Source organism: Ruditapes philippinarum, unplaced genomic scaffold, assembly GCF_026571515.1.
Source record: "Ruditapes philippinarum isolate M1 unplaced genomic scaffold, ASM2657151v2 ctg507_1_1_1_1, whole genome shotgun sequence".
Classification (NCBI taxonomy): Eukaryota; Metazoa; Mollusca; class Bivalvia; order Venerida; family Veneridae; genus Ruditapes; species Ruditapes philippinarum.
Window position 1 is genome coordinate 4,488 of NW_026853082.1, and position 72,089 is coordinate 76,576.

At 33.0% G+C, this 72,089-nt stretch overlaps 2 long non-coding RNA genes across 2 annotated transcripts; one reads left to right on the forward strand and one right to left on the reverse strand.

The window, feature by feature from the left end:
• Positions 1–14,522: 14,522 nt before the first annotated feature.
• On the reverse strand, positions 14,523–49,727 carry LOC132733434 (uncharacterized). The gene is made up of 4 exons (XR_009626167.1): positions 49,442–49,727; positions 15,840–16,459; positions 15,345–15,502; positions 14,523–14,903 (listed from the first exon to the last, which is right to left on the reverse strand). It is a non-coding gene; the product is annotated as an uncharacterized LOC132733434 (long non-coding RNA).
• A 10,309-nt stretch (positions 49,728–60,036) lies between these two features.
• Positions 60,037–66,492, forward strand: LOC132733451 (uncharacterized). The gene is made up of 4 exons (XR_009626168.1): positions 60,037–60,174; positions 60,613–61,133; positions 62,072–62,154; positions 62,534–66,492. It is a non-coding gene; the product is annotated as an uncharacterized LOC132733451 (long non-coding RNA).
• The last annotated feature ends 5,597 nt before the right edge of the window (positions 66,493–72,089 follow it).

The window sequence follows — 72,089 nt, forward strand, 5'->3', positions numbered from 1 at the left end:
GTCAGTTTTTTGCTTGACTTCGTCGGAGTATATATAGTCACAGGGCGTGACTAGTAATCTATCGAGTATCTCACAGTTTGTTTGTTTGTTTGTTTCATTTTACGCCTTTTTCGAACAGTATTTCAGTCATATAGGCGGGTAGTTTCCTAACCATCGTTCCTGGAGAGTTACACCAGTACTAGACTACCTTCCTCCGCGCTAAACTACCAAAGCATCTCCCGGGGATCGAACCCACGCCAGAGAGGTAACTGGATTAGAAGTCATCGACTCTAACCCCTCGACCACGGTGGCGGTGAGTATCTCACAGAGAACAGCCATTATCTTTTACAAATGTTTACCATGTCGAGGGAAATGGAGAGTGGAGGAGAAAGTCACAGATTTGTTGGCTTAGCATAAGCAGCAAATGCTTAAGGAGATGGAAGGCATGTTTCTTAAAATAACAGCGACTTCTCAGAGCAAGCTTTCCAGTCATATTGCCTCTTCTTCGCTGACAACAGTCAAGGTTCGACGTAAAAGCAACGAAGAGCAATTCAAGGTCAATGCGGACGTTTTGAGCAAGCTTGAGGACGCTGAAGGCTCGCTGTCAGTTGAAAACATGGAAGAAACTAGGCAGAGTATTATTAGCGGTACGTTATGCTATTGTACAATTTATCAGCTGTTTTTTTTTTCTATTTTTATCGCAAACTTGTAAACGTCTAGCCTATAGTTTATTTCATGTAACGCACGTGGAATGTGTGTTATTTTATAACGGTCAACTGTCTGTGTACTGCCCGGCTTGTTATGACTTTGCTGGTTTTGTTAACCGCACGTTGAAAGTAATAATGTAAATATCCAGTTTTATGGGGTTTTTTTTGTTTTTTTTTAAAACGTACAAATGAGTGATATCATATCAAAATACATGTATATTGATATAATATAGTATACGGGAGATAAGTATTGAGTTAATAAGTAAAATGATTTATATTGTTTTGTCACGCTTGTTTGGCATATTTTCAGCAAAATCACTGCTTCAGCATCGCCAGAAGATGATTAAGTTGGCCGATGCATCGGATTTAGGATGGAAGGTCGAATCAGAATACGAAACCAACCCGCTTGCTAGTGATAGTGACGATGAAAAGAGGATGTACAAGGCAGAACCCGTGCTAACAGGAAGGCGAGAGCAGACAGGGCCAAGAAAGTCAAGGGATCTAGGTTCAATCCTTATCGTAAGAGGGCATCGTCACCATAGGACCGAAGAATTGGCGGTTTTGATCCTGTTCAATCTACAGGCACAAGATGTATTCCTCCAGGACTTTGTTTTGCCTGTGGAAAAGCAGGACACTGGAAGGGTGCACCGGAATGCGCGGCAAATATATCAAATAATAAGATAAGTACCTATTATGTTAATAGCGAGCTCGACGAGCTGGATTGAAGGACCTGCTCGCAAAGCGAGCTTAACGGTATCGCGAGTACCTGCTAAGTGATGGTTTTGAAAACTTTCGTCCGAAATACCGAATTGGACACATCGCAACTTTTCGAAATAAAAGATAACGATAAAAACTGAGGAATTCTGACTGAAAACGGATGTGTTGACTGGTCACCCGCGCACGTCTATAGGAACCATAATTGGACAGGGAACTAGAATAACGGAAGCTGTGTATAAAATATCGAATGACAAAGGCGCCATTTTGTTTGAAAAATCTGATAAATAAAAACAATTTTTTTTGTCGAATTTTAATGTGAAAACTATCTAGAATGAAAGAAAATGGTCTAACTAAGAAAATGAATCCGAACACCAATATCTTTTATTCAGTCGTTAACGCTGTACAGACGTTAAAAGTATTGTTTGCGTGACGTCACAATGTAGCGCCAAACAGCACGTGCAAAACAATCAAATCAAGTTTGCTATTTTAATGTCGCAAACGTTTTAAGTTTTACATTTATTTCACTTTTAATAATCTTTATTTCGCTTGAAAAATTATAGAGTGAAATAAAATAAACAAACAAAGTTTTATCATCAACGTTTTCAAAACTCGTTATTCATTTAACGACAGGGGCGGGGCCATATTTAACACAGTACGTGTGACGTCACACGCACTCGTCACTGCATTTGAAATAAAAATGAGCGATTGTTTCATACTATTTCACGTTAAAAGTACATCGAGCTCGCTTTGAGGCTTTGCCTTTTTCATATTAGTAATATAAGTAATGTTAGTTCTGCAGACACGGAGTCTGATACAGGCGAGTCAATCCTGAATATGAATATAAAATTTGAGAGTACTTTGAAAGCTAAAGGACTTGTTAAGTCTGACATGGATAAGGTCTATAAAATTAGTGAAAAGGCACCGGAAGTGCATGTCGAGCTGTACTCTGATGACGTCATTCCTTATCTGGAAGTAAGTAATATGCAGGAAATGTTTGTTCAGGCTCCGGAGGAAATAGTTTCATCTGTCGGTAGGTTGAAAAGTTGTTATAACAAGTGGGAATCGGTGTCTTCCAGTGAGTATATCAAAAATGTTATAAAAGAAGGTTACAAGTTGCCTTTTAAAGATATTCCCGAGAAAGTAGTGTTACGAAATAATAGGTCTGCGAGAGAAAATCCTGTTTTTGTAAAGAGCGAAATTTATTCTTTACTTAGAAAAGAAATTATTTCTGAGGTAGACGAAGTCCCTTATGTTGTAAATCCCTTAACGGTTGCATATGGAAAGTCCGGCAAGCCTAGGCTAGTTTTAGACTGTCGACATATAAATGAATGTTTACATTTGTTTAAGGTCAAGTTTGAAGACGTTAATGTCGCAAACCAAATATTCGCCGAAAATACATTTCTATTTACTTTTGATTTAAAGGGGGCATACCATCATGTGAATATATTTCAACCACATAGAACGTATCTAGGGTTTTCTTATCAACATGAAAACACGATGAAGTACTTTAATTCTCTCCCCTACGAACCGCTGGGCATATATTTACAAAGCTTTTAAGGGAAGTCGTAGCTTATATCAGAGGTTATAGTCATAGAATAGTGATGTTCTATAATCAATTCTCGAAATGCACAACTGTTGTTGTTATATGATAAGGTAGAGATGAGACCAGATGATTATATTCTGATAAACCACTAGTGAAATTCGCTGAAGCCGGACTTTATCCGAATGCGGATGTAATAAGATCATAACTAAATTGAAATACAGACAAAAGTGAATGCTGTTATCCGTACATTTTGCTTCTTTAGGAAAAGGAAGTCGATGTCATCATGCATCATGTAAAAATATAACAAGCTTGAACGGGATTATAGTTCAAAATTGTTGATGTGACGTCATGATGTGATAACGTCATATAGGAGAATGCGCGACGTTACGCGGCAAAATCAGTAAAAAATACTTAAAATAACTTAAAAAGCATTAAATAAAAAGAAAATTTATTTGTTTAACACATAAGATTGAAATATATTTCATTCGTGAACACCAGCTTTTCTATTCTCACTCATGGCTACGCTATTGCATCTGGTGTTCTATAGAGGATAATCAAAAAATATGCACGACCGTGCAATACCATATTTACGGAGTCGCAAAATCAGCACGGGTGTGTGATAAATTTCATTATCACACAGCCGTGTCGAATTTGCAACTCCGTAAATATGGTATTGCACGGCCGTGCATATATTTTGACGTGACGTCATTATCGTTATACAAACATAGTGCAAAGAGCGCTTAAAGTTAGCGTTATACTATAGGCGCGTCAATGAAAAATGACTCTTATTTCACTTTAAACGGTCTTTATTTCACTTTAAACGGTCTTTATTTTTGGGTATGTGATATAAAGAATATTAAATTCGTGTAAGTTCATTACTGAATTTATTGCAGCCGTTGAATAAAACGCAATAAATTCAGTATGGAACATACACTCATTCAATGTCCTCTAAAATAATAACAGTTAACTGAAATTATTGCTCGAGAGATGATACAACGAGGTTATGTTATGTTTTGTATGGTGGCTGATTTGGAACGCTTTTGTGCGTCGTGTTGGCGCGAGCGACAACAGGACAAAGCGCAAACCGGCGCGTTGTCGGACTTTCGTCTTGTCGTCCTGTCGCCAACGATGTACGCCAAAAGGCGCGTTGTCGTGCGGCGTTTTGACGCGATGTCACATTGTCGCTCGGTTCAAATCGAAGGATTGGCTTATAAGCCAAGCGACAGGGCAATAACGCACCGCACGACAACTTGTCGTTTGGTGTGCTTCGCTTGAGACATGACGACAAGACGACAGCGCGACAACGCGCCGACAACGCAACGCGCAATGTACCAAATCAGCCACCATAGTTTTGTGACAAAACCGGAATGCTACTTTGCTACCCTATACCCAATGGATCCACTGTCAATGCTGACTAGATATTATTCAAAAGTATTCTTTAATTACTTAATTTAAATTATTTCATGATCACATGTTGTCTAATCAGCCGTATATGACTTCATTGATATGTAGTAAATAAGCAGCGTGTTACATTACCCATGATGATAATATTTATACCAAGAACTGAACTATCAATTAATTGAAAAGAATAATCCAAAAATTTAAAGAATATATATATATATATATATATATATTTATATAATTTCTCTATCGCCATCACCCCAGTAATACATTAAATGGTTGCTGTATGTACAGTGACGTAAAAATATCGTCTGCCACGATGCTGAATATCGAAGCTGATGACCTTTACTATACGAATCATTGCAAGCAAGAAATCACATGTTTAGGTGGGTTAGTATTAAGGTGACATACAATTCTATCAGGCTACAGAACAATATATGAAGAGAACAAACAACCAACAACACGACGCGCGACGAAATAAGCGACACTGGCGTGAAAATAGGCAAATTGTTGGCCGTACTAAGTTTGAACAAATAGTAAAAAAGGAATCCTATAGCAATGTGGATACGTCATTAACTAAGCCGGAGTAACGTATGCATTACTATATGACATATGATGTCCATCAGGCTGCAGTAAAGCCCTTTCCCGAGATGAAACTAATGCACTTATAAATACGTAGATATAAAACATATATACAAATGATCTATAAGCAACACTATAAAAGCTAGGGTGCACAAGTTGTTCACTACAGCCTAGTAGGGCTGGCACTACAATAGGGCATTAATTGTTGTATGTATCTATGTCGTAAAAAGTCATCTGCTTAGCAACAGCATACGACATATACCCATGGGTCTTCAATATTAACAACGCGAATCATTAACAACAAGGATCAAATAAACTATAAAGCAAACCGCACTACAAATCGGGCGCGGCAAATAAAATCGGTGTTTTTTCTATAATTTCCAATCACTAAGTATGACTTATTGATATTTTATTATGAAAAAAGCACCACAGAATAAAAGTATATTGTATTCTTTTTGAGTTACGTGCGACACAAAAGAGAACGGACGGAAGGACGGACAGACGGACAAGGGTAAATCTAAATGCCCGCCACTAAAGTGGGGGCACAAAAAGCACAACGGAATAAAAGTATATTTATTCTTAAATAAATAAATGCATTAATAATAAATACTACACTTATCAGAGCGAGTATGAATCATGTAGACATATTATGTTCATCAGGTTGCAATACAGCTCATACTCAAGGTAATACAAGAACTCTTACCCCTATCACAATCATAGTCAAATAACGCTCGTGTATGTTTGATAATATTGTTAATACATGCTTTATAATAGATAGAACTGTCACTAATTAGCAGTGAATCTAAAATTATATTGTAGTAAACTTTTATTATTAAACACATGATATATTTTCATCCTTGTAAGTAAGAATTGTTATTATTGTTGTTGTTATAGTGGGGGTGGGAACTTTTTATGATTCATTATTACCCGTTTAAGATTACAAATTCATAGGAACATTCCGCCCGTGGAATAAGAGTGGAATGCTACTTTGCTACCCTATACCCAATGGATCTACTGTAAATGCTGACTAGATATTATTCAAAGGTATTCTTTAATTACTTATTATAAATGATTTCATTTCATGATTTTATGATCACATGTTGTCTAATCAGACGTATATGATATGTAGTAAATAAGGAGCGTGTTACATTACGCATTTTGATAATGTTTATACCAAGAACTGAACTATCAATTAACCACAAATTAAAAGAATATAATATTTATATTTTATTACCTAATGCCATCTATAAATACCAATTTCTTAATAACAACTGATTAATTGAAACACTGAAAGCACGTACTAGCGCACGAAGTAGATAAAATATTTCTGATGGACACTTTATACCACGGTAACAATATATATCAAATAGAAATTATATATATATATATTTATATAATTTCTCTATCGCCATCACCGCAGCCAACACATTAATTATAAAAAAGGCCTCTACCTATGAACAAAAATGTGTAAAAAATTATCAGGAACCCTTATTTTTTTGTTTATAAAAATACGAGCGTATATGCAACAAATTTCTTTTAAAATCAAGGAACAAGTCGGCAGCTTTGTACTGGACAACTTGTTGTTTGAATGGACAGTCATGTTAGAAAAGAAAATGTATTGAGAGAAAAATACCATTAGAAATGATAATGATTGTTCTGTAATAATTATTGCATCTTTATGTTGATCTAAATATAAAGTTCAAAAGGGGAGAAAAATCAGCCTAAATGCAAGATAGAATTATGAATCTTGGTCAGTGACCTACAATTATAACCCTAAATGCATATGTGGAGCTTTATATAAATATCTTTAATAGTTATTGAGATCTGTAAAACTTGCACTTGAACATTAACCAAATGACTAAGTAGAAGAAGGAGATAAATCAGCCTAAATGCAAGACAGAGTTATGGAACTTGGTCAGTGAAATACATTTTTTGTACAATTATGACCCTTCATGCATATGTAAAGTTTCAAATCAAAATCCCTAATAGTCATTGAAATATGTAAATTTACACGTAAACATTAACCAAGAGACTAAGTAAAAAAGGGGGAGATAAATCAGCCTTAATACATGACACAGATATGAGTGCTGTTTAATAGTTTCAGAGATATGCAGCATGTTAAACTTAACCAAGAAAGGAGATTTTTTAAGTACAAAAGGGAGCATAATTCAGTCAAAATACACGGCAGAGTAATAGATCTTAAGATGTGGCCTTCAATTATGACCCTTAGTACATGAGTAAAGTTTTAAGTAAATATCTTTGATAATTCTTGAGACCTGTAACCTTTAACCAAAATTTCTAAGTTTCAAAGGAGCATAATTCTACAAATATTGCAGGCAGAGTTATGCAACTTTGAAAACTGATGTACATTGTTACTACAAAAAAGAATTGTAAATTTCAATTGAATATGTCAAACAATGATTGAGACATTTAACTTTCCAAATAATTTTAACCAAAATTTCCAAGTTAAAATTGGCATAATACTGTAAATATTGTAAGCTGAGTTATCCAACTTGTCAATCTGATGAACATGTACATTGTAACTATAAATACGTATTGTAAAATTTGATTGAGTTTAAATTGAATATCTCAAGCAATAATTCAGATATTTGACTTTACAAAAAACTTTAACCAACGCCGACGCTGACGCCGACGCCGGGGCGACTGCAAAAGCTCTCCGTATTCTTCGAATAGTCGAGCTAAAAAACAACAATAAATACCCAAAAACAATTAGTAATACAAACATTCTCTTTGTTACCAGTAAACGTTTTAAAATGAAATATTATATCTTTAAAAGTTTTGCTTTCGACATATTAGGGACGAAATTAAACAGCAAAAACTAAGATATCTCATATGTATGACCTAGATAGAAAAAAAAACAATAACATAATTAACATTTTTACGAATTGTTGTCTCCACTTGATTAAAATTTTGGCTAATCGCATTCATTGGTGTAGAACTTAATTGCCATTTAAGTCAGCATTTTAATCAAAGTCAAGAAAATGATACCTATCAAAATAAAACATCATCAGATATGCCCATGCAATATTTTGTCTTCAACGTTAAATATAATCTATCTAAATTAGTCAAAATAAGTATGTGAGTATCTGACCAAATTAGGGCAGAAACTAGAATTTCATATGCTTGATCAGGAAAAATGAAAAGTACAATACAAAAGCAAATAGTACTCATAGAATCACTAACACACTATATGATATTAAATATCCAAACATAAATATTAAAATCGCAAAAGATACGGAATGCCAGTTGACCGGATAGTAATGCTCTAGTTAGATGGAAACGTATCATCTTTAAAATTATTGATTCACGTATTAATATTTATCGTGGAAATGAAAATTTTCTGCCACCTAAACCAAAAAATATGATAAACAAGATCAACAAGGAAAGGCGGCGCCCAGCGAACGCAACCCCCATACGACCCAGCAACAAGTACCAGCAGCATGGAGCCCAGGCGGACCCCAAACAAAAAACAGGACAGGGCACAAGACAGAGCACGGACAGGTTAATCACTAAATGATAAATAATAAGTAACTGATTAGGAAATCAAAGAAAATAAATAAATGATTGACTAAAAGGCACAGGGTAAGGGGACAGGAAACCGGGGGAAGGGGGGTTAATCAAAGAAACAAAAACCAGAGGTAAAGGGGGAAGATTCTTACCGTAGACGAAGAAACAACAAGAGAAACAAGCAAAAGTGTCACCAAAACAGTATGAAACAACATAGACATACACATGAGGAACACAGAGGCCGCCTTGGACCGGTCAGCAGCATAATAATGACCGCTGGGGAGTCTTAACCGGCCAACGCTGCACCAAACCTTAGAAAAGACTTACTTTAAGACATCTAAACAAGGATATTCTAGCTTTTCATTCAACATTTGTTTTGGTGCCAGCGGACAAGGCAGCTAATAATATTATAATTGTATGAAGAATCCATTACATTAACGTTTTGCATAAGGAACTAAACAGTACTAATGCGTATTCTAAATATGCCCGGGAAAAAGTTACCTTTCTAGCATTTAATTCTAACAAAGCTTTTTTACTAACGGTATTGTTAAACATTATACTGTGTGGACCTGTGACGAAGTTTGTAGAGCACTCTCTTTTCTTTTAGACAACATTTAGGTCAGGTTTGGTAATATCCTATTTAAACAGATCATAGAAATTCCTATGGGTACTAACTGTAAACCCCTGGTCGCCGGTTTGTTTTTGTACTGCTATAAAAGAGACTTTATGTTGAGTCTCTCTGAAGATAAACAACAGGATGTTATAGTCGCATTTAATAATACTTGCAGATACCGTGATGATATTTCTAATTTAGATAATTCTTATTTTGATCAAATGGTGTCTGACATTTATCGCAATGAAATACAACTAAATAAAACGAACTCTTGAAATTTTAGTACATCATTTTTGGATGTTCATATAACTATCAACAACAATTCTATTCACACGAAAATCTATGATAAAAGAGATTACTTTGACTTTTGTATAGTTAATTATCCACATTTTGATGGAGACGTACCCCATGCAACATCTGTTTCTCAACAAGATTCGCTAGAGCTTGTAGCAACGAAAAGGATTTCAAAAGGATTTCAACGAGCGGCATATTTTCATTACCAAAAAGCTTCTTAAACAGGGCTACCGCTATCATTAATTACGGAAATATTTTACAAAATTTTACAATCGTAATTTTGATTTAATTTCAAAATTCAATAGTGATTTAAAAGCTCTCTGTGACAAGGGATTAGCCAGCCTGGTTTTTATGGCGATGTGTTTTACAACCTTCGTAAGATTTTGGGTCATGGTAATTTTTCTGCTGTTTTTACTAAAATCATTAAACTTTTTATTCAAAGAGGTTATGACTCTCCTTTTTTAAGACATACTGCATACTTAGTGCTCAACCCTTTTGGACTCTACAGTTTCCTCACTTGATTATATCTGACAGACCAAGTGGGAGACTCGTTGATGTATAGTTTTTAAAGATGCCTTAATGTTCGTCTTCTGCCTTGCTTCGTTGGGCCCTTGTAGGTGATTTTCTTGTTGCTCTGTCTTTCTTTAGGATATTGAGTACTTTTGTTATGGTCATTGGGTTTACATTTATATGTTTCTACATGATCATTCTGGTGTTTTATTTATTTAACCTTTTGTAAACCATAACAACTGTTAAAATTTCACTTGGCGGGGATTCATTTTATATACCCTGTCTCGTTGATAGGAACATGGTGGGGCTAAGAGTGAGGTTGGTGCACCATTAACCGGTTTAAACTCCCCAGTAGTACTTGTTCTGCCGACCGTTCCAAGGAGGCGCCCCTCTTTTTTCCTCAGATGTATGTCTATGTAGTTTCTTACTGTTTTGGTGCCACTTTTGCTTGTGTCCCTTGTTGTTTTCTCGTCTACGGTAAGTATCTTCCCATTTGCCCCTAGTTTTATTTTTTTAATATACCCCCTTCCCCGGGTTTCCTGTCCCCTTCCAATGTGCCCTTTAGCTTTGTGGGCCTATTTTTCAATCACTTATTTGTTTCTTTGAATTCATTGTCATTTACAAATCATTCAATCATTTACTAGTAATTGTTTTCTTTGAATTCCTTACAAGTTACAAGTTGTTTATCATTTTAGTGACTGGCCTATCCGTGTTCTGCCTTGTGTCCTGTCCCGCTTTTGATTGGGGTCCGTCTGGGCTCCTTGCCACTGGTTCTTGTTGCTGGGTCGTTTGGGGGTTGCGTTCATTGAACGCCGCATTTCCCTGTTCATCTTGTGTATCATATTTTATCATGCCTTACCCCCCCCCCCTTTAAAGAACGTCTGAATTATTACGTCTAGACTATCAATAATAACTTTTGTGAACGTATAAATGCCATAATGATTATTTATCCGAAATGTATTTGTTTCTCATATGCTTCTTCTTGACGCCCTGATGTAGTTTTCATAACGCTTCTAATTAGCCAATTGCCTGAGTCATATTTTGATTCTGTTACTTATGGCAATTGATGGGGTTACAATTAATTATTGTTTTTTAGGAAGTCAAGGTAATATATTGTTTACATTTTGTTACTTTCATGAAAAACAATTTTATATTCAGCGCTTCATCTTCCGGTGATAGGAACATAATAAGCTCTAAAGCTATTAAATCGTTACATCCAACAAGCCAAAACAAGATATTTATACTTCAAAACTTGCCGACATATTAGTGTTATATCAAACTAACTGACAGAAGCTATACTAGTGTTTTATCCCACTTGTCGACAGAAGCTAAACATACTGTTACATCCAATTTCTTGACGTGAGTATTTCATAGTACCCTTTTTATTCATCTTGCCGACACAAGCTATATATACCGCTACATCCAATTTGCAAACACAAGCTTTACATACTGATAAATCTGACTTGCTGACAGAAAAGCTGTAGATATATCCGAATGGTTACTCTATTGCATTAATCATTTTTGTTATTGAAGTGAGTGACTTTAGATTTCAAATCTCTTTTTCCAATTAGAAGAAAGGAATTTTTGTTTATATTTTATTGATATGGTCACGTGCATATTATTTGGTGCAGAAATGTGGAGCATTTGAGTTCTTTTTTTATACTAATTCAGAAATATATATGCGTCCAGTATATAATGTCCATAAATGGTGTTCATAAATGATGTCAAATATATATTCTACAGATTTCAGTTGACCGGAACACGCATGCCATAATCATCAAGTAGAATTAAATCAACACTGATAGCTCTAGCAAACCAATTTTCTATGTATTTAATATTTTCGTGTTTATACGCGACAGAAATTGAATTACTTGTTCAAACGCATAAACATTGGTACATTCTCGTCAGCAAATTCCTTATCTAAACTTAAGGATCAAATAATAATGTTACTGTAGGTGCATTCTTTATTGAATCGATTACGTATACAACATGATTACAAGTAAAATATAAACCTTGATTGGAGTAAAATGCAAATTCTCGCATTTTTAAGTACAGATGGGAATTTGTAAACAAGTGCCTCCTTATAACATGCACATCCATCAAATTCGGACGTTGACCGAAAGTATAACATTCCAAATGTTGGTGCTGAGTCTATTTCGTAGATATTTATTGCCAAGTTTCCAGACGAAATTCTCTCTAGAACCATAGTACACTGGTTCCAGACTTTTTTACGCTAACAACATTATATAGCTGTTTCGGATGTGCAAAGTAAAGTGTAAGGTGTCTGGAATTTGCCCTTCTATTTTTATATAGAACGATTACGCCTCTCTGACATGTGTCTAAGCTCTAGTTGCATCAACGCCAAACTTTTTATTCATCACCTGGCCCTTGTGTATTTTTATATTTCAATGTGCATTAACGATACTCATGTGAAAATAAGTAAATTGTATAAAAAATGTCAAACTGTACACATTTGAACTTTCTGTGATTGATGTACGTTGGTAAGTCATTATAATGACTAGTGATGAAGTTGAAACAAAACGGTTTTGTTTAAACACAAATGCCCCGGTCAGATTTCTTGTCAGTAAAACAATATTAAAAAATAAAGGCTGTATGGGAAAAGTGTAAAAAATCAATTTTTAGCACTGGTGACTTGACCCAACTGCCCCTAAACTCCATCCCAAAGGAAGAATTATTGCAACTTATTTTCCTACCAAATATGAAATAAATCTGTCAATATATAAGGCTGTATGGGCAAAAAGTGTAAAAATCTATTTTTAGCGCATGTCGACCTTGACCCCTAATTCCATCCAAAGGAAGAATACCATGTAAGTTATCTTCCTACCAATTATAATACAAATCTGACAATAAATAAAGGCTGTATGAGCAAAAGTGTAAAAATCTATTTTTAGCAATGGTGACATTGACCCAACTAACCTTACCTCCATCCAAATGAGAATACCTCAATTTTATGTTCATTCAAAATATACAAGACATCTGTCGATAGAATAAGGTTAATACACCTGTAAAAGTGTAAAAATCTATTTTTGACATTAGTGACATTGACCCAAATGGCCCCTTACTAAAGGAAAAGAAAGAGGACCTCCCTTGGTATGACTATTATAAACATGAAATACATTAACTTAAAAATAAATGCTGTATGAGCAGAAATGTTTCGATTTATTTTTTTACACAACTGACCTTGACCTTGACCTAGAGACGCCTAACGCTACAAAAAATTAAAGGACCGTTAAAGGTATCCACCTAACAAATATGAAAGATATCATTAAATGAATTAAGGAATTAGGTGAAATTTTTTGATAAATCCAACTTGGCGGAATAGGTTAACCATACAAGGCCCTATTTTCAAAGTGATAAAAAGGGAAATTACTGGGAAAATGGATGGCACATTTATATAACTTGGCAATATCATGTACATTATATTGATAAGTAAGTGTGAAAATTATTAAGCCATTAGTTCAGATAGAACATAAGATATTTCCAACTTGCCGGTTTAGGTTAACCATTATTCATTTTCTAGGTGCTCAAAAGGGCCATAACTTTGTGCAAATGGAAGCCATAGTTATGTTACTTGCCCAAATCATATACTTTGTATGGATTAGTAAGTGTGTAAATTATGAAACCATTTGTACAGGTAGAACTTTACCTTGAACCCAGTGCCCCAATACTCCACCAAAACGTGAAGAAAAACCTAAGGTATGTTTCTTGTAAAGACATTGAAAAAATATACAAAGGCTGTATAAAAATTGTAAGAAATCTACTGTTAGAATCAATTTCATTAATCTTGTAATTCCCAACACGGACCATCCAAGATATGTTCCTTCCAAATATAGTAAACTTCATTCAATAAATAAAGGCTGTAAAAGCCTTTATGTGTCAGAAACCATTTTTGGCACATTTGACCTTCATCCAATGACTTCTTACTTAATCCAAAGGAAGAAGACCGTGCAAGATATTTTCCTACCAAATATGAAAGGCATCTGTCCATAAATGAAGGCTATATGAGCAAATGTGTAAAATTCAATTTTTAGCACTCGTACCCTTGACCCAACTGACTTAAAACTCATTCCAAATGAAGAAGACCACGCAAAGTATCATTCTACCAAATAAATATATATACAATAATTAATTATATATTAAATATATATTAGAACTATCGTTATTTTATATTTCCATGTGCATAAAATATATACAAAACCTTATACTCGTTATGAAAAAATGAAGCGTGTTCTTCAAAAATGTTTTCAGCTTTATGATGTTTCTAAGAACGATAAGCATGATATTAGCATGTATGTTTATGTTGAGCTTGTTATATTATTCATAATGGTGATAAAATTATGGTTGTTTTTTACCTTTTTTCTTCTTTTGATATGTTTCCTCGGAGATCTCAGCATCGGCATCGTTACCTCTGGCTGAAAACATATTATGATAAACATAATGCATGACGATAAAAGTGTGAAAATAAACATATGATTAATTATCATTAATGTCATAAAAATAATAAGAAGAATTATTTGAATAAGGAAAGTGTAGGTTGTAAAACGTACATTTTGTTGCTTTTAATTAGCTTAGGTTTGTAAGAACATATGTAGGCTTAGATAACTGAAGTATTGCCTTACATTTTCTGCAGCTTTTTGTATTCTCCTTTATTGCATTTTCCTTTTCTTTGTTGACGTTTTGAACTCCATCATTGGCAACACTTTCAAGGGTTTCTTTTCCTTTTCTTGCCAAGTTTTCTATCTCCTGAATCGATTGTTTTACCTTAGCATCAAAAGCATCAATGGACGAGTTTATCGTATCATTCAGCTTGGCAAGTGAAACATTTCCTTTATCTTCAATATCTTTTACTTTTAAGTTAATTATGTCAATAAGCTCTAATTTTCTTTTTTTCAGTCTCCTGTTTGTACTCATCCATCTCATTTCTTATTTGTTCCTGAATCGTTTTTCCCACATCTTCCAAAACTTTACGTACAACGTCTTTTCCAATGATCAAATCGTCACTTTGAAGCTGAAATTATGGAGAAAGGATTGAGTGCATCGAACTATTTATTATCAATTTTTTACAGAAATACCGTGTCATTTAATATATAGTGCCTCATTTCATACATTTTCATGCAATTAAGTTAATCTTTTTTATTTTATAGATTTTTTTCCAAAATTTTTTAAAATACGGATTTCCCTAGCCTTTCTTAATGTGGAACAATTTGAAACATTTATTATGAAATAATTTAGGAATGTAAGCATTGGCACATAGCATTTCAAAACGATATTAATACGAGTATTTATTAATAAATTTCTTTGTCACATTTTCATTTTGAGAGGATTACTCTTAAAAACAGTCAACAAACTATTTCAAATGTGTTTTAGAGAATCAGTTTCTTGGGAATAGGAAATAATGCCAGAATAACAAAGTTACATTTGACATACTGATAGAAACAAAAATGATTACCTTTGCCAATTTTTGAATTGCATTGTTTGGTGATTTATTCAATTTTATGAATCCAGGATCCGTCAAAATATTGTTTAAAATGGTAAATACTGTGTTAGATCTGTATCCTCGACCTCCAGATTAGGAGAATGTCTGACAGCTTTACCAACATCTCTACCCTAAATTGGAAATATGTCAGTACAGTTTGATCAAGTGAATAGTTCAGATATGATATTTCTTTGACCAATATATAGTTTGCGATAAAAATTTCAAAAATTTCGTTATGAAGTTGTAGAGCACGTCTTTTATACAAAGATGGACAGACTGTGACATGAAAAACAAAACAACAAACCAAACGTGTCATGTAGTCAATTGCTCGTTCATAACTTGTTTCAATGATGACTCATATGATCTTTTATTGTTTCCTAATATGAAGCAAACATTTGTGAAATTAAAGAAAATTTAGAAACCAAATTAAATATACAATAAATATAAATATCATTATTTAACTGTTACCTTGTCAAATATATTATTCTTCTTGGACAAGTCGTCGTTTATTTTCGCCTCAAATCCTTTGTGATTAATAATGACACTAATGATGCCATTAAAATCAGTATCTCCAGCGTTCGAGACATCCTTGTATCCGTCTGGCGGGAGATAACATTTAGCAATTTCCCAAGCATTGCTGCACCATTTGGTTGCGTCCGTATTTTTATATGACGGACCATGATATCGATGTGCACTTTGAATCTTAGATTTTAAATGATGACAAATTTTATTCGGGCAGCCAGATGGGCGATACTGTGTTGCAGCGTTTTTATGGTAACTGCATTTTCCTCGTTTTGCGTTGCAAATTCTGTTTGTTGGACAAACAATCAGATTTTCCGTACAGCAGTTTGAACAGGTGCTTCCGGCTGGTAGGCTGTTTGATGAGGAAATAGTATTTAGAGAGTTCTGCTGGAAATCTTTGACTTCATTAACAATAACTGGCTCTATTTCGTCTTTAGTGTAAAAAATGGCTATTGCAGCCTTAATCCAATTAAGAAATTTTGATTTCGAAAATTGTGCCTGCACTGTTGGCACTGCTGTAGCCATCATATCATGTTTCTGATGAGCTAGGTCATCGTCTACCGTTCCTTAAATCAAAAATAAGAATTATAAATGCAATTAATCTATATTATTTAGAAGGATTACAACAAAGTTTAGATGATTTGCTCACATACTGTAGGAGATGGGTATTAACTGTTAATATTGACAAAACCAAAGTTATGTTTTTTTTTTAGAAAACGTGGACCTTTTGCGTGAAAATGAAAATAACACTTACAACGACACAAATATTTAGCTGTTGTAAAAAACTTAAACTATTTGGGTGTGGTGTTTGACTCAAATGGAAATTTTAACTCTAATACACAGTTGCTCGTCGGCAAGGTGCTTAAAGCTATGAATTGTTTAATAATTAATACTAAGGACTTTGATTTTACCCCAAAGACAATGTTTAGTTTACTGATTCATTTGTTTCCTCAAATTTAAGTTACCCTTCTGCAGTTTCGGGGATTTACTGAAAAAGAAATTGAAATGATAAATTTTGCAAAAGAATTCTAAATGTAAAATAACGTCCAGTAGTGTATCTATAAATGAAGAATTAGGACGATATCCATTGTATGTAAACAGATGTGTTAAAATTGTCAAATATTTTCTGAAGATCAAAAATACTAAAGTACAAGAAATCAAATATATGAACTGTTATTAGAGGATTTGTGTAAGAATAAGATTAACTTTCGTCCAAATTGCCCCTCTAGTAATATTCTAATATTCTTTTACATCACTGATTGTTTTATGAGCAAAATTTATAAAAGGCTATCTAAGAATGCTACAGACAAAGTTTATCAATTGTTTCAGTATAAAATGATCTTTAAAGGTTTTTCTGTTTTTAGTTTTATAGACACCTTAAACGAGCCAATTAAATTAATATGAGCAAACTGGATAAAAGACTACCTTAGAATGCTACAGACAAAATTTGGTGACTATCCATCAATTAGTTCTGTAGAAGGAGACATTAAAAGGTATTTCTAAGTTTAGCTTTATCGGCCAATCAAATTAATATGAGGAAACTTGATAAAAGACTACATAAGAATGTTACAGACAAAGTTTGGTGATCATCCATCAATTAGTTCTGTAGAAGGAGACAATTGAAGGGATTTCTTTCTTAGCTTTAGCGGCCGCTTAAAGGGGCAAATCAATTTAATATGAGCAAACTTGATAAACATGTTGACTAACTTAGTTTGTTTCCTAAATTGTGTTTTAAAAATAAGCAAAATTATCATATCAAAAATAGATCAAAGTTTTTTTGAAACCAAATCATCAACTATATGATAATCTTGACAAGACAAATTAACTCAATACAACTCAACTTATAAAGACCAACTATATGTAACCAAACAAATACAACTAAAGTCAACCAACGATTCTAGACCAATTTAGATCATCGCAATTAAGTTTAAAAAATCAACAAATCCGCAAAACTTCCTTCAAATTAATAATATTTTCCACAGTCTCTATGTACATGTTAATGTTTATTAAGTGAAATTTTAACAATTACAAGCCAGACTCAAAGGAAGAAACCGTAGACAGCGGCCTTGGTTATTTATTGTTGAAATGTTCACTTAATAAATAAATACTAATTTACTTTGTGTTTAACTTCATTTGACCCCGATGGAACGCCTTCAGTCTATAGAAAGTTGTTTACAATACGATCGTGGAGTTTTGAGAGGATATTTAATCAGGTACGCCAGTCAATATATATATATAGATAGCAATTAAAGGTAGAGACAGAGTGCATATTATTTACATCGTGTAGCGCTGAATTTCTTCTGGAAAACATTGGACAACATTGGACGTGAATGAGAGCCTTAGCCATTCTCTGTATAATTTGCCGCTGAAGATTGAGATAACCCCTAATCAATGTGTAAATCCGAATGAAACTATACCCTTCATGTGCCTAACTGTGTGCATTAATTAATAAATGTTTAAATGACAATAATCCTGTATTTCTGGATCAAAATGTCCAAAATATTTAGGTTTGTCTATATTTACTCAATGGAATTATAAGAAAAATAACCGCTACCGTAATCGCTTGATTATATAAAGAAATGTTGACCTGGATCATGCTATGTTACGTTGTCCGACTGAGGCGGGGCTACTTCTTTCAGTTAATACATGCGCACTTCGTTCCAATTCTCATATAAAATAAAAGAATATTTGCACTTACGAAGTTTGAAGATAGTCCATTCAAAACTATCAATGTAAAAGCAAAACAAGCACAATTAAGACATTTGACCTCTAAGTTCAAGGTCATTTATGATTGTAGGTCAAGTTTAATCTAGTCCACTTAAAGGTCTTGTCCCAAACATTTTTTTGGTCAAGTATGAAGACAATACACTAATAACTTAAAAGGTAATGATCAACGTTAAAGTTTGGGGGCGGCAACGGCAACGGGACCGCCGCAATGACTTAAACAATAAAAAAATCTGGAATCAAAGTGATCCCTCGGAAGCATTAATCACAACAAAATTACAAGATAATTGCAGACTCGGTTTGATTGACTCTGTAATTCAGGGAAAATGAAAACGTTCAACATCCCTCACGCCCCCTAGCACCGGCCTGAGTGGTACTTAATTCTCAATACTCAATAGTGCTGGCATCAATGATCCTGAAGGACCAGAAAAATATAACAACACTGAAGTGCGAGGCAACTTTTTACAGCTGCCACACAGCACCTGGCACCTGCTGTTGTGAAGTATAAAAATCTAGAAACAAAGTGATCCCTCGGAAGCATTAATCACAACACAATGACAAGAGAACTGCAGACTCGATTTGATTGAGTCTGTACACGAGGGATAAAGAATACGTGCAGCATCCCTCACGCCCCCTTAACAAGCAAAAATTTGCAAGCAATACATAAGTTCCTCACCGGTAAGAACCCCAGCAACAGTCTGAAGAGCATTTGCCATTCAATTATGCCACTGAATGAATGAATGACATGAAAGAACTGAAATCGTTTGTGTTCTTAGCTAGTTTGTCTGTATCATAGTTATGTGTTAAAGATTTCCTGTCTTATAAGGAAATTATGTTTAATACGACACATAATCAAAAGACTCATTTTTATGCATTAGAAATGTTTCAATTTTTCAGGAGATTTGTTGAAATTATTTTTAGGAACCGACTGACAGACAGAGGGCAAATATTTAAACATCACTTGTTGTAACCAGAAAATAACACTTTTAAAATCAAAATTCTTAAACTAAAGAGGAAATAACTGTTGAAATAAAGATGCTTATATTATGAACGTTGTCATACATGATGGAAGTGATGGGAAAGAACAATTATCTTAAGTCTAATGAGCAATGTAGATACCATTTACAGTAACTCAGAAGAAGTTTAGAAATAACAATTTTTAAAACATTTCCAAGGTCAAATGAAAAAAAATCATGGAAAGCCATGTGCTTGACTTATAACGTTAATCGCATATAATGTTGATACTGAACATATAGTTGAAAGTAAATTTTGAAGAAAAAAAACAACAGTAAATTATCATTATACGTATAGATGCTAGAATTATGAACCTTGCCACATATGATGTGAGTGATGATAAAAAAACATATATTTGAAGTTTAAAAATGATACGTTTAGAAATAAAAAAGTACACAATAAAAACAACAATTTTTCACGAAAATTCAAGTTCAATTCTTATTGTAATTGTGATTATTTTAGTGCTAGAGTTGTGAACCTTGACGTGCATATCTAAATACGATCATATATCCACATTTTATGTTTCATAAAAATATGTTCAGAACTTTTTTTTAAGTTATCACAAATATTGTTATATTTGCCTGAGGCAAAATGTGTCCCCTTTTAAATTATCAAGAGTTATTTATGTCAAAACCTTATCGTGTGCACTGGTTATAAGCGGTCACAACATATGTATGACTTCTAAATACACAAAAACAATGACCAAGCAAAACACTGTGTACGAGTAAACGATTGTCATGGAGGCTGAACAGTTCAGCCCTTATTATTGATTTAAGATAACAAGGTTAGATGAAACGTGTTATCTATTTTAACCAGCTCCTATAGTTGTGCCTCGTGCACTGTAAGTAAATATACTGCAGTAACGTGTGGAACTTGGATGATCATTTACATCGATCAGACGATTAAGACGCTACACGCGCATGAAGTTTAACAACAAGCAGAATACCTAAAGTGCTCACGAAGTGCTACTAGTTCAAATTGAAACTCCCTTAAGTTTACGATCAAAAATGACGCTAGCAGCGCTTATTAACTGAAAACTGATATGTCTTTTTATACGGTCAATGCTCATTTCAAACTAATTTTAGTGACCGTGCTAAAGGACTGGTTCTTTACCTATTTAACGTACAAATTATTATTTGTCGTTACCGATCGAATGAGCAGGTGTTGAATATACGGTACATTAATTGAAGAAAGAGTGCAAGATTATATATTACGTTATATAACCAACAGTATAGAATGTAACTGTGTATCAAGAAGACTGTTGAGAATGCCAAATGGCTCATACACTTAAAGTGTATAAAGCTATATACCTGATGCAAAATTATTGTAATGTAAACTACCGATACAGAATTATGGTTGCACATACACCAATATAATTCAAATCAGTGAACAGTAGAAAAACGAGATGATAAAGGATTGAGCATTTTATTCTAAATCTCTCAACTGTGTACTTTTTGATTTTATGTGTTTTAAATCGATAAATGTCATAAAATGTTATGTGGGCGTGCATGATTGCTCTTGTGCGTGTGTTATTGGTGTGTGTGTGGTGTTTGTGTTTTTTTGTTTTATTTTTCGTATTATCACTATTTTGTTATTGAAAAAAAAAAATACTAAAAGTAATAGAGTTGTAAAATAAAAAAATATTTCTGATAGATAAAAAGCCAGCAAGCTTTAAACATTACCGTACTTTACTTCTAAGGGCGGTAAACGATATAACTTTTTAGAAGTGTATTATTTTCCAGTGACAAGAGCATTTTCAAATGTCAGCTATACGAAAAGTAATATTTATAGAACGGGAACATATGTTAAAACAACAGCAGTCTTCATATTCTCGAACTTCTGGTACCATTCAGACGGGGCGCGCTATATGCACCACGTGCATATTTATGTAAACAAACGTTAAATGACCATATGATGTAGTCATAACTCGTTAACAGTACTGCAGAAAAGTTATTACGAGTATATTACAATCACCCATTACGATAAAGCACTGCAAGGTACATTTGTAAGACGATACACGTGTATTGAATAGGCTCTTCATCTTTCCTTTAGCACAGGGACATACAGAGAAAACACGTTGGTTTGATAACATTGATAATGAAAAGCGGACCAGTGCTTTCACGAATTAAGAGAGAGATAATGAGAAAATTGTAATGTACTTTCAAAAGAAGCAAAAGTAGTCGAGAGCTGGTAGATTAAATGATTATGATGAATTGCTAAATATGGATTTCATGCTATAAATACGAATTTCAAGTAGTTTGTGAAAAACAGTAACACGTACACCCACGCCATCGCTTGCTTGTCCGATCAGTGTACAGTGTACAGCATATAAGCAGCATTTTCAAGATTGCCCGAGAGAACATGTGGTCGAAACACTTGCTATTAGTCCTTTTCTGCACGAACTGTACACAGCAAAGTAATTTTCTCCCTGAAAAGACGCTTACATTTTGGTTGAGTCATTATTGAAATTTAGAGTTTGGGGCATTGAATTTATATAAAAGTTCGCGGGTCCGAAACTAATAATTAGACGCTTCTTGTTCTTATTGATTTGTTATTGTGATGTTCTTGTCTTGTTAGAATTTTTATTTGACGTCATTTTTTGATTATAGTTTGGTTATTTTCAAAGTGGTTATTCTCATCATCCAAAGTCCGTGAAAACAAGCTTCCATGTCGTCCATTAAATGAAAGAAAATAAAGTAATATAGTGTAAATTTACCACGTGACGGTTTAAACAAATGAGAAAATAATTGTCCTATATCAATTTTAGATTTATAGATCCCTTCATGGCAATAATCTTTTATTATAGTAGATTGCAATAAGAAATTTACCACTAAATATTTCATAAAAATTGAACACGTGTCAATGTTTTGAGATCAAATGTATTGTAATTCAAATAAAAGGCCGCAGTAGGGATCTATCAAATTGATAAGCTGCCACCAACTTTTACAATTTTGATAATTCCATATCGTGAAATATCTCTATTTACATGTTTGTTTCTTTTATATATCACCTCTGCTACATAACCACAAAATAGTTTTACCACAAAATAGACTTCATTTATTACAAAAACTTGTATGCAATCTCAGCATCATTGCAGCCGAACGTTTTTGATATTTTTCTTGTTATATGTAAAATATTTAACACAGCAATGTGTTATCTCTTAAACATTATTTTTGCAACATGAGCCTGAGTAGAAAATAAAGCTCGTGACGTAGTTCTTTCGAGAAGCCTTGAAACCATATACCGTTTTCACTGAATAGCATTTCGGACATAAAGACACAATTAACAACTTTCATGTCTATGTTATCCCTTTTTTTTTTCGACCATTCTATTTCTGTCACTTAAAAGTGTGGCCTACCGCTTTTTGTGAGAAATCGCATTAGTGTACCGCTCTGAGAGGTCATATACTTTTGGATACACTGATACATAGAGACGTATCTATTAACGCTAACGGCACTGGAAGAAGCCTTTACCTGACGGAGAGACTTAAATTATTCATTTTTTATATTAAATAATATTTCTCTTTTTAGATTTCTTAAAGCCTTTGATTAACTTAAAGTACATTTCGCTTTGTTTTTTGTTATTTTTTCAAATTCGTATTTGATTTACTGAAATTAGGCACACATAACAGATAGGGATTACTGATGTCCTATGTTGTTCCAAAGCTTTGTGTGTGTATTTTTGTGTGCGGGAGGGGTGACGTGAAGATTTTGTTAAGAGCAGCGCTTCATAAAAGTCTCCAGATTAACATATTAGGGCCATGTTAAATGTTCAACTGTAAGGGTTTGAAGTGTAAAGTGTAATTGTTTTCTTCTAAATCCTCACCACAGGACTTTGTAGTTGCTCAGGTACCCGGTGAATGGTTTTCTTTCGAGACATAAGCTAAGAGAATATCTATTGGAAAAAAATAAAATTGTTAAACATTTTTAGTTAAATTCGATAAACGTTTGAAGCAGAAATACAAACAAACAAAACTTGATGGGCAAAATAAGAACGTTGCTACTTTAAATGCCTGCGTTTCGTATACAATAATGCTAAGTAACTTCGATGTCTTAAAACCAGCCATTTCAGTTAATATTCGGTAACACGAAATAATTGTTCTGTGACATATTTACAGTAATAACCTAGCAAGTATAATTGTTGGAAAGCATTGTATAATATAAAGAGGAAGCACGTGGAATTATGACGAACTTTTTTGTTGTTGTTTGATTTTCATTGATCACTTAACATCATGAAGTTCGTGAAGTCATTTTACGTAGGTCAATTCTACTTCAATCATTAATCCTTTGTCTACATCTTTCGGTGCAGACTAGACATAAAGCGAAACCCATATGTTAGGACATGGAAGTCAATTATGCTTTCTTCTCACTCGTCAATTCTTATGCCCTCACGCTATCATTACTCCTTAGTTAAATGAAAACTACATTATAGTTTCAACAGTAACGGGCGAAGAACTATTGATCTTTTATGAAAAAATTCATAAAGATTGGTATAGTTTGTCACATATTTATCACAGTATAATTGCAAATTTTCGCTGTTAACTACTCGGTCGTGCTTGTTAAATCATTATTACCCACGAAAAAATGAACATTTTAGCTTATAAAAATGTTTTACTGTATAAATATAAGAAGTTAAAAATAAGTAGTCAACTGCAAAGTCTTACATTCTTTTTAATATACCAACGTTTTCGCTGAACAACCTTCTTTGGGGTACATAAATAAGTAATAAACTAGAAACAGGAAATTATATGTCAGCATCAAATGACGTCAATAGCGACGACGTCAAAAATTAACAGAGAGTTTTGCGTAATTGTCATAAACAAGATCATTTTGTTTAAATATAACATCATCCAATCTTGCATGAATATCATGAGTCAAACTTTCACACAAGGAGTTCCTCAACTGCCTTTTTTGTTTAGGTCGAAGCATAGAACAATAATGTCAGAATCAACCTAAATTAAATTCATCGTAGGTATAACCTATACATAGGAATGCATATAATAGATCTTTCGTATCGTTCACAAAAACATTGTTTCATGTTTGACAGAAAAAAGTCTAATTGTTTGTGAGAGAAACTAACTGTTTGAATAAATATGCATATATGACACTAATGTTTTACATTATAAACATTAAACAGTGGAAGCGTGTTTCCACAGTATGCATTTTAAAGTAAACGTAATTCAATTTTGAATGCATTCCGTATGATAAAGAAATCTTGGAATATATTCGAACATGCTAATTTGTACATAACAATATGACCAAAGTTAACACTTTAAAACATTCTTTGAATTTGATATCGCTACCAAGGAAATTTTGCGAGAACTGCTTTTATTGATAAATACCAGGCAAATTTAAACTCATACGATATATTACAACATTTTTTTTTGTTTATGACCTTAAAAATTGGGATTTTTTTAAATATTAAAAAAAGACAAATTTTGATTTAAGTTATTTTAAAATTTATAATCAAATATGAAATCACTATACGATGTAAAAATAAAATAACTATACGATGCAAAGATTTCCTAACTTTACGATATAGAGATGAAAAAAATACAAAAAATACAAAAAAACGTTAAATTACATTATGTATAGTGAAGAACAAGATCAACTAGAAAGGGTGGCATATAATTAAAGTACCCCACAACAAAACCTTGCATCATAGGGCCACGTGTAAGGAGTCTAGCAGAATTCCAGACAGGACAGAATACACGACATACCAACTAGTGAGATGGCAGTATAAATAATTATATAAAGATGAAATGACTGAAGGAATACAAGACAATTAAAGTTGTAGTAAACAAAATGGTAACCAACCAAAGGACTGAAAATCATATAAATGTTTGCATGACAATTTTACAGCTACTTCTGAAACAGATGAATTCTTAATAATTCAGCTGATTATTGCAGATAGAAATAACGGTCTCAAATTAGATTATAGACCGTTCTTGATTGGTATTTTTAATTGCTCTATGTGCATCTCATATTTCACGATGATATTTACAAATATTTAATGTTTAATTTGGTGTATTTTCAAAATGACGTCGTTTGTCGATAAATATTCTGAACAAGCAATCTATCTATTTCAACAGATCATGTTTTAAAAAAAACATTATTTTCTGAAATATTTATCCTTCATCAACAAGTGAAAAGATCTTTAAAGAACATCATGTTGTTAGAATTTTCATATTTGTTCTTCTATTTAATTTTCGCTCTTTTGTTTAACAGTTACATAATTTGCGGATAGTAAATTATACCAAGTTTACCGAGACATGTTTAATTGTAGCGAGAATATTTTACATAGCGCGTGTCCAGACCGTTCTATTCGAAAGACCATGTTCTAATCGTCCTAAGTATCTTTCTAAAGAAAACAACTACAAAAACACAATAAAAAAATTAGAGAGAAAAGAAAACAAACAAATAAACAACGACACTGACCGAAAAGTGTATAGAGAGAAATTACATACCTTCCTTGTTTTATATTAAAAGCTTGTTCCGAACAAATTTATGAAAACAAACTCCATTATTTTAACAAAATCGATCTTAAATTCGTTCTAGGAATGAGAGCTACTGACGAACATCCTAACCTACACAGCATGGAACATGTTTCCATAACATGCGTGTTGAAATAAACTCAAATGAAACTTTAAATTCATCCCTCAGGATTAAATATTCAAGGAGTATATCCGAACATGCTTAAATGTACATCACAATATGACCAAAGTTGATACACATCTTATGAATGGTATTTCATAGTACAAAACGAGAAACAATATCACATAATTATAGTCATGAGTGAAACAACAACATATAGAAAAACAAAATTTAAAAAATAATCATGACTATAAATAAACCTTAAGACTAGTGATAAAAAGACAGTAAGATAAACACAGTAAAATGATAATCATTTTTTAAAACTTTATTTAAAAGATTTCAAATACCTCAAAGTTATTAATAAGATGAAAAGATGTACCAAGACATGTATCCATGTCCCCAGCCTGACACAAAATAGTGTGTTTCCATTGTGGTCTGGATGTATAATGACATGTCCTAGCAAGGCACAAGAACTTCGTATTACATTTTGATTCACGAAGGAGACAAGATTTAAGTTTATATATGAAACCTAAAACATAAACAAGATATCACAGCATGATATAAAATCTACACTCTAGTTAACAGACTATTTTTAAAGAAACCTTGAACTGTTTGTTCAAATTCTTTGTATCGTGTTGTAGTTTATTCGACAAGGAGCAACCATGTTAGAATAAACTTTTTACCTAACCCTTCAACTGAATCAAGACTTTACTTATCTTTGTATTATGATAATGTTTAATGAAGTTTATTCATGGAAAAAAGGGGCTGAATATGTATGTATTTAAAAACTGCTAGACACTGTCTTAAAAACAAAGTTTGCGAGAACTGATTTTAATAATAAATATCCGACAAAATAAACTTGTACGAACCATTACAATTTGGTTTTTAACTTTTTAACAAAATGAATTTAGAACATTAATTTTCAAATAAAGAATGAAAAGATGACTCGCAAATGACATAACTACACGATATTGAGAAGACTAAATACGATGTAAAGATGGCTAACCACACGATGTAAAGATGACTTAACTATACGATGAAAAGATGACTTGATTTTGCATAGTGCACATCATTATGCGATGTGAAGAACTTAATGTAGCGATGTAAAGATGACTTAATTTCACATCACTATGCGATGAAAAGAAACTGTACGATATAAAATGAGTTCTGAAAATTTCTTTTAGCAATTTTCAAAGAAGTACGAAGAACTTGTAAAATAATTATTCTTTGATATACACCATGTACATGTCAGATTTTATTAAGCTGTTTCGTAGGAGTACATGTGTAACTCACAGACTGCAATATTCAAATGGTTTATTTGAATGATCAAATACGGCTTTTCACAACTAAGCTAAGTCTACTATAATATCTAAGACTATGTATAAATAAATTGGTCTTTGTCAATGTGTCTTTGCCTGAATTTATCTTACGTCTTGGTATATGTTTATTAGAATAAGCAATCACAGAACTGAAATTTTATGACTTTTTTTTAGATATGATCTATTGGAATGCAGTCAATTTTGAAAATTTCAACAGTGCCAAAGCATTAAACTTCTTCGGAAAACATTTTAACACCTCGCTTCTGAAATGACAAGAAGTTACTCTATTCCCAAAACAAATGTACTTTACTGGTTTGTTTATTTTTTGGTACATTAATGGTATGCTCACAGATGGCATCATATCAATACTTAATGATAAAAGACTATTTTTACAAGTATAACAAGCAAAATGGTTACTCAAAATAATGTAGATAAATTATATTGAAAAATATAATCTCATTTACTTAAAAATTTGAAATTGATAATACTAGTATATTCAGTGTTTTACCTTATGAAGTCAAGATTATTTAAAGACCGCTTAATATTACCACATCAACAGGTCTATGTGACAGTGCCTCGAATTCTTGAAGCAGCACGCCTCCAGATTCAAGTTAATTTACATGAAAATTTTGGAAATAAATTTGAAAGTAAAATATTTTGAGGTGAAAAAAGGTAATTTACATAATGCAAGCGGCACCTACAAAATCCACGAAAATTAAAAAAAGTGGTCAAGATGTTCAAAACTGAGCTTACTGCGTTAGTGACGCAGTAGAAATATCACAGTATAATATTGCAAAATCAGTCTTCAACCGCACAAAACATGAACAATATAACTTGGATATTGGATGTTTTTATCTTTCTAAAATGTTAAGTGTATGTTTCTCAATATTGATTTTCTTTAAATAAATTGGTTCAACTTGGGCGTGCAGCTTTAAAGCCTGTGGAGATGTGATAGTTATTCAAATAATGTTATGGTATACGTTATACTATACTAATATTGTTTTACTACTACTTTATCCGAGGTAATTGAGAAAAAAATATTTTGTCCAGCAAATAGATACAATAAACCAAAGTCAGATGTACGTAAACAATACTCTTGTCGAACAGTGATTGTCCGTTTAATTAATTGATTACTGGTGTTCAGGACCTCAATCTTGAAGATTAGTCTGCATTAGATATGGTCGATCATCAAATACTAATTTGTAACCTAAAACAGTATCATTTTTCGGACATAATGACATTACTTGTAAATGATTTGAAGCATGTCTTTCTAAAAGACAACATATAATAATAGTTGAACATAAAGCCATTATTTTGGGTGTCTCTCAAGGGTATACACACTTTTTTGATTTTTGCTTCATATAAATCACTTACAGCTTGAAATTAACAATTGTAACACCGATTTGTATGCAGACAAAAGTATATGGAAACTACTTATATGTGAGGTACTTCCGTCAGCAATTAACAGCAAAAGCTTCTGCCTGCTTTAGGAAGGAGTGAGTAGAAGTGTCAACTTAATGATGGGACATTTAGTTTTTAAGACATCAAATTGCATGCTAACTGGCTCTCGCTATGTAAGCACAAGTAAGCAAACAATGCGTAACAATAATTTGAGTATAATGATAAACCAACGCCAAATTAATCGTGTCAAATATCATTTACACATAGGCATCTTTATTGACCAATATCCTTAATTGGCATAGTGAATGAGTAGTAAGCTAAATACGTTCGGATTGCACTTGTAATTTATTTCGGCAGTATGTCCCTTTTAGTGCTTTATTTATTTTTTAATATGAAATGAGTTTGCGTTATTGATTTGATGTTATGATTAACATGTTTTCACAGTTAAAAATTATATATGCAATCTAAAAATTGATTAAGGTAAAGTATGTCATAAATCATATCATTTTTTATCTTGGGTTATTAGTTTGATATTAAATCCATTTCTTTCTAATTGGGTGAATAGCTATAATTTTAAATATATACATATGAAAGGTTCAAAACAACAAGTATTGATCAAAACCACTGTATTAATTAAGCTAGTGTGCTATATGTTTATTTTCTTGCGCATTGTCTTTAAGGCAATTTTTCATTTGATTTCATCTGTTACTATATGTTAAATAAAGTACATTTTATGGGCATAAATGTACTAGTTGTTTTTTAAAAGCGAGATGTTTAAATATATTTTATATTATGTTTTTAAATTGATTTTTTAAATAATCATGAGTAAATCCATCCAAAGTTTAACTCATGTAACCGTTTTTACTCAGACAATTATCGCGCGTTTGAAATACATCCCGGTTTTATTCAGTTATTAACAATATGTTAAATGAGCTTCTGTTTAATACATTCATTAGATGTATGTAGTGTTAAAGCATTGTAAAACAAACTCATGGCACTATTGGCTTTTTGTAATTGACTGCGTTTCAATTACGGTTCCTAATAGACGAATCGTAGGCTTATGCTCACCAAATTTCGCTTCATGTAGATGGATTTGTGATAGCTAATTCTTATATAACAACTTTTGAGATACATTCTAGAACAAAAAGACAAATACATAAAAATGAATTAACATACACATAGGATTGGATATTCTAGTTGACTTAGCCTGCATTCTCTGAGAGTATAAATGTCATCATAATCATCATTTTATTTATATGTGTCCCTACATAATGTTTGTCATAGTTATCCATCCATGAATGAGGAGATTTCAATGGACTGTATACGAATTGGCTTCACAAGATGTGTAGGTCGATATCTCTGGTGAAGCCTTCATAACCATCTCCGCATATTGATCACATGGCATTTGTGTTCAAATTACGATCTAAACCGTTTTTTAATTCCTATTTTGCAAATAGTGATCTTCCAACAAAATCTTCTGGAAGCTATTATTGCTGTTGATGAGTTAACATGAACTTCATGCAAACTGGCTTTGTGTAGGATGTATATCAGAACATTATTATTTAACAGAAGAAAAATGACCAATTACTAGTGAGATGCAAATAGAGCAATTAAAAATACCAAGCAAGAACGGTCTATTTATCTAAATTGAGACGTTATTGCTAATTGCAATAATCAGCTGAATACTTTAAAATTTATCTGTTTCAGAAGTAGCTGTAAAATTGTCATGCAAGCATTTATATGATTTTCAGTCCTTTGATTGGTTACCATTTTGTTTACTTTCACTTTAAATGTCTTGTATTTCTTCAGTCATTTCATCTTAATATAATAATTTATATTGCCATCTCACTAGTTGGTATGTCGTGTATCCTGTCCTGTCTGGAATTCTGCTAGACTCCTTACCCGTGGCCCTGTGATGCAAGGTTTTGTTGTGTGGTACATTAATTATATGCCACCCTTTCTTGTTGACCTTGTTCTTCACTATATAGACAGGCCTAATTTTGAGAATTTGGCCCTCTATAAGATGCTAGAGGCATTTTGTAGTACAAGTAGTATCTTGGTGTATCTTACCTATTTAAGGTATGCTGAATCCGATAAAGGTGGATACCAAACTAAAAAACTTGATCTTGACCATTGAAATGGCCATTTAAAGTGACCACTAAAATGGCTGCCAAATTTTTTTATCACAAATGTATGATATCCAATAAAACTTTTAAAGATAGAACAAGCCTGAAATTTTTCACAAAGCATGTTTAGGTAAAAACAAATTAGACACCAAAACAGAATTTAAAAAAGCCAATCCAATATGGCCGAAAAAATCCAAGATGGCGGACATTTTCTTAAGGCCAATATAGGAACCGCCGAATTTCTTTATCACAAATGGATGATATATCAAATAAAACTTTTAAAGAAAGGAAAAGCCTGAAATTTGTCACAAAGCATGTTTAGGTAAAAACAAATTAGACACCAAAACAGAATTTAAAAAAAGCCAATCCAGTATGGCCGAAATAACCAAGATGGCGAACATTTTCTTAAGGCCAATATAGGAACTGCCGAATTTCTTTATCATAAATGGATGATACATCAAATAAAACTTTTAAAGATAGGAAAAGCCTAAAATTTGTCACAAAGCATGTTTAGGTAAAAACAAATTAGACACCAAAACAGAATTAAGATAAAGCAATCCAATATGGCCGAAAAAATCCAAGATGGCTGGCATTTTTCTATAGGCCAATATAGTAGTAATATAGAAGTAATATTAAAGATTATGAGTGCTGAATACTTTAAGGCATTTAAGCATAAGAGACTAGAATGTAAGAGATAAAAATTCTAGTAAGTCCCTAATCCCTTGAACCATCACTATATTTAGGGTTTACGCAGGGAACACTACACTCTTCCCTGCCCTATCTGCTAAATATAGAGCTTTCAAGTATTTTATCTGGCACACTATATAAGCATATAGAGTGGCTACTCAGATTCCTACTTATATTTGCACAGCACTATATGCCAGTATTTCTTTCAACAAGGTTTTTAAACTTGACTAACCACCTGAGAAATTTCTTAATAGTTTACTCTTACTCCTCAGAGCTGCCCAATGCAATTCATTCATTGCGATATTGAAATTCAGGCACTATTAAGTGAGATGATTAATGTTTTCATTAGACATTTCAAACCAATATCACTTATAACAGTTCAGATTTAATTTTGCTTCACTAAAGAGTTTCTTATTACTGTCAAACAACCGTATCCTCCCATGCATGCACTGGTTTCCTTGTCAGATGTCAGTGAATGAGGCTTCGTCTTGAGACTAATGCATCATCTAAATACACATCTACATATCTACCAGCTGAACTGCATGAGCATCTAGAGGATTATATTTTGATCCCAGTTAAAATGCCTTATCCAGCGACTTACAAATTTAATTTATTGACCCATAAGCAACAGCATTAGGGAAAAGCTGTGTTACTATGATATCAATGATTGGAGTTTGTTTGAATAATGACATTGTTATAAAGCCAAAGGATTCAAGCTTAATTATCAAGCTCAACCAATAACAAGTACAATTATGAAAACCTTTAATTATTATAAATAACGAAATGGCATTGGATTTTTTAAATGTTTAGCGTGAGCTTCATAATGGCTATGTCAAACAGTCAGTCAGAACGTCTGAATCTTATAACGGCCGACTTTTCTCGTAATGGATGTGTTTTTTCATAATGGCTGAGTTTTCTATCCATAATGTCAGGGTGAAAATGTATCAGCTCTGAATTTGAAGTGCTAATGCACCCAATATTGCACAGTTAATTAATAATGCATATTATAAAACTCATATTGACTCAAAAACCTCCGAACCCTTGGCCAGACTAAGAAAAAAAGTTTTATCGTTGGCAGCAACATTGATCGCCCTGTGACATCGAATGAGATGTCAAACTTATGACTTCAAATTCTGCTAAATGCTCGTTTTATTTTCTTCACAAGAAACCCTATACCACGCAATTTATGAATAATTAACTTTAAAAAAGCCATTATATTATGCAAACGTTTTTGCTTTCTTTCTTTTTTTTAATAACAGTTACTTGTACTTCAAGCCGGCACAAGGTAGGTTACGACAAAGTGTTCTACTGTGGTGTCAGCCAAACAGATAAACTACAACATGCACATCCAGGCTAAAATTGCCCAAGAGTTTTCTAATTGTAACTCATCAACACATTACTACTGCTACATGAAATTGTATGTACATACGAACCGAATTCAAATGAAAAAAAGTTTGCTTTGTATTATCACACTTATGTGATACCTTCATTTTATTACAAACAAAAGTATTTGATTACTCATCTAAATATTTCATATTTGCATAGGTTTTGTTATCCAAATAGTTTCCAAATTTGTTAATAAAACACAAAATAGCTAGGTCTTTGCAATTTTAAAATGAAAAAATAGAAAGTAATCATAATTGCGCATGTAAAAATAATGTTATCCGGTCAATCTCTGGAGAAAAAGTTAACCATTCTTATTGTTGTGAAAGAATAAGAAATAATTGTGACTTAATCACTTACCTTTTAAAGTAATTTATGGCTACTACAACCTTTAAGGCGTGTAAAATTTGAGTTATTTGTTTCTAAAGGTAATGATTTTCTTGCAGTTATCCTGACTGAGAACATTACTAAATGGTCAGAGGCTGAGCCATTCTTAAACTACTCTTCCCCCACCATTACTCACTGGGACATTCCTATAGCTACAATTACCACCACTATCACAAAACGTAAGTCCCCAAGACACTCAGCATCAACGGCAACATTGTTTAATCTGAGAGCGAGCTTCCCATATAAAAGTTGTAGGAGGCTTATCAGAAGACAAGTATCACCGTATGAATACTTATCAGTTCTTACCACCAATACTCCACCACTAGTCCCTAACCACCATACATTTGCTACATATACCCTTAAAATATGGACAAATAGTCTTGTTGGTATTTACAGACCGATGAGTTGGCTTCATGGATAGTGTTGGGAGCACTAATGTTAATTTAAGCCACCCGTAATAGTTCACTTGTCCTAATAGACTTGTTTTAAAACAAGCCACACTTATAAATGCTAACAATTTGCTCAGCCTAAGCATATAACCTATTTGCCAAAAACTTTAAACATTCACCAGGTTCTCAATTGCATTTCAGCTGATGATTGTGGGATTTGAAAATGAAAGCGTTACAGTTGCGTTTGCCAAATTACCGGATAGGATAGCCTTGGTCAACCTAGGTTCAAAGTCAAATGATATCATGGCATGATACGCTCATAACCTTATTGTTTTGCAGTGGAATCCATTAAAACCCTAAAATCAAACAGAATGTCTCCTAAGGAATCTCTAACCCAGTCAACTGATTTACATTACCTTACCTAGATGTTTTGTTATTGTTGCTGTTCCTGGATAGCGACATATAATATTAACAAGATTTAACCATTTCTCCCTGAACAACACCTGCCATAAGCCATTCAAAATGCATAATCAAATGCCACATGATAACAAATCGAAAGACAAAAAAACTCAAAAAGGGACCCCTACTGTGCACGCCATCCGCCATGCTTTTGTCGTGTTAGCTTTATATAGAATTAAACTACTTTCTTTATGTGCAAACCTTGAATCAAGTGTGGGGGGCTTCTAATGGGTAAACAATATATGAAATATTTTTCTTAAGAGAACAAACATTAGTTCTTTTGTTCAGGAATGAGGTTTTTTCAAGATTTGTTTTTTCGAAAACCTGGCTGAACGGCGATTTCTAGCATTTTTGGAAATGCTAATAATTAAATTGAATCTGCCCGCTAATCGTTTTTATATTTAAGACCGACATAGCCTTTGTCACATTCTTGAGCAGTAAACAAAAATCAGAAAACAACATATTGAAAGACTAAATGACTTATCAAAGCCAATGCTTCAGACTGTGATGTGTACATATAAACAAATGGGCATTCAATTCATGAGTCTGATTTGAAATATACATATGAAACCATATTGAGAGTTTTATTACATTACACAGTAAAGTTCTTTCAAAGCTTCAGTATCAAATTCATTCAGTAGATTCTTAAATATGATATTAGTTTAATAATAAAATATAGTTTTACCTCACATGATAATAATAATCATGCTTTGCGAAATAAAAATATATATGACCTTCATGACCTTGTTTTACGCGTTTACCTTATATATTACTAGAAATTTGTAATTAATTAACATAATAATTGTATAAACTTAGAGAATATTGAATAATCATTTGATTTTGAAAAGAATAATTAATTACATCAAATTTTATCTTAGTTTTAATGACCTATTTTAGTATTTTTAAGCGGCCATTTTGAATTGACCTTTTGAAGGTCAAGGTCAATTTTATTTTCTTGGTATCCACCCTCATCGTCTTCAGCATACCCGTTTAAGGTTAAAACACTCTAGATATTACTTGTACTATAAAATGCCTCTAGCATTCATATTTTCTTAAAATCAGTCCTGTCTAATACATAATGTAATTTATTGTTTGTTTTTTTTTGTAATTTTTGTATTTTTTTCATCTCTATATCGTTAAATTAAGACATCTTTGCATCGTATAGTTATTTCATTTTAACATCGTATAGTGATTTCATATTTACATTATAGACTTCTATATAATATCTAAATCGTATAGTTATGTCATTTTGAATAGTTAAGAAATCCAATTTTTAAGGTCATAAAACAAAACAAATGTGTAATATTTCGTATGAGTTTAAGTTTGTCTTGTATTTATCAATAAAATCAGTTCTCGAAAAAGTTTCCTCAGTAGCGATATTAAATTCAGAGTGTTTTAAAGTGTAACTTTGGTCATATTGTTATGTACATGTTCGAATATATTCCAAGATGTCTTTATCCTACGGAATGCATTCAAAATTGAATTACGTTTACTTTCTTTGGAAATATGTTTAAATTGTTGAATGTATCAAATGTAAAACATTTGTGTCATATATGCACGTGCATATGTATTCAAACATTACGTTTCTCTCATAAACAATTAAAGATTTTAATCATAAAACAATGATTTTGTTGTTGTTTTGAAAGAACAATACTAAGGACTATTCGGACGATCTATTTATGTATTCTATGTATATGTTATATCTACGATGAATTTGATTTAGATTGATTCTGACATAATTTTATGAGTCTATGCTTCGACCTAAACCAAAGGCTTTTGAGGAACTCCTTGTGAAAGTTTGGCTTATGATATTCATATATTTAAACAAAATGATCCTGTTTATGACAATTACGCAAAACTCGCTGTTATGTTTTGACTATTGAAGCCTATTGACATTTAACTTCCTGTTTTTAGTTTATTACTCATTTATGTACCCCAAAGAAGATTGTTCAGCCAAAACGTTGGTATATTAGAGGGAATTTCAGAGTTTGCAGTTGACTACGTATTTTTTACTTATTATAATTAAACAGTAAAACATTTTTATTGTGGAACTTTATAAGCTAAAATGTTCTTTTTTCCGTGTGTAATAATGACTTTACAAGCACGACCGAATAGTTAACAGCGAAAATTTGCAATTACACTGTGATAAACATGTGACAAACTATACCAATCTTTATGAAACTTTCCATAAGAGATCAATAGTTCTTCGCCCGTTACTGTTGAAATAATGATTTCAAACTATAATGTAGTTTTTGTTTAACTAAGAAGTAATGATAACGTGAGAGCATGAGAACTGACGAATGAGAAGAAAACAAAATTGACGTCCATGTCCTAACATATGGGTTTCTTGTCTGCATCGAAATACGTAGACAAAGGATTAATGATTGAAGAACATTTGACCTACGTCCAAGGTCTTTACGAACTTCATGATGTTAAGTGATCAATGAAAATCAAACAACAACAAAAAAGTTCGTCAAAATTCCACGTGCTTCCTCTTAACTGAAATGTCAAAATGTTGCCATATTATACAATGCTTTCCAACGATTACGCTTGCTAAGTTATTACTGTAAATATGTCACAGAACAATTATTTCGTGTTACCGGATATTAACTGAAATGGCTTGTGTTAAGACATCGACGTTACTTAGCAATATTGAATATGATACGCAGGCATGTAAAGTAGCAACGTTTTTATTTTGCCCATCCAGTTTTGTTTGTTTGTATTTTTGCTTAAAAAGTTTATCGTATTTAACTAAAAATGTTTATCAATTTTTAATTTTTCCAATAGATATTCTACTAGCACTGAAATACGTTTATGTCTCGAAAGAAGACCATTCACCGGATACCTGAGCAATTACAAAGTCTTGTGTTGAGGATTTAAAAGAAAAAAGTACACTTAACACTACAAACCCTTACAGTTGTACATTTAACATGGCCTTAACCTATTTCATGAAGCGCTGTTCTTAACAAAATCTTCACGTCATCCCTCCCACACACCAAAACCCACACACAAAGCTTTGGAATAACATAGGACATAAGCAATCCCTATCTGGTATGTGTGCCTAATTTCAGTAAAACAAATACGAAATTGAAAAATTAATATAAAAAAAAACAAAGCGAAATGTACTTAAATTTATTCAAAGGCTTTAAGAAATGTATAAGAGAAACATTATTCAATTCTAAAAATAAACAAGAGGGCCATGATGGCCCTGAGGTCGCTCACCTGTATATAGGCCCCCCCACCCCCGGGCCAATTTTTACCCAAGGGCTTTTATTTGTTTATTTGAACAGACTTGGTAGACACCCATAAGAAGATGTTTCATGCTAAACGTCTAAGTTCTAGCTCATTGGCCTTTTTAAAAGAAGATTTTTAAAGTTTTTACTATACACATATAGTTAAAAACAATGACACCCCTGGGGCAGGGCCAGTTTTGACCCCCGGGCGTTTATTTTAACAAACTTTGTAGATATTTACTTAAAGATGTTTCATGCTTAATATCTAAACTCTAGCTATTTGGGTTTTTCCAAAGAAGATTTTTAAGTTTTTGCTATACACATATAAGGAAAATCAATGACCCCCCCCGGGCGGGGCCAGTTTTGACCCCAGGGCTTTTTTTTTGAACATACTTGGTAGACACCCATAAGAACATGTTTCATGCTAAATATCTTAGCTCTAGCTCTTTTGAGTTCTTTAAAAGAAGATTTTTTAAGTTTTTACTATATGCATATAGGGAAAATCAATGACCCCCTGGGGCGGGGCCAATTTTGACCCCAAGGCTTTTATTTGAACAAACTTGGTAGATACTCATTAGAAGATGTTTCATGCTAAATATCTTAGCTCTAGCTCTTTGGGTTCTTTAAAAGAAGATTTTTTAAGTTTTTACTATATGCATATAGGGAAAATCAATGACCCCCTGGGGCGGGGCCAATTTTGACCCCAAGGCTTTTATTTGAACAAACTTGGTAGACATTCACTAGAAGATGTTTCATGCCAAATATCTAAGCTCTAGCTCTTATGGTTCTTTAAAAGAAGATTTTTAAGTTTTTACAATACGCATTTAGGGAAAATCAATGACCCCCGGGGCGGGGCCAATTTTGACCCCAGGGCTTTTATTTGAACAAACTTGGTAGACACTCACTAGAAGATGTTTCATGCTAAATATCTTAGCTCTAGCTCTTTGTGTTCTTTAAAAGAAGATTTTTAAGTTTTTACTATATGCATATAGGGAAAATCAATGACCCCCTGGGGCGGGGCCAATTTTGACCCCAGGGCTTTTATTTGAACAAACTTGGTAGACATTCACTAGAAGATGTTTCATGCCAAATATCTAAGCTCTAGCTCTTACAGTTCTTTAAAAGAAGATTTTTTTAAATTTTTACTATATGCATATAGGGAAAATCAATGACCCCCAGGGGCGGGGCCAGTTTTGACCCCAGGGCTTTTATTTGAACATACTTGGTAGACACCCATAAGAACATGTTTCATGCTAAATATCTTAGCTCTAGCTCTTTGAGTTCTTTAAAAGAAGATTTTTTAAGTTTTTACTATATGCATATAGGGAAAATCAATGACCCCCTGGGGCGGGGCCAATTTTGACCCCAAGGCTTTTATTTGAACAAACTTGGTAGATACTCATTAGAAGATGTTTCATGCTAAATATCTTAGCTCTAGCTCTTTGGGTTCTTTAAAAGAAGATTTTTTAAGTTTTTACTATATACATATAGGGAAAATCTATGACCCCCTGGGGCGGGGTCAATTTTGACCCCAAGGCTTTTATTTGAACAAACTTGGTAGACATTCACTAGAAGATGTTTCATGCCAAATATCTAAGCTCTAGCTCTTATGGTTCTTTAAAAGAAGATTTTTTAAGTTTTTACAATACGCATATAGGGAAAATCAATGACCCCCGGGGCGGGGCCAATTTTGACCCCAGGGCTTTAATTTGAACAAACTTGGTAGACACTCACTAGAAGATGTTTCATGCTTAATATCTTAGCTCTAGCTCTTTGTGTTCTTTAAAAGAAGATTTTTAAGTTTTTACTATATGCATATAGGGAAAATCAATGACCCCCTGGGGCGGGGCCAATTTTGACCCCAGGGCTTTTATTTGAACAAACTTGGTAGACATTCACTAGAAGATGTTTCATGCCAAATATCTAAGCTCTAGCTCTTACGGTTCTTTAAAAGAAGATTTTTTAAGTTTTTACTATATGCATATAGGGAAAATCAATGACCCCCAGGGGCGGGGCCAATTTTGACCCCAGGGCTTTTATTTGAACAAACTTGGTAGACACCCATTAGAACATGTTTCATGCTAAATATCTTAGCTCTAGCTCTTTGGGTTCTTTAAAAGAAGATTTTTTAAGTTTTTACTATATGCATATAGGGAAAATCAATGACCCCCTGGGGCGGGGCCAATTTTGACCCCAAGGCTTTTATTTGAACAAACTTGGTAGACATTCACTAGAAGATGTTTCATGCCAAATATCTAAGCTCTAGCTCTTATGGTTCTTTAAAAGAAGATTTTTAAGTTTTTACAATACGCATTTAGGGAAAATCAATGACCCCCGGGGCGGGGCCAATTTTGACCCCAGGGCTTTTATTTGAACAAACTTGGTAGACACTCACTAGAAGATGTTTCATGCTAAATATCTTAGCTCTAGCTCTTTGTGTTCTTTAAAAGAAGATTTTTAAGTTTTTACTATATGCATATAGGGAAAATCAATGACCCCCTGGGGCGGGGCCAATTTTGACCCCAGGGCTTTTATTTGAACAAACTTGGTAGACATTCACTAGAAGATGTTTCATGCCAAATATCTAAGCTCTAGCTCTTACAGTTCTTTAAAAGAAGATTTTTTAAGTTTTTACTATATGCATATAGGGAAAATCAATGACCCCCAGGGGCGGGGCCAGTTTTGACCCCAGGGCTTTTATTTGAACATACTTGGTAGACACCCATAAGAACATGTTTCATGCTAAATATCTTAGCTCTAGCTCTTTGAGTTCTTTAAAAGAAGATTTTTTAAGTTTTTACTATATGCATATAGGGAAAATCAATGACCCCCTGGGGCGGGGCCAATTTCGACCCCAAGGCTTTTATTTGAACAAACTTGGTAGATACTCATTAGAAGATGTTTCATGCTAAATATCTTAGCTCTAGCTCTTTGGGTTCTTTAAAAGAAGATTTTTTAAGTTTTTACTATATACATATAGGGAAAATCTATGACCCCCTGGGGCGGGGTCAATTTTGACCCCAAGGCTTTTTGTTTGAACAAACTTGGTAGACATTCACTAGAAGATGTTTCATGCCAAATATCTAAGCTCTAGCTCTTATGGTTCTTTAAAAGAAAATTTTTTAAGTTTTTACAATACGCATTTAGGGAAAATCAATGACCCCCGGGGCGGGGCCAATTTTGACCCCAGGGCTTTAATTTGAACAAACTTGGTAGACACTCACTAGAAGATGTTTCATGCTTAATATCTTAGCTCTAGCTCTTTGTGTTCTTTAAAAGAAGATTTTTAAGTTTTTACTATATGCATATAGGGAAAATCAATGACCCCCTGGGGCGGGGCCAATTTTGACCCCAGGGCTTTTATTTGAACAAACTTGGTAGACATTCACTAGAAGATGTTTCATGCCAAATATCTAAGCTCTAGCTCTTACAGTTCTTTAAAAGAAGATTTTTTAAGTTTTTACTACATGCATATAGGGAAAATCAATGACCCCAGGGGCGGGGCCAATTTTGACCCCAGGGCTTTTATTTGAACAAACTTGGTAGACAACCATTAAAACATGTTTCATGCTAAATATCTTAGCTCTAGCTCTTTGGGTTGTTTAAAAGAAGATTTTTTAAGTTTTTACTATATGCATATAGGGAAAATCAATGACCCCCCCGGGCGGGGCCAATTTTGACCCCAGGGCTTTTATTTGAACAAACTTCGTAGACACTCACTAGAAGATGTTTCATGCCAAATATCTAAGCTCTAGCTCTTATGGTTTTTTAAAAGAAGATGTTTAAAGTTTTTTCTTTTGGTTGCCATGGCAACCAGAGTTCTGCATGGAATTTAATTCTTTGAACAATTTTTAAAGGTGACCACCAAAGGAACATTCCTGTGAAGTTTGGATGAAATTGGCTCAGTGGTTTATGAGGAGATGTCATTTAAAGCAAAAGTTTACGGACGGACGGACGGACGACGGACGGACGACGGACGGACGGACGCCGGACGAAAAGCGATCACAAAAGCTCACCCTGTCACTTTGTGACAGGTGAGCTAATAATTTAAGTCTTAACGTCAGGAAAAGGCTTCTGTCAGTGCCGTTAGCGTTAAGAGATACGTCTCTATGTATCAGTGTCTACAATAAGTATCTGACCTCGGTACAGGTAAATGGCCTTGTGTTCGATAACCTTAGAACTGTTAAAACAGAAAGTATATTAATCAAGCAAAAGAATCAAGATTCTGAGACAGTCTTTTTCTTAGAATTGTTAAAACTTAAAGTATATTCATTTAAGCGAAATAGTCTTTCAGGGCGGTACACTAATGCGATTTCTCACAAATAGCGGAAGGTCAATCTTTTAGGTGACAGAAATAGAATGGTCCAAAGAAAAGGGATAAAATAGACATAAAAGTTGTTAATTTGTGTCTTTATGTCCGAAATGCTATTCAGTGAAAACGGCCTAGGATTTCAAAGATTCTCGAAAGTACTACGTCACGAGCTTTATTTTCTACTCAGGCTCATGTTGCAAAAATCTTGTTTAAGAGATGACACATTGCTGTGTTAAATATTTTACATATAACAAGAATAATATTAAAAACATTCGACTGCAATGATGCTTTGATTGCATACAAGTTTTTGTAATAAATGAAGTATATTTGTAGTAAAATTATTTTGTGGTTATGAAGCAGAGGTGATATATAAAAGAAACGAACATGTAAATAGAGATATTTCACTATATGGAATTATCAAAATTGTAAAAGTTGTTGGCAGCATATCAATTTGATAGATCCCTACTGTGGCCTTTTATTTGAATTACAATACATTTGATCTCAAAACATTGACATGTGTTCAATTGTTATGAAATATTTAGTGGTATATTTCTAATTCCAATCTACTTTAAAAGTTTATTGCCATGTAGGGATCTATGAATTTTAAATTGAAATAGGACAATTATTTTCTCATTAGTTTAAACCGTCACGTGGTATATATACATATTAAACATGCACATTATTTTACTTTATTTTCTTACATTTAATGGACGACATGTAAGCTTGTTTTCACGGACTTTGGATGATGAGAATAACCACTTTGAAAATAACCACTATAATAAAAAATGACGTCAAATAAAACATTCTACAAGACAAGTACCATCCAACAAACAAATCAATAGACTCAACTAAAATGTAAGCGTCTAATTATTAGTTTCCAGCGATGCGCGAACTTTATGTAGATTCAATGCCCATTCTTAAACTCTATTCTATAGTTGCAAAAATGACTTGCAAATCAAATTCAAGTAAAAACATTACCGTAACAGCAAATTTCAGACAGAAAATACTACTTTCTGTGTACAGCAGATTTCGTACAGAAAAGTATAATCGCAAGTTTAGTTTCGACCATTGTTCTCTCGCGCAATCTTGAAAATGCTGCTTATATGCTGTACACTGTACACTGATCGGACAAGCAAGCGATGGCGTAGGTGTACGTGTTAAACTACTTGAAATTGGTATTTATAGCATGAAATCCATATTTAGCAATTCATCATAATCATTTAATCTACCAGCTCTCGACTACTTTTGCTTTTTTGAAAGTACATTACAATTTTCTCATTATCTCTCTCAATTCGTGAAAGCACTGGTCCGCTTTTCATTATCAATGTTATCAAACCAACGTGTTTTCTCTGCATGTCCCTGGGCTAAAGGAAAGATGAAGAGCCTATTCAATACACGTGTATCGTCTTACAAATGTACCTTGCAGTGCTTTATCGTACTGGGTGATTGTAATATAATAACTTTTCTGCAGCATTGTTAACGAGTTATGACTGCATAATATGGACGTCATTTAACGTTTGTTTACATAAATATGCACGTGGTGCATATAGCGCGCCCCGTCTGAATGGTACAAGAAGTTCGAGAATATGAAGACTGCTGTTGTCTACATATTTTGTTTATTTTTCTCTGTATCTGTTTTCGTAGTAACATATGTTCCCGTTTATAAATATTACTTTTCGTATATCTGACATTAAAAAATGCTCTTGTCACTAGAAAATAATACACTTCTAAAAATATATCATTTACCGCCCTTAGAAGTAAAGTACGGTAATGTTTAAAGCTTGCTGGCTTTTTATCTATCAGAAAGATTTTTTATTTTACCACTCTATTATTTTTAGTATCTTGTTTTACAATAACAAAAAAGTGATAATACGAAAAATAAAACAAACAAGAGGGCCATGATGGCCCTGGGGTCGCTCACCTGAACATAGGCCCCCAGGGCCGGGCCAGTTTAAACCAAAGGGCTTTTATTTGAACAAACTTGGAAGACACCCATTAAAAGATATTTCATGATGTTAAGTTTTTACTATACACAAATAATGAATAACAATGACTTTTGCCCCTCCCCCTCTCCCTGGCAGGGCCAATTTTGACCCAAGGGCTTTTATTTGAACAAACTTGGTAAACATCCATTAGAACATGTTTCATGCTAAATATCTTAGCTCTAGCTCTTTTGGTTCTTTAATAGAAGATTTTTAACTTTTTACTCTATGTATATAGGGAAAATCAATAACCCCTGGGACAGGGCCAATTTTTGACCCCAGGGCTTTATTTGAACAAATTTGGTAGACACCCATTAGAATATGTTTCATGCTAAATATCTTAGCTCTAGCTCTTTGGGTTCTTTAAAAGAATTTTTTTTTAAGTTTTTTAATATATGCATATAGGGAAAATCAATGACCCCCTGGGGCGGGGCCAATTTTGACCCCAGGGCTTTTATTTGAACAAACTTGGTAGACACTGATAAGAAGATGTTTCATGCTAAATATCTTAGCTCTAGCTCTTTGGGTTCTTTAAGAGAAGATTTTTTTGAATTTTTTACTATATGCACATAGGGAAAACCAATGACCCCCTGGGGCTGGGCCAATTTTGACCCCAGGGCTTTTATTTGAACACTCTTGGTAGACATCCATTAGAACATGTTTTATGCCAAATATCTAAGCTCTAGTTCTTTGGGTTTTTTAGAAGAAGACTTTTTAAAGTTTTTACTATATGCATATAGGGAAAATCAATGACCCCCTGGGCGCGGGCCAATTTTGACCCCAGGGCTTTTATTTGAACAATCTTGGTAGACACTTATTAGAAGATGTTTCATGCTTAATATCTTAGGTCTAGCTCTTTTGGTTCTTTAAAAGAAGATTTTTTAAGTTTACTATATGCATATAGGGAAAATCAATGACCCCCTGGGGCAGGCCAATTTTGACCCCAGGGCTTTTATTTGAACAAACTTGGTAAACATCCATTAGAACATATTAAATGCCAAATATCTAAGCTATAGCTCTTTGGGTTTTTTAGAAGAAGATTTTTTTAAGTTTTTACTATATGCATATAAGGAAAATCAATGAGCCCCAGGGCGGGGCCAATTTTGACCCCAGGGCTTTTATTTGAACAAACTTGGTAGACATCCATTAGAACATGTTTCATGCCAAATATCTAAGCTCTAGCTCTTTCGGTTTTTTAGAAAAAGATTTTTTAAAGTTTTTACTATATGCATTTAGGGAAAATCAATGACCCCCTGGGACGCGGCCAATTTTGACCCCAGGGCTTTTATTTGAACAAACTTGGTAGACACTCACTAGAAGATGTTTCATGCCAAATATCTAAGCTCTAGCTCTTTGAGTTCTTTAAAAGAAGATTTTTTCAAGTTTTTACTATATGCATATAGGGAAAATCAATGACCCCCTTGGGCGGGGCCAATTTTGACCCCCAGGGATTTTATTTGAACAATCTTGGTAGACACTCACTAGAAGATGTTTTTCATGCCAAATATCTAAGCTCTAGCTCTTTGGGTTTTCTAGAAGAAGATGTTTAAAGTTTTTTTTTTTGGTTGCCATGGCAACCAGAGTTTCTGCATGGAATGGAATTTCTTTGAACAACTTTGGTAAGGCTTCACACAAGGAACATCCCTGTGAAGTTTCATTATGATCTGCCTTATGGTTTCAGAGGAGATGTCGTTTGAAAAGTGTGAACGGACAACGTACGACGGACGACGGACGACGGACGACGTACGACGGACGACGGACGAAGAGTGATCCTAATAGCTCACCCTGAGCATATGCTCAGGTGAGCTAAAAACCACACACACACACACACACACACACACACACACACACACACACACCAATAACACACGCGCGAGAGCAATCATGCACACCCACATAACATTTTATGACACTTTTCGATTTAAGACACTCAAAATAAAATCAACAAGTACACAGAGGTGAGATATTTAGAATAGAATATCATCTCGTTTTTCTACTGTTCACTGATTTGAATTATATTGGTGTATGTGCAACCATAATTCTGTATCGGTAGTATACATTACAATAATTTTGCATCAGATATATAGCTTTATAAACTTTAAGTGTATGAGCCATTTGGCATTCTCAACAGTCTTCTCGATACACAGTTACATTTCCATACTGTTGGTAAAATAACGTAATATATAATCTGCACACTTTCTTCAATTAATGTACCGTATATTCAACACTTGTTCATTCGGTCGGTAACGACAAATAATAATTTGTACGTTAAATAGGTAAAGAACCAGTCCCTTAGCACGGTCACTAAAATTAGTTTCAAATGAGCACTGACCGTATATAAAGATACATCAGTTTTCAGTTTATAAGTGCTGCTTGCGTCATTTTTGATCGTAAACTTTAAGGGAGTTTCAATTTGAACTAGTAGCACTTCGTGAGCACTTTCGGTATTGCTTGTTGTGAAACTTCATGCGCGTGTAGCGTCTTAATCGTCTGATCGATGTAAATGATCATCCAAGTTCCACACGTTACTGCAGTATATTTACTACAGTGCACGAGGCACAACTATAGGAGCTGGTTAAAATAGATAACACGTTTCATCTAACCTTGTTATCTTAAATCAATAATAAGCCTCCATGACAATCGTTTTACTCGTACACAGTGTTTTGCTTGGTCATTGTTTTTGTGTATTTAGAAGTCATACATATGTTGTGACCGCTTATAACCAGTGAACACGATAAGGTTGTGACATAAATAACTCTTGATAATTTAAAAGGGGACACATTATGCCTCAGAAATATAATACTTGTTAAGATAAGGCAAACACGAGTTTTATAACGTTTAATTATGGTTCTAGAGCGTGTTATATGCTTACCACGTAAAGAAAGTAAATTATTTCTAATAAAGTTTGTTACATAAGTAGTAAAATGTAAACAAAGTTGTATTTGGGCTTGCTTCCATACAAAATACTTAATCACCATTAGTACTAGTGTACTGTTAGTAAAAGGCGACAGAAGCAAAAAGATTGGTTCGGCCAATGAGTAACTGAGTAACTTATTAAAAACTATAACAGGACTACAAAAAAGGCCTTGGGAAATAAATCGAAAAGCAAATTCTGGGGCATAATGGGCCTTTAACACACCAATCGCAGGACAAAAATTCGGTTTCATAAATTTTGTACTTAGATTCCCTTTTCCTTATATTGTTTGGATTCCGGTCTGTTCACTTAATGTACATGCATTTGAGTGAATACATGATAGACAATACAACTTAATGATTATAACAAATTCGAGTATGCGCTACTAAGCAAAATGAAAATGAATTCAATACATTTTTTAATCCAGTTTAAAGCCTTCCATTACAGTTTATCTGTAGTCACGACATAGAAAATTAAAAACAGTTCATGTTTGCAAAAGTGTCGACTCTGTGATGAGGCGCATTTTGTTGTCCGATCGCAGGAAATATGATTTTCGTTGATGTTGAGTAGTATTCCATCGAAGTGATAATTTAAATTTTCTCCTGATTTAGCATTACGCAGACCCGTGATACATTTCCATATTCCATCCGTAACATGCCGACCAAGGCTTCTCTTCAATTTTATCATAATATAATTTGCATAGCTAGCTTGTAATGACAACAAGCGCCCAAATTTTCTTCTATTATTTTATTCATCGCTAAATTTGTGTTGCTACTCATTTATTTAAAATGATGTCTTGATTCAATGGTGCGCTGAACATTCAGCAGTGTATATGTAGTAGGAGGGTAATTTTGTATGAAACACACATAATCTTGTACATTAATGAGAAATAACTATTCACAATTCTTCGACTAAAAAAACTTATTATTTAATGATATGAATGATCTTTCCTTTCAAATTAAGTTTGTAAAACTATATATCTGTGTTGAATGTTGGAATGAATTTTGAAAAAGATTAGTTCGAAAAAGCTTATATGAAAGTCAAAAATGTCCTTAATGGCCCCATGGCACTTGATTAATTTGGGCTTTTTAAACCCTATTTGTAAACAAAGACAGAAGGTTTTTTTTCCTTTTTTTGCGAGTGCTTAAAAAAACAAGGATTTTTAATTTAAAAAAGCTCTTTCGAGAAATCCCGGCCCATTCAAAAATATCATTAATGTAGCCCTTTAATTTCCTTTGATTTTTGATAATCCCTTTTATTTTCCCTTTAGCATTTAAATATCTTTCAATCAATTCCCCCCTTAATTTAAGGCCCCGTTGTCTCAGGAAAAGCTTCATTTCATTTTTGAAAAAAATAAAATATTTGACATATTTGCCCCTTTCCGTTAAATTGTTTTTCCATTAAAGATTTATATGGGAATGCTTTAAAATTTTTGCTTTTGTTTTTATTGGGGTTTAAAATTTTTATATTTTTTCCCCATTTTTTTTATTGAAATGGAAAATCAGATACCACTTTGTTTTCATCATGTTACCTTTACGAAACATTGCTGTACATTCAGTTTATTTGCTACATTTATACAGCTGTTAAACATCTAACATGCTCTTAAACCATTATTAAAACATATTTAAACGTATGTTTTCACATTTCTAAAGAGTTTAATAAAATTTGATATGGATATCTGAGGCATAATGTGCCTTTTTTTGAAAAGAAATTGATAAAATCGCCCAGTATCTTTCATTAAAATCACCAGTGAAATACTAACACTACTACTGTCTATATTTTTCATTTTACAATGCCCGATTAGCGTTTTTCTTCTTAAAAATATCATTGTTGTTCAATTTAATTATCAAAAAATCCCGCTTGTACCACATTCGTAATTCGTATTCATTCTTTCAGTTGAAATCGGTTAAAATCAATTCCGTATCTTTCATAAAAATTGCCAGAAAAAGATTTGCCTACCATTTACATCTAACAATAAATGATACTAATGATCGATAAGCGTCTTTCTTTTCCGATTTATTGACACTGATAAGCATCTTTTTCTATGACCAATACACATTTTCTAAATATAAATATTATTCATAAATGACACTAATAAATCGTGTGTGATAAGCATCTACTTTCGCGCGTTCTCAGCCCAGGGGTGTAATAATACGCGGCTGATGCAATACACATGACGCAATACACTAATTGATTACGTCAACGCCTCTACGCCTACGCCTTCCATACTCAAAAACTCTCATTTCTCCCCTACTATTATTATAATTGTAACAAATATACAAATAGTAACAAAAGGGACTAATATTATAATATAGTAATATTACATGCATTGTTTTCACGTCAAATTAAAAAAAAAAGGTTGCTTTCAATACTGAAAGTAGAACACACTCTGGAATAAAAAAATTGGATGAATTTCAAAAAGACCAAATTCAGGATTTTTTTGTTTGTTATAAAGCTATTTTTATAAGAAAATTTGAAAACAATGTGATTTTGTTAAACCAAGATTAAAATGCACAAAATCAATCAAGTCTTAAATTTTCCCCATTGCTATATGAACAAATGCATATCTACTAGACGGCGCAAAAATTTCTATTAATAGAAATGTTATAATGGAATACTACTTACACAAATCCTCATTTTTAATCACAATGTTTCTCTTTCATTTTACACGTCAATTGTCCTTTGTTGATAGGAATACTATGATCATATGAATTTTTATATCCAAATATAATATAACAAGATCAAACATGTAAATATATATGTACAAAAAATACGCGTATAAAACTATATAAACGATTGTGTAGACCGTTTCCACGAGTAGGCGAAATCTACCTTCTAGAAAGTATGACGCTTCGCTGTAAAAATAGAATATTATCAACTTCTCCGTCGGTGACTAATGTGTACAGAGTTTAAAACATGCACAATTTATGTAATAGATATAGTACATGAACGAGGATATAACACTGGCTGGGGCGACATCAAGGGATATTTCTGCTAAAAGTTGGCGAGGCCGTTAGGCCTAGACAATTTTTTGCAGAAACATCCCGAGATGTCGCCCAGCCAGTATTATATCCGCGTAACTAACTAGTTTCATATACTATAACTGTTTTATCGTAATGGCATAATGTCTTCTTTTTTTGTAAAATAAATAAATAAATAAATCGTTAGCTAGAATCTACATTACAGTTATTTATGATAAGGCAGTTTTTTTCAAGTTGTTTTCGCTGCCGCAAAAAAAAGGTATAAAAAAGACATCCAATGTAAGAAGCGGATTGTAAACTGTTACCAATATTGATTCAAGATAAATGGGCTTTTTTCAGTGGAAAAAATTCATTCAGCGGATGTACCTTTTGATGTAATGAGAGTAAATTTCATTTCATTAATTATCTATGTTTATATTTTTCATTGTATTTATTTATTTCATTTTATTTTATTGTGTCACAGGGTGAGAAACATGTGCAGCCTGACCGGAACTCGAACCCGGGACCCTCGGAATACCGTTCCGCGGCTCTACCGACTGAGCTATCCGGCCGCTTACAAATTTTCTTCCCTAATAAGTGAACAGTTCTGAACAGTGACAATTGACAATTGATTCCTATTTTTATTTGCTACTCGGAATAATCATTACCACTGCCCCATTTGAGCCTCTGTGAATAAAACTATATTCAATGACATCTAGCAAGGAAAATATCCATTTTGTAACAATTGAAATTAAATTATAGCATATTTATATTGATGATTTTAAGTAAACAAAATTAAATTGGCCGCGCGACCAATTTAACTTTGTTTATACGTACTAACAATTTTTAAAGATCCTGTAACATATTTTTACGAAAGTGCAGGATGTGTATCTGTTGACATTTATCCGGATTTGTTAATTATTGTACACCAGTGTGTGTTTTTTTAATTGATAATACCGGAAAATGTTTTCTTTTTCTAAGGATGTCAATTATATAAATTTCTTATACATTATTAAAGGTTACACTTTCTGTGTTTGTTTTCTATGTTTATTGTCATTTTTACCGCGTGGTCCGAGGTTGTTATGAATGATAGCCGTCATACCCTTGGAATGTTCGGCTATTATGGCCGACGAAAAGGCCCGAGAAGTTGCAGTCCATAAGGAGCGTCGCGCTTCGAGGCGGATGAAAAACAAGACCAACAAGATAAGGCGGCATTCACTAAGAGAGCAGATGAAGTGGGCCAGAAGGGGAGCCGGGGAAGGGGGTAAAACCTTAAAAAAATAGGAGGAAAGATAGGACACTCACAATGGACGAGAAAACCAGAAGGGACGAAAAAGTGCCACCACAAGTGTATGTAACAATAAACAAGACATATATCTGAGGAACACAGAGGGCGCTGGTACAGCTAGAAGTATAAGCACTGCTGTGGAGTTTTAATTGATTAATGGTGCACCAAACACCACTGTTAGCCCCCACAAAACACAAAAAAACCCCCGGCCAACTGGGGGGGCTATTTTTTCCTTTCTAAACAACAAAAACCTTAAACAAAAGAAAAAAAAAAGCGGGGGGGGGGGGCCCCTGAGCAATTCATCCGGGTTTTATAAAATTGAATCCCCGTCAAGCAAAATTCTAACACCATGTGAAATAAGTAAAACACAGAAATGATTAATGTTTTTAATGATTATTTGATGTTATTCTCGGGTAGGCTACCATTGCATTATGATTGATAATGCAATTTTAAACATGCGTGCCACCAGATGAGAAAACAAATATTTCAAGAAAAATGAAACTTGAGAAAACGAGCAAAGATATAAATAAAAATTAAAACTCTCTTAGTTGTAGTCATAGGTAGATACGTAGATAGTTTATTCATATAAGACGTGTACAAAATGCACATGGTCACACACACACACAAAAAAAACATATAACATTCAAATGAAATTAAACATCACGTAATCAAAGATAACATGTGTCCGATAATGATACAAATACATGTTTGAATTGTATTAACAATACATTAAGAATGAATGAAAATAAAGTAATATTACCAACAAAATAACATGTTTTATAATTGTGTCTGAAGATTCGTCTGAATTAATTCCCTGCGTTTATAAAATGCTTGTGATTTAAAGTAATATAATAATTTGCACATCATTTGCGATTAACGACAGATTTTGCAGCATTTATCACTATATATTTATACTACGTGACTAATGCAGTAGGATCAATTTTTGCATATTGTGACCTATTTTGGTAATTAATGTGACAACTTGCCCCCTTTGTTTCAGTCAGGTTGAGGTAAATTATATATGTTTATTTCAAAAGACTGACTATTTTGATGGCGATTACTTATTGAAAATTACAATGTTAATAATAAAATTTAAACATTGCCTAAAACTCAAAGGACGGCCCGACCAAAAATTGAAGATATCTGAAGATTTTGGAAGGATATTTATAGATTTTTATGTTGGTAATAGGGATAATTGAATACTCAGGTGACATATATTAAAAGAAATGAAAACAAAAATGATAGCATATAAAGCTTTTCTTAATTTTTCTTGAAACCTCACTATTTACCTTTGGATGGACATAATGTCACTTTAACATGGATTGTATTTTTTTAAAAGAAAATAAGGCTCAAGGTTTCTGCTTTAACGATATCATAACGTTATGTTTAATTAATATGTAATTTCAAGTAAATCATGACATTACATTTTATGATGTAGTTCTAAATTAAGGATTGCTTTGATTTATTTCTCACACTATTATACAATGTACAAAGGTTTGTACAAAGGGATCATGCATCTTTACTATAACAGACATTAGCCCATTGACTTATTCAATATTACTATTTTTTCACTCAGTACTGAGTATTAACCTGATTGCTTCTTTTAACTACTTTAGATGTCATATACTCAGATCCACCTCTACGAAAATGCCATTTTCAATAAACACGCCTCAAGATGAGCCAAAATATTTCAGGAAAATCAATATTGAGAAAAATGCACTAAACTTTTAAGAACGGTTAAAACATTCACGATCCAATTTATATTTTACATGTTATGTGCGGTTTAACGCTGATTTTGCAGTATTTTATCAACTTATTTCTACTACGTTACTAGTAACGCAGTAAGGGCTGCTTTTGCATATATTGACCACTTTTTGGTAATTTTCGTGGATTGTAAGTGCCGATTGCAATATGTTAATAACTTTATTTGTTCACCTAACATTATTTTACTTTTAAATACATTTCCAAAAATTTTATGAAAAATAACATGAATCTGGAGGCTTGCTGCTGTAAGATAAGACAAAATATATTCGTTTATTTTTTCTTTGCTTTTCTTAAAAAGCAGGACGGGATTCAATAACTACAAGGGTCTTACGCATACATCCACTTCATTGAACAAAAGTGTCCGTTATTTTAAACAATGATATCCACGTGAATTGATTTCCTCCTTATTTTTATTACATTAAAGTGTTGACTTCAAATTATAAACATTTATATATCAGCCGCGACATGTTACAATAGATAAAGAGAAATACTTAGAAGACATCCTGAAACCGGAAATTTAAAACTGAAAGTGTTGCAAGGTCAATATATCAAGTGTCGTTTGAATAGAAGAAATTAGATTTGTTAACTCGTAATTTGCCTTCAATTTTTTTCCTTAATGTTTTTCATATAATGTAGAAAAATACGACTGAGCGAGTGTTTTGTCAGGAAGTTAATCACCGCTTTTTACGCTATAAAGTGGGTCATACACAGACATATCTGAAAACTACGGAATACTGTTTCCGCCATCGACTTTTCAACTTCAAAAATACGAAAAAATAGATATCATCCATGCAATTTCTTCTTTTCGTGGTGTAATTTTAACACTACATATATGTTTTAACACTACTGTATATGTCAGAAGGTTGATGTTTTTAAAGCGTCATCTGCCAGGCTGATATCGAGTTTTCGATACATTAATTATAGAGGAAATCAAAATTAACATTTGGCGCTAAGATATTTCCTTTATTTGTCGAAAATTTCGACAATTTGTCATACAAACTCCTACTTTCCGCCCAAAAGAATGTATGTCCTAACGTCGAGCTGTCAATTAATATTTTATATATGGGTACCATAAACAAGCGACAATAGTGACTCTCCGACATTTCGCAGTACGGCAAATGCTTGTTTTCCGTGCTGACTTGCAAGAAAATTTTCACGAAGGGTATTAATGTCTTGACTCATCACACCGACAAATTGCGTATTTTATTAAAATATCTTTGATAGAAGAAAAAAGAACGAATTTATAAACGAACGGAGTAAAAATCATTTTTGCGACGGACGCGCCCTCAGGCGCGTTCAGAGCTATGTCATCTACACATGGGATTTCGTTGGCTACAATCGCGCAATGTGTCCTCAACCGAATAACAGTCCACGAAATAGTACATGAATTTGATCCTATAATACTCCCATACTTCGTCGGGATATCTTAAAAACTTCCATATTTAGCCTTTTCAATTTTAAATTAAGTTATCCAAGTTAAAATATAAACGTATTTGACTGATAAAAACGCTGTAGCCCCGTTGTATTATTGCGCAATTATGCAAATAACTGCTGAAACGATTTACTGCTGTCGAAAAGTAGGACAGCAAATTATGCTATAATTAAGGAGTAAGCTCAATAATTTGTAGAAATTATAAGCAGGAAATAAATATTTCCCCATTAAACAAAACATTTTATTAACAGATCAAAAATTGTTCGTGACTTAAGAATAACTCGCGCATTAATAAAAGAAGAACTCTTTTCGTGACTCATACCGCGGGTTTAGCTGAATATTCAGCAGTTATTAATAAATCAGACTACAGTACAATGGTTAGTATTATAAATATCTATTTTTGAAAATGCATGTAACAAGGGGGTTTTTCAACACTTTACCACCATATAGTCTTTCATGGTAATCTTTATTGAAGGAAGTTATAATATCAGTTCTACTTCCGATTCTTGTGTTTTGTTTACATAGTTTTCTAGGTCACGATATGAGTTAACCTGCTATGAGATTATAATTGCGAGAAGGTAACACTATTCTAAAAATAGATTCTGCATCATCTGTGCGTACACATTATACATGTAATAAACCAGCGGATACTTACTTTGTTTACATGCAATACTTTATGAAATTCTATACAATTGTAAGAAGCAAACAAGTTGAAAATTGAACTTAGTGTGAAATTGAAAGGGACAGCTAAACACTGTAGTGCTTAAGTGACGTAAATGAAAAAAATCTATAAAAAATACACCATTAATTGCTGATGATTTTAACCAAAAATATCTTTAATGAGACATATCCAAGAGAAATAAAAATACAAATGACTTATATTTTATTGTCTACATGCCCACTATGATATAACACGCAGCAATTCTAATTAACATTCTCACATGTATTATGTATTATGATTGAAGTTTATTTGCATGGTTTTATTTTAGACAGTTTGTTTTCTATTTACATATCATTCCTTGGAATAAATCGATAAGGACACTGATTTACAAGTTTGACCAGAGTTTTTAGGCATAAATTTTATTCTGTGTTTAAAAATTTGGACTTGTTCTGCTTGAAAGTAGAAAATCTGAATTATATCAGAATGGGACACATAAAATATATTGCTCTACAAATCTCGAACTTGTATGGAACAAATTTTCTCTGTTATATATTTTGTGTTGTTTTTTTTTTCTGAAAAAAAAAAGCCATAATGTCTCTCCGATTGCATGTCCGTCCCATTCAGTGCTGCAGCACTTTGATTTATTCTAGGGTAACACTTCATTTATAAACAAGAGTGATAAATGATCATGTGTACGCTTGATGAGAGCTATAGTTGCTTATTTCTGCCATTCGTGTTTTCGCCAAACGACCCCGCCAAGCGAAAAGTCGAGAATTAGCAATTTAAAATCGCGGGGGCGCGGAGCGAAAACTTGCTTATTAGCGAGGACGCAGGGCGCAGTTAAATAAAAAAAAAACGCCGCGCCGCGAGGGCGGGAGCTAGATATATGAAAAAATACGGCGACATAATAAATTATTATTTTAATAAATAAAACTTCAACCGCGCTCCCGCTAATAAGCGTGGTTTCGCTTTGCGACCCGCCGTTTTATGTCTTAAATTTCGTCCCGCGCGGACGCTTTTAGCTTGTTTACGCCCCGCACCCCCGCTATTTTAACATGTTTATTCTCGAAATTTCGCTTGGCGGGGTCGCAGGCCGAAAACGCGAATGGCGGAAACAAGGCACCATAGAGCACAGGTTGCAATATCAGTATACAATCCTGAAAAAAATAATTCAACATTCCAAGGCGTACTATAAGATACCAGATACAAAACCACTGATAAAGTTATTAAAAAATTTCCACTATCAAAATTATAGTTATAGAAAGGAGGAAAGCCTACTATTTGTTCATTGCCAAACAATGTGGAACACGGGAAATAGGCGTTTCGGCGAATAAGCCTCAGAGCGTTGAATTTTTTTCAGGGTTGTAGCAGGGGTCCAGGGTAAGGGTGTGGTGGGGCATCCAAACAACGAGGGTACTGCCACCTTTGCAATAGAGAGCCAATTTAACAGTTAACAGTTGTGTTGAGGGATGATTGACCTGTCGCTGCTATTTTGTAGCGCGTAGCAGGTGACACATAAATCACATACAGGCAAATGTAAGGGCCATAATTCAGCATAACAAAACATGTGCAATATGCGCAAGTCCTTGTGGTAACGATCAATTCTGTAAAGTTTCATTGAATTTGCTTTTTAATAAAGTTCTAAGAAACAAAATCACAGGCATTAGTGTTTATAATATCGACTCATTATTCATTTCTTATATGTTTGTTGAAACTCACTGCAACGTGATGATGTTTAATTTCGCCTAGAGGTCCAAAGCATTCAGAATGTAGATGAGCGCAGACATCTTGGTGTATAGGAATTTTTTGTTTGCAGGGAAGCAGAACATCTTAATTATTTTAACTGCATCTAGATCTATTTAAATCCCTGATTGCTTATTGCATGTTATAATTGATACGTTCTGTAGAATAAGCATTTGAATATATAATGTAAATGTTCGAACAATTTTCTGTAAGTTTCATGTACGAAGATGTGATTAAATATAATTTCTGACTATATATCAGTTATACTGAGCGTCGTGAACTGTCTAAATGTCAGGTACGTATTGTATTGTCCAACAATAATTACCTGGCACTTCATAAACCTTCGTAAAGGTTATTGGAATAAACACTGACCAGTATCTATCGGATATATCGATATATTTGCTAATTTGCTGTGGTGTATTGGTATAGATGTCGGACTACCGATCTGAAGGTTTCTGGTTCGATTCCTTACCAACACCACGTTATGATTTCCTTTATAATTTACTAGCAAGAATTAATTTGAAATCGTTTTACTTCACCTGGGTTTTTAGGTAGTGTTTTTATAAACAATTATATTTTTATTTCTTTACAGTATCTTTCAACTGCTCTCTTTGTGACATTATGCAATTGTACGCTATAAAGGCAGATATTAAAATACTACACATATAGATCTAATACATACAAGAAAAAGGTTTGCAATAGTTTACAGAAAATGGCAATATTTTAAAAATAAAATTTTAAAAAATAAAGCGCTGTGATAGGATTCGAACCTACCAGTTTACGTTTGTAGTCTTCAAGTGAAACCCCTTTACCAACTGTGCTAAGATATATTTTTAATTCAAAACATTTTAACAGTTGGATATTTCGTACCCTTAACGGAATATACCGACTACAAGGTCAAATGCAAGAGTGCCAGGTCAATGTTGTCGGACAATGAGATCGAGACCGCGTAACTCTAATTTTGTTTATTTATGTTTTCAACATTATTGAAGGTATAAATATTCTAATGTTGTTCGTTATGTTTTAATATGTTTTGCTTTAATTTTGGAAAAGTCTGTACCACTTTTAAATAATGGCTTAAGAAATTTGAATGAATAATTAAAATTATTCTGATTAAAATCAATTTCAGGAAACAACCAGTTTCCAATCACAACCTAAATTCGAACACATTTATTAAAATTCTGCGGCGCTGATATCAGACTAAATTGCATAAAGTCACACGTTGTATTGACTTCAACTCCTGCAGAAATGCCAAACATGATTTATTGCCAGATGATATCAGAAAAAAAACAGTAAGAAACTGTTTTAAGTGTAACAATGTAATTGTCGAACTTTAACTACAGTATATTAAAATATTCACTTGTTTATATAATAGTGATGAAAAGTTTTCCAAGCAAGTTAACTTTGTTTTATAAGGCATTGGCTATAGAGTTTTACCATTAACCTCAGTTTTAGGTGGATTGAAAAATAACTATTTAGATGGTGTACCACTAAATTTTCAGCATATTAAAGGTTCTTTATAAATAAAATCTGTTTTCCTGTAGAATGTGATACCAGCTGGAAGATCTACACAAGTTTCAATATTTTGTAATATTATAAAGTGGTGAAGGTAAAATTGCAGTGATGGTTGGATCCATTTCGCGACCCAATTACTGCATACTTAGAGCTTCCTTTTTATACACATTCATAAACAGAAGCCATACCAATGCTCTGTACTGTACATAAGTTATAAAATTTAGTGTCATTTTATTTTTAATCTTGAAAAAAGGTTGAAAATCGTTGAATAAACTTGTGAAATTTTCTACAAGTTTTAGAAGCACTGCTTTACCTTTTGCTGTTTAAATTTAGGTTTAAATATTCCTGGGAATGACCTGAATGGGTCATTTCTTTTATATATTTTTAAGGAAGATCAAGATGTTTACAATGTACCAACCTTAAAATGAATAAAAGTTGATAGGTGGATTAATAGCTTTTATAAATTTAAAGCAGCTTTTCCACTTCTAATTATTATTTGCTAAGAACAGCTTAACTGATTGAATATTGGTTGTTCCGGGATAAATGTAATTTCAATGAGGTAAACAATTGAAATCGAGACAAAACAGTGTCTTAAGTTGCTTAATATCCGTGTCGATAATTTTGAATTATCCATTAAAATGTACTACAAAAAAATAAAGAAAGAGTAAGTCTAAAAAAAACAATGGCAATAGTAGTGATCGTACTACAGACCTCTCATATATTAGACACTGACAATCGCTTAACAGACTATACCTTAAGGTAATATACTCAAAGTGTCATCACTTAGTTCACGGTAATGGCATATTTCCATGTGACCAGTGATAAAATTTGTCAGAATTGAATGATTTATTTATACACCTAAACAACAAAGTTTTTGTGCAAGATATTTTAAATCTCCAGACTTTTACGTAATTCGGAACAACATTTTACAAATTTCTGCAAAAAGCTACAATAGTCCATAAAATTTGTGCGTATGTTGGAAACAATCATCATTTTCTAAATGTTCTTGTTTGTTGAAAAAATAAATATTTAGTCAGAAAGTAAAATTAGCCTTGATATTCAAAATTGAGCAGTATACAATGTAGAAATTGTAATTGAAACATGAAAAACTATAGTGTAACACCATTTACCGCGATTTAAATGATGACATTGTGTTTTCAAAATGGCCGACACATGGTCTACACCTGGCCCATTAAATCTAATTTTGATTGTTGTTTCCTTGTGTCATATATTAAAAAAATACCTAAATGTTACAGCATATGACAGTTTTTGTACCATAGGTTCATTGTTTGTTTTCTTTTCTGTTTTAAAGTATTAAGTACCGTGAACTAAGAGAAGCTCAGTATAGTACTTTTATAACCGTAAGCTATGTGCTTTATAATAATTCTCGTAAACTACACGAACAGAACTGAAATGGGATTGAAAATTTAGATAAATGCTATAATTTATTCATAATTAATTTTACCAAACAGGTCAATAAAATCAGACTATATAATGACGACCATCGTTATTGTCATCGTCATCATCATTATCATCACGGACATTATGAATATTATCATCATCAAGATCATCATAAGCAATTTAGCACCGTTTACTTAATCAAGCCTGTCATCACATCATAATTATCGTTGTAGATCAACTGCATCAACAACAACGACAACAACATTATCATCACCAAAGCCTTGATTGGCATCATCATTCAAATTCAAATTAACCATTTAATTTAGCCTTCTTGTTTGCTTTTCTAAGACTAGTTACTCTTTAGTTTTGTCAAAGGGGGTTGTCAGGTGCGTGCTGATCATAGTGTTACTCATAAAAACTATAAGACATTTGTTATTGTATAATATATTGTATTTCAGATTGACTGTGAAGCAATAAATGTTATGTCGGACGAGGAATAAGCGAAGTATGTTCCAGCATATGGTGATCGAGTGGCCTTGTTTGCGTTTGCAAGATGTTTGAAAAGTAAAGAGGAAACCACCGACCAATGTCTTGGTTTGTGATTTTAATAATCAACTATTTTTGACACATAAATCATTTTCAGATGACATCTATCCCTATCCTTCAAATTATATAGGCTTTATAAAAGACATGGTCTCTAGGCTTGTGGTCTGTTTATCCTTCATGAATTATGAACATGTATATCTACATGTCTGTTGATAGTTAAAATGTATATAGAATAAGACAACTATGCAATTCTTACATAACATTAAAAATATTTTCCTTGCAAAAGCGAAAAGCTTTATTATGTTTCATTCCGTAGTAGACATGATTTCAAGATATATGAATGTGAAGATATATGCATTGAAGAACAGCGGACGTTTTTAACATTGAATATATGAGCAATCAATGTCCATCATTACCCTCTAGTGTGTTAAATACAATGTAGTACAATATACATTGTATACGAATGTGTGTTCTTTTCATTTACAGCATCCCATCTGCGTAAAAATATCTTTAGACCTAAAGGGAAAAGAGGTCGCAATAACGGCAACCAAAGCGCTCGCCGACGTCAAAGGCGCATTGATATGGGATGGATGCACTTCAATATTTCGCAGAACTGTTTCCGCCAAGTTAGGTCCGTAAAATGGTGGAGGGACAAGGGGCCTTAGTTTGGACAGGCATATGACAGTAAATGATTTAAAAGTTGCGACACTCGCCAAGTTCTTTCCAAATTCTGTATCCAAATTTGGTGCCTTAGAAAATTGTAACGCGGAAATCCGTGACTTTAAAGGAGAAAACGTATCTTCAGACACCACAATTGAAGATTTGTATCAAACAAGTAAGTTAAAAACATTGAAAGCCTACTTGTACTCGTAAAAGAAAAAAGGCAATCCAAAACTACAACCGTTCAAAACCACGAAACTTCACAAACAGACAGAGAAAGTGATGCCGATAAAACTACTGTACCAATAGAAGATGCAGATGACTGGTTGAGTTCTGGTACTCCAGAGGTAGGGTCTATATGTTTTATTTCGGTTGCATTTTAGCTAAAAAGTTATAAACGAGCGCCTAAATAAAAAGTCATTTTCAATAAATAGATTCTTTTAAACACATACTATTTTCAGTAATATTACTCGTGCTCTCGTTCGTTTTAGTAAATACACCTATCAAGCAGTCGGTAATTTGACAAATAAAATTTGATCTGGTATAAATATTTGCTAAAATTTGAATCAATGTATAATATTACAATAAACAGTGTGATTACGGGAATGAAATTTTACATGGTAACATATGTGGGTTATTTTGTGCAAAAATGTTGGTCGCTTTCAGTTATTTTTTCCCGAATAAGTTGTTTCCCCTAGCCCATAATAGGTATATTTCGCCCTAAAAATGCTAATATTTCCCCCTAAAATGCCCTGCACACATTCTTCCCGAGAGCAACCGACTTGTATCAGCTAGAAGTCAGAAAGATATCCCTTTAGATAGCCTCTACTATAAACCATGCATGTAAAATTGAACTGAAATTGAAAATTTTATAAAATTTTATTCTCAGTTGTTTGAAATTTGTAACACCCTAGCCTAAACCATCGCTATATGACCTAAATTTTGTTGTTGCAACGTCAAACCAAACAAAACATACAAAATAAAACAAAAATGTCGGACATTTGAGTGCTTTCCAGATATTGATACAGAAATTCAGAAAATACATGTATATAATAATTGATTTTTTCGCAGTTTCTTCCTTTATTGCATCCACTTTTATTTAGTATCTTAAGTATCTTCTTTCCTATTTTACGCGTTTAAGAACATGAAAGTAACGAATACAATTTATCTTTCATTCAGCTGCTTAAACATTGCTAACTTCGTAAAAGTCTTTCAATTGTGTTTCTACGCTTTTGGTTTTTGAGAGGTATACTTTGATTGTCAATGACAGTTTATAATATTTAAGGTCACATTCCATCGAAGACTATCGAGAAACCATAACTCTTCAGGACCAAGTTCGAGAACGAGTTCAAGCTCTTGGAGAGAACGGTAAGTGTGTATTTTGTCTGTTTCTGTGGACCACAAACACCAAGACGTTTCTTAACAGTAATGAAGTCACATGAGCTGGCTAACATCAAGTTTTTTTTATTAATTTTATATATTTTATAGTCTTACACATTCAGCCTTTTTGATATGTTCGTCTGTCTGCCCATGCAAGGCCATACCTAGTCAATGTTTCTACCAAAATATGTTTTAAAACTGTTATTACCAAAGTTTACCTGCGTGACTCTGCAGGAATATTACTTGGAAGTTTTTTTTTCAAACTCGTTTGAAGATACGCAGATGTCATTATTTTACCATGCCATTGATAGGGAAAAATGATTTTAAATTAACAAAGACAGGAGACTGATGGAAACTTATGTTTCAGGGTACATGCACCATTTATCGATATAACTGATAGTACTAGCGACGACGAAGATCCACTATTGCGGCATGCAATTGAAACAAGTCTGGCGGAAACATCTGGACCCCCACAAGACTGAGATTTCTATAATTTAGATTTAACATCATTGTATAAATATAGTGCGTGAGTGTTTCCATAGAGAGAGTATGTTTACCGCGTCAGCTTTTTCTTTATGATAACATCTAATCGTGACGTTGGAATGTTTATCTAAACAAAACATTTAACATGAATTGTGCAAATATATTAGTGTTTCCCGTAGCCATGTACGATGTTTGATTTAACACGGACTATTTTTGTTGCGAAATTTTCATTTATTTATAGTATTATACTACCACCAGTATGTAATGCCCTATAGGGTAATAGTTAATTATCACATCATGTGAAATGTACAATACTGTGATTTATACAGGTTATATTTCTCAGACAAAATTAGGCGTTTTACTAATGTACATTACAGAAAAGTTCGTTATACTTCTTTTTGCTGATTCGTATCGATAATTTATTAGGTAAGAAATTCACAAGCCGCGGAAGCCCACTCGTTAAGGTTGTTTCTGTCACGTTGTATACGTGCATCTGATGCATGCTTAAATACAGCATGATCAAGTGGCGTCGTGGTCGAGTGGTTGACGCGTAGGTCTAGTAATCTAAGGATTGCTGACCGCGTAGGTTCAAACCCTGTCAGGAGCAATCCGTTGTTTCTTTGAGCAAGAAACTTTACATTCATTGCTTAGTATTGGTTGGTTCCAGGAACGGATTCGAGAGTGTTGCAATAAGCTTCAAACACAATCGAACGAAAATAAATTTGTTTAAAACAAATACAGCAAACCATGTACATGTACATAATTAGTCTAACTAATGTCATACCATTTACGGTATGTTTGAATAAAGGTTAAATGTTGAATATGGTTTACAGAATGTTAAGAAAAGACACAGAGGAAATACTTCATGAGCTGATTGGCGCAGTTGATTGTACCAAGATTTTTTTTTATAAACGTTACAAGACATAATGTCTTTGAAGGCGTAATGCGTGGATTTCAAAGAAAAACATTTGATCCACTGGTTGAACTGCATGTCAAATTGGCGCCAAGGATGGTATAGACGATGGGGGCCTAACAAGGGAATGCATGCGTTTATTAAAAAAGGAGATCTGCGAGCATCAGATATTCTGTGGAAATGACAACTTGAGGCAGTTTGTCCTAAACGCTACAGGTTTGGACTTTATATCGTTTTAGCCAATGCAATATATCTTTTTCATATATCCAAGCCTTGATTTTGTGAAGTAAAATCGATGTTCTTTTTAGCTCATCTGTCACAAAGTGACAAGGTGAGTTTTTGTGGCCACAATTCTTCCGTTGTCCGTAAACTTTTACTTTAAACGTCATCTCCTCATAAACCGCTAAGCCAATTTCATGTTATTTGGTGGTCACCTTTGAAAAATTTTCAAAGAATTTAATTCCATGCAGAACTCTGGTTGCCATGGTAACTGAAAGAAAATATTTCTTTTAAAAAACGGTTTTTCGTCTTTTTTGTAACCAAATTGAAAGCACGGACTCATGGTTTTTACCCTGCTTTGACGTTAGACTAAAGAGTGTGAGCTAAAAATATAAGTATAGATATGGTCACACTCGTGAGATCCTGATCGGAGCCAAATCAATGTTTAAGTAGTAAAAAATACTATTTTTGGTGTGTAAGACTGAATAATATGGTGGTAAGCATTGGTTATGTAGCAATCCTGATATTTATGATATATATATTGCGCGTGCCTATTTTCGCCTATTTTTCGTGTGATTTTCTGTATCTATATATAGAGAGAAAGGTCAAATAATAGTCCGATACTCTTGTTCAAATGTAATTCAAACATAAATAATACTTGAAATCATAACGCAAAATCCAGAAGAAGCGGGATTTAAATCCTCGTATGCATTGCCCAAACGCGTACATATTTGTAAGTGCATTTCAGTAACCCATCTAAGGTTTTTGCCCTCTTGAGGAATAGTTGTCCAATGAGTTACCTATTTATATGTAAAATGATTAAAATCTGGACGTCGTGTATTGATAAGTGTTCATATTAAGTATCATTTACAAAAATGAATTGGTCAAAACGACATTTAGTGAATGTTAACTAATCACGTGCACGGGGGTGAACTTCATATGGATCTCAAAATAGAGTTTCAGTAGAACGAATGGGCAATATAACACTATATGTGAAAATCGCAGGGTAAATTTTTAACTTTTTTAACATTTATATAAAATTCAAAGCTGTCTTTTTTTAAATTTTATCCCCCATCATACTCATTATTGTACCAGATTTTTATGCAGTGTTTGTCGAAATATTGTTCCATCCCGGGTTCTGGTGTGTCCAAGACATGCAATACATACAAAAACGGACTCGAAATCTTACCACCGAACGATGCTAAACATTCAAACAACCCTTGAAACATTTACAAGATTTGGATTGGGAATATTGGTCGAAATTTAATTCCAGCTGAAAAGATACATATGTGATCTAGAAAACCATCTACAAAATTACGAATCACTTTTATAAAAGAGCAATCTAAAGGAACAAGTAAGGTTTCGTTGATTTTGGCTGAAAGCCCATTAGTCCATATGCTTGGTAATTAAATATCGCTTCATCAATATGCTAACTATCTGATGCTAGCAAAAGAAATACAAAAAATATCGACTATGTAAAAATGTGGACTCAGAGCGAACACTACTCGCACAAAATATAATTTCCCTACTGAGGGGAAACGTATCTTAGACAAGCTTAACTAATATTTTAAACAGTTGACAAATGAAAGTGATTAATCTTTGTAAAGCTATCATGCCTTATTTTTTTCCATTCATAATTTAAATTCATAAAGATAAACATCACTTTAAGATTACAAACGTATATTTAATAGATTTTCACTCAATTGGACAAATAATTTCTTATTGACTGTCATGCAGTGAATCGCAAGTAAACTTCTTCATACAGACTGTCCCCAAATATTCTTCTCTCGTGTAGGGTAAACAAAGCGAAAGATGAGAATTTGTATGAAAATGGTCAATGAAGAGTCGTGAACTTCAATCTACTTATAATTTTGACAGCAACTGTAATTTAACATAGTCATAAGTATTTAAATCAACACATAATCAACGTATCGATAAGATATACTTTTTTGTAGTGATTTATATATACGTATCGACATGGGTGATCTGAATAGAAGTAACGTGTTATACTAGTCGATATAAAATCAGATATAAAATCTAAATCTTAAACTTATATCTAAGCTCTAGCTAAATGGGTTTTTAAAACAAGATTTTTAAGTTTTTCCTATATACATATAAGGAAAATCAATGATCCCCCAGGGCGGGGCCAATTTTGACCCCAGGGCTTTCATTTGAACAAACTTGGTACAATAATTTTATTATTTCATTCTATTATTTATTCCTTTTTCTCAAAATTTGATACTTAGAGCACTTAATTCAAAAGCTATAAATAACTTTAAATGGAACATTATTGACTTTTGAAACTTATACTTTATACATTTATATTTAAATAACTTCATTTAATCACTCTTAGTATCATAATTTTATTATAATGCTTATCTATATTTCTAATATTTTTATATATTTTTTCTCCATTAAAAGTTCATTTGATTTATTTATATTCACATATAAAACATTTGTTAAAATTAGTTCATGAAAATTAGTTCCTGAAATTTACGTTAAACTGAAATTGATAATTATTTGATATCACACAATTTTATTCAAATAGTATAAACTTATTTCTGACTAACTTCAGGGAAGGGCCCACGATAATGTTGTTAGAACTTTTGGCCCATCCCTTTTGTATGTACACTTGATATTGTCTGTAAAATTATGAAATTGTATATTGTGTGTATATTTATACAATAAAATATTATTAAACTAAGAAGATGTTTCCTAGTCGATATTATGTTACCATATTTGTTTGATTCTTGTAAATGATATTCTCTTATTTTTATAATAAAAGTATTTAATTGCGACAACGATCCATGGTAATACTAATATTGCACTACGGTGTTGAATAATACGAAATAATTTTAGAGAAACAAGACACAATTGGTATTGTGAATAGTGAATTAGTATTTTGTATGGAAGTCAAAATACTACTGTGTTTACATTTCGCTATCTTTACGATACATAACTGCATGTTCACCGCTATTTTATCATTACATACACTTCATCCTTTATTTATACATTATTAAACACACGTTTTGCATTTCTAAATAATTTAAGAATATATGGATTCGAGGCATAATGTGCCTTTACTGTATTATGGTGTTATTCATGCTCGACTTCGTTGTGGTTAATGCTTCCGAGGGATTACTTTGTTTCCAGAATATCGGACAATCTATTTCAGAAATAAATTTTAATTACGGAATGATACAAAAATAATACAACATTAATTGCTTTATGAAAGTGAAATTGCTTTATGAAATTGATCCGTAATTATGTTGATGATTATATATCTTAAAATTAAAAAAAGTTTGAAAGGCTATATGATAGTAGTATATATAAAGTAAATCGACATAATAAATAATTCTAATGTTAAATCACGGAGAGAGTGGAGTATCCTTACCTACAGTTTCATTGAATATGTTATAGAAACTGCAGTACCGTGTCCACATATTTTAGGCGGAGCTTAAAAACTTGCATGCAGAAAAAAAATATTCAGGATTAAGCACAATTGTTTTAACAATAACTGCCAATGATTAAAATTGTGGATGGGTTCTAGTTTACATCAATTAAGATATATTATATCAAGTTTATCTCATAAAGTGAAAATGAACAAAAACTAAGCCTTTTACCCCTGTACATCAATATCACATGTACGTATCCACGGGAGCTAAGTGTCATGACACCCCAACCGGGATTTTGTTCTAGAATAGTTATTATTATATTTGAACATTTATTAACGTATTGTTGTGTGTGTTTGCTTTTTATGTATAAATCACACACACACACAATTTACTCATGACCCCCTTTTGAAAAACAAGTAAAACGCCACGTCACATCCCGTGGAGTATGCGTAACTTTTTGTCAAATGTTGTAATTTGTTAAATCATGAGTGACAGAAATATGTTCTGTCATTGTCTACCGGAACACTGACGTTATTTTTTCTGGATGTCAAATATGTCCATTCGTTATACCTTATCAAAGATTACACCATCTGTTTTCATTTACATGTAAACTCATTTGTAAAAAGTACTTTCAATCAGTATTAACCCGGCAAAGGCATCTTTTTGGCCTTTCCGTAAGGTGGGGTGGGGATCAGTTTACCTAAAATTAAGCAAATTTCAAGTTCAATGTGGCCAATAAATCAATTCGAAATATTTCAAAATCTTTTACACAGGCAGATAACCAGTTTCACAGTACAAGTCAATGATATAGGCCATAAATTAAAAAAATACAGTTTGCATGTATTGTTCCTAAAATACAAAACCAATATGGGCCATCTTGATGATACTTAATGCAGGATACTCCAGATTCTACGCGATTCACTTAGAAATATCACTAACACACAGTGTAATCAATTGCAATTTCAAAAATGCCCAATTAACTGTCAGTCATATGTGTAGATTTTTTTCACAAAATTTATCCAAAGTTTCTTATTTGTTTAGTGCAAATTGTCAATGCCTAATTTTCAATTTTTAAACATCCTTTCTAAGTCACAAATACATACAAAGCTACCAAATTGTTAAGCTTCGGTTAAATATCTGAAAAACAGACCAATTCCTACAAATAAATACATGTAACAAAGAATTTCAAAGAAAAATGAAGTATCTTGAAAACACAGTGTCTGCCTTATTTATAAAGTTGACCGGGCCAAAGTTCGAATATGTCCCCTGCTTCTAAGAACCTGGAACAAAATTGTTAGAACACACGGTATTTCGGTTTAACTTACGCTAAGAGACTAAACAAATATTAATGTAATGCTTGAAGTTAATCACCAAGTTCATTCCAATATATCGAGTAAAAGTCCATTTATACAGATCTTTGTTTATACACTTATTATAATGGTTGCAGAAACAGAACAAACAAAATGTCTACATGTCGTCAATAATTCGAATATGTTTGTAACTGTTCATCTGAGTGCTTTTTAAAACTGATTATTATTGTCAAACACAGTTTCAATCATAATTTTACCAACACGTACAAATACTTAATTTTCCTTTTGATGTCAAACATTTATATTTGTAATACAATTCTCTGTGTTAGTCATCACTTGAATAGTTGCAGGCGACAGAAATTAGTAAAATTATTTGTGATCATTTAACAAAACGATACAAATACAACAAAGTTTTGTTACTGCAATGAAATGGAAAATATGTTATTCCTCAATAAATGCTATTCTTGCTTGTTTATTTTATTTCTTCGTTTCTGCAATTAAATAGTGCTCCCCGTCCAGTGGGAAGGGTAGACATGTTTTATTGCCTAATTAAAGCATTGTATAGTCTACTTCAAGATTAAATTGTTCGGGACGTTAGCCGAGGGTAACGGTATTTTTATATTTTTACGAGAGATGATATTTTCAATGTTACTCACAAGCCCATGCGTTTCTTATTATATTGCCCCGAAAAAATCATTTTAAAATTTCAACTAAATCTAACAAAATTGAACCAAGAGTAGCAATAACTCAACTATCCCTTCCTTGCAAGTTTAAAAAAAAACAACATGTGATGTCAAAAAGTACTGATAACCTGTTACAGTACAAATTTCTTAGTCACATGGTACACTTGGTTTAACAGTAAAATAACCCCCAGTGGCCAATGGGAAATTAACATTTCAAAAAAGTTAGGGCTAATAAAATGCAATACACAGTCTGTTTAATGTCCACTAGATAAGCAGACTACCTAAAAGTACGATATTAGTTTAGGGCCAGTGCGTTTTCTCTGAGAAGACAGAACGATGGTGACAGTACGTAGTGCTTCCATCGTGCTGTCGCGAATCACCATCGTACTGTCACCATCGTACCGTCAACATCATTCCGTCGTGCTTTACCATCGTATTGTCGTATTGTCACCACCGTATTGTCACGCATCACCACCGTGTTGTCGGACGGTCATCATCTAACACCTAACACACCAGACATATTACATTTTTATATAGCCAATCCATGTTTCTTGAATATTTACTTTAAATCAAACTCCTTTTTCCTAAAACAATTATAAAGGAAATATTTTTTATAAGTTACTGTAACAAGTTGTGTAAAACGCTATTGAATATGTTGTAAATAAATAAATAAATAAATAAATAAATAAATAAATAAATAAATAAATAAATAAATAAATAAATAAAAGATAAATATGCGTTCAATAAAAGACATATATGAACTTTGACTCCCGGAAATTATTTAACAAGGATGTCTGTTAGTAGGAAATCAATAGGATTTTCATGCAAAACGATTGACTGTCACCATAGTACTGTCGTGTTTCGCTATTATACTGCCGTACTGTCACCATCATGCTTAGCGCTTTCGTTCTCAGATCAAATGCACTGGCTCTAACGGAACACCGTATCAAAACGATAAATTCCCCTGCTAAGTACAGCAGCAAAGCGCGGAGTTCCGATGCGTAGTAATTTTATTAAAATATGTCTATTGAAACTACTTTCGAACGCGTACGCTGACATGAATGATCTTAAGTTTCCGACAGGTGGCTTGGTCACGACAAACAGATTAGACTGCGCGATGTTGAAAAAACGGTTACTATATAAAGTGATAAATCGCAAAAAGAAAAAACATCTGCCTTAAGTATAAAAGGACAGACCCACTTTTTTCAATCCATTGTTCATTACATATATATTATTAAGGATACTTATATAATTTCCTCTGGGTCAAGTGGGTTATTGATCATATTTGCGAAGTAGAATAAAAAAACAAGAAGTATCTTAAAATGATACTAGTACTCGGCCAAAGTAAAACTTGTTAATTTCAATATGTTATTTCCAAGATTTCGATACAAATAAGAATGTGAGAAATGTTTGCATAACAATGACATAATCATGTCTTGTAGCACACAAAGTTATAAGAATATTAATATGTACGTCTCTACAAAGTAGGACAATTTCTATTTTACAGTTTTTAGTCAGGTGTCAATTTACGATTTTTACATTTACTTTATAAACTTTGAAATTATATGCCCAAAATTGGCCCAAAAATTGAAAAAAGTGCGGGGTGCCCAAGTGGGTTTAAAATTTTGGATTTGAAAAACAAAAAGGGTTGCTTACCCCGTGGGCTCCAAAAACCCGTCAGGGGCAAGCCCTTTTTCCTTGAGCAAAAATTTTTCATTTATTGCTTGAACTTTTGGGTTCAAAAGGGAAAGATTTTGAGAAATGTTTCCCAAAAACTTATCTTCCAACACATTTGAAATAAAAATAAAAAAACGTGAAACCCCGTAAAAATGTTTTTTAAAGGCCCTTTTTTCACAACAAAAAAAAATTTTAAAACTAAAAAGACCTAAAAGTGGTTTATAGGGAAAACAAGCCCATCCCCCAATATCAATTTTTTACCTTTTTGGGGGTCTGACGAAAATTTTTAAAAACCCCCTTACAAAAGAGCAAATTTTTTATTTAAATAGATATTTAATTTTCATTTCATTTTTTCTTCGATTAAATTGTTATTTTTTTTAAATGAATCCATTTTAGATCTTAGGGAAAAGGTTTAAAAAATCAAAAATTTTTTAAAAACTTTAAATTTTCAGGGAAATTCCAAAAGGAACTTTTTTGGGATAATAAATCCCCCGGATTTTTTAAAACCCTTAAGGGGAAAAAACCCCCACTGAAAATCGAAAAAAACAATGTAAAAAACCCTTGGGGATTGTTTAAAAAACTTTTGTCAAAAAAATTTACATAATAATAAATGTAAGATTATTTAATGGGTTTTTTATCTTAAAATTTAAAAACTGTAAACCGTGTTCCCCAGAAACATCTTTATTTTAAGGGGAACCCAATTTTTAAACAAAAAACCAAAAATACCAACACTACTTTAAAAAGAAAAAAGGGAAAACACAGGGAGGGATAACTTTTTAGTCCCAATTTAAAGTTTCCCAAAAGCAGTTCCCCTAGGGACCACATAATAGAAAAAAAATTGAAATTTTAAAAGCAAAAAAAATGAAAAATTTATATCACTAACATAAACAATGATCTATAAGGTAATTTGGGCACGTATTGAACGTCTTTAAAACTTAGGGGACCTTATAAATTCCCTTTTGGTGTGTGTGGTGTGTTGTGGGCGGTGTGTTGTGTGTGTTTTGTTTTATACCCTTTAATACACTTAATGGGTCTAACGTTTTTCCTTGGGCCCATTTTTTTTTAAAAAATTTTAAAACCCGGAAGTTTTTTGTTTTAAAAAACAATCGTAAGTTTTCGAACAATGGGACAATTTTTGGGGCAGTAAAAATTTAAAACTGCTTTCTTTTCAAAATAGTAGTCACATCCTTTCCCTTTTTTTACTTTTTAAAAAGCAGTAAATACTTAACGGGAAAAACCCAAA